Source organism: Pagrus major, chromosome 19, assembly GCF_040436345.1.
Source record: "Pagrus major chromosome 19, Pma_NU_1.0".
Classification (NCBI taxonomy): Eukaryota; Metazoa; Chordata; class Actinopteri; order Spariformes; family Sparidae; genus Pagrus; species Pagrus major.
In genome coordinates, this window is record NC_133233.1 from 27,215,840 (window position 1) to 27,278,429 (window position 62,590).

At 40.5% G+C, this 62,590-nt stretch overlaps 3 protein-coding genes and 1 long non-coding RNA gene across 4 annotated transcripts; 1 reads left to right on the plus strand and 3 right to left on the minus strand.

The window, feature by feature from the left end:
• Positions 1 to 2,361: 2,361 nt before the first annotated feature.
• LOC141014231 (protein NLRC3-like) lies at positions 2,362 to 16,278 on the minus strand. Its single transcript, XM_073487942.1, has 9 exons — positions 15,824 to 16,278; positions 15,610 to 15,729; positions 14,535 to 14,614; positions 12,565 to 14,422; positions 11,370 to 11,543; positions 9,320 to 9,493; positions 5,131 to 5,304; positions 4,280 to 4,453; positions 2,362 to 3,245 (listed from the first exon to the last, which is right to left on the minus strand). The coding sequence occupies exons 1-9, from the start codon at positions 15,994 to 15,996 to the stop codon at positions 3,239 to 3,241; spliced, it is 2,934 nt and encodes a 977-aa protein (XP_073344043.1). The 5' UTR covers positions 15,997 to 16,278; the 3' UTR covers positions 2,362 to 3,238.
• A 6,552-nt stretch (positions 16,279 to 22,830) lies between these two features.
• On the minus strand, positions 22,831 to 35,561 carry LOC141014235 (protein NLRC3-like). The gene is made up of 8 exons (XM_073487946.1): positions 35,502 to 35,561; positions 34,597 to 34,747; positions 34,383 to 34,502; positions 33,309 to 33,388; positions 31,333 to 33,196; positions 29,755 to 29,928; positions 23,853 to 24,026; positions 22,831 to 23,175 (listed from the first exon to the last, which is right to left on the minus strand). The coding sequence occupies exons 2-8, from the start codon at positions 34,725 to 34,727 to the stop codon at positions 22,950 to 22,952; spliced, it is 2,769 nt and encodes a 922-aa protein (XP_073344047.1). The 5' UTR covers positions 34,728 to 34,747; positions 35,502 to 35,561; the 3' UTR covers positions 22,831 to 22,949.
• A 2,440-nt stretch (positions 35,562 to 38,001) lies between these two features.
• Positions 38,002 to 38,422, plus strand: LOC141014285 (uncharacterized). Its single transcript, XR_012180489.1, has 3 exons — positions 38,002 to 38,056; positions 38,175 to 38,243; positions 38,330 to 38,422. It is a non-coding gene; the product is annotated as an uncharacterized lncRNA (long non-coding RNA).
• Positions 38,423 to 43,968: 5,546 nt separating this feature from the next.
• LOC141014355 (NLR family CARD domain-containing protein 3-like) lies at positions 43,969 to 56,778 on the minus strand. Its single transcript, XM_073488094.1, has 9 exons — positions 56,455 to 56,778; positions 56,279 to 56,360; positions 55,083 to 55,155; positions 53,074 to 54,970; positions 52,121 to 52,294; positions 51,333 to 51,506; positions 48,209 to 48,382; positions 47,358 to 47,531; positions 43,969 to 43,987 (listed from the first exon to the last, which is right to left on the minus strand). Exons 1-9 carry the CDS (start codon positions 56,625 to 56,627, stop codon positions 43,969 to 43,971), a joined length of 2,940 nt encoding a protein of 979 aa, XP_073344195.1. The 5' UTR covers positions 56,628 to 56,778.
• Between the last annotated feature and the right edge of the window lie 5,812 nt (positions 56,779 to 62,590).

The following is a 62,590-nucleotide window of genomic DNA, read 5'->3' on the forward strand; positions in this document are numbered from 1 at the left end:
TTTTCAGCTGAGAGTCACATGACAGTCTGACGTCACGTGCTCGGAGATAAACAGAGAAGCAGGAAGTGCAAACAAACCTTCCAGTGTTTGACTCATGATGAACATTTATATTTTATATTAAAACAGTAAATAAAAACACAAACAAGAGTTTTTTCATCTTCAGCCTTTATTGTCTCCACTGGTCTGCAGACCGAGTCACACACACACATTTCATCAGAATAAATCCACCTTAAAATCAACATCATGTGATAGAAACCTTCATGTTTTATCCATGAAGATGAAAATCACACGACCTGCGACGACGTCCCACTAACAGCTACCTGATCCTCGTTTCACTGCAAACACACAAACACTTTCCATCGTCGACATTTAACGACATGACGCCAGCACGACTTTAATGTGATAGTGAGGAAATCTCTCTGCGCTTCATTTTCAAGAGTTACCAAACATTTCTTAACCCCCTGCTGCACTGTGACCTCTGACTCCGCCCCCCACAGGTGACCCCGAGCTCAGAAACAGAAACAAACCTTCAGGTGTTTTCTGACATTGTCTCCTCTCCGGCTGCTTCGACTGCTCGCTACATACTCACTGTTCCCTTCAACAGATCTGAGCAGAATAAATGACATCAGTGGTGAATCACTGAGAGAAAAGACGAGAAAAAACTATTTAAATAACTAATTTAATAACTAATTATTAAAACTGAGAACAGATTGATGCAACACAGATGAAGACAGTTCAGGATCAAATCTTTATATTTATTTCCAACTAGTTTAATCTGTTTAATTATCGTTATTACTGTTGTTTTTCAGTGTTTTTGATGTATTTTGTGTTTTGTGCCTCATTATATGGAGGACTGATGCTGCCAAAACTAAAAATAAATACAATATATCACATAAATATCATGTCAATACATGAACCAAAATAATACTCAAAATAAATGTAGGTATTTACTGCATGCATTTACTTTTGTATAAATTCATTTACTTATTGTTATTTATTTATTCATAATTGTGTTTTTCATGTTTTAAAGCAGCAGTAGATGAGTTATTTATTATTTGGTGCCTTTGACGGCATCATAATTAATGTATTGAGACATTTACTTAATGCTTTATGTATCTGGCAGTTTTAGTCCTCCATAATATCGTCCTGAAACGTTTAATTAATTTATGTAGCACCTGAAATCTCTCCAGAGGTGAGTTGTTGCAAGAAAACCCATTAACCCTTTAATCTTAATCTTGCTTTAAACTTATTGACATAAACACAAACTGTATATGATGTTTTTCTCTGAAGCTGCAGAAAGAATTATTTTAACTCATTAATCTTTTCTCACCATCACATTGACAATTTTTTGTCTTGAAAAAGGTGATATCTCTGGTTCTGCTGTATCGATTTGGATCATTTGTTTTTTAAACTGTCCATGAGTCCAGCAGTGTCATTACCCACAATGCCACTTTCCAGTTTCCAGTTCCTCCAATTTACAAATTGCATCTAACTAATTTAAATACAATTTGTCGATTTCCTTTTTAAGGTTGTTTTTTCTCTTCAACATGTAATTATGAGCCAAATATCCGACTAATGCAATAAAACAACTGTTTATGTGCCACTTTGTGTTTAATTGTAATTCTTGGTGAAATCATGGTCCATAGAAAAAGCTTCAGCTCTCAGTGACACAGTAGATCTGGAAGATGAGTCTGATGAACTGGTAGATTTGTCTGTTTTATGGCCTCATGCAGAACTTAATATCACATGTGCTGATCTTTAAATTTAACTTCAGACTTGTGTGCGTGAGGACGGGCAGTAAAGGACATCCTCCACATTTCTAGATTCAGTCCTGAACTGTAAGTTCACTTCTCACTGTTCATATTACACCAGGTTGTGCTGTCCCTCAATCTGTCATCATTTATGTCGATATATTTTACAGGTTCGATGTTTCCACCAAACATTTGTGATATAAAATGGCCCCATACAGCTCGTCTGTCCTGATCCAAGTCTCCAGATTCCTGCTCTTTCCTGCTGATTTCTTCTTCTGGAAAATGACAATATTTCGCAAAATATTCCTGAAAACAAAAATCTTCCCTTAAAAACTTTATAATGTAAAATAAATATAATCAGGTTTCTACGTTTACACACTTTTTTCATGCTCCTATGTTTTATTGTTGATGGTCCCAGTGGGACTGAAACTGTAACTGTGCATCACAACCTTGTTCTGTGTTGTTGGACACATTTGAAGTGTTTCTGCTGTGAGGAAATCAAGTTTTTTAAATGCTCACTTTGTCTACATGGAAACAATGTTTTTCAATTCAATTCAAAGCAGAGCTGAGACAGAATTTACAGCATTAATAAAAGACATTACCACCAAAATATGTGACTCTGGTGTTTAATATTTGTGCATTGTTTGTTTGTTTTACAACATTTCCATCATATGAGAAGACTGTTACAAAACTATAAAAATACTAAATAACATCAGTGAAATCAACATGTTCTTCCTTTCATGGTCATCAGTTACAGCAACAAAACAATGCCATCATTTATTACATCATATATTACATCATAAACTCATCTGTTAAAATGTTGATTTTACATTAAAATGAATGTCAGTTAACATCTACAACATCTCTGATGTCTTATTCAGTGGCAGTACACACAGAGTACTGCATTAATCTCCACTGTTACTCAGGAATATGTGGAGATTAACTGCACCAAGGAAATATCCAATTAAAAGTGTCAATGTACGATTATGTGGTGATAAACACGCCTCGATAGATTAATGTGTTGAGGCTCTTTGTGTTGAGAAGATGTGAGTGAATAAAAGAATAAAGATCCAGGTTCCAGGTGGAGGAGGTGTCTGAGTGTGGAGCAGAAGGAGTGGAGGAGCGTCAGTGTGTCTGCAGAGACTGTGTAGAAGGACAGAGCAGCAGCAGAGCAGTCCAGATACACTGATGATACTCTGTCACATCCAGAGGAACACAGGGACGATGCTGGACTGGACATTGTGTGTGACAGTGGAGCTGATCTCAGAGCAGTTCACACTGCAGCACTGACAGTCATCTCCACTTGTTGTGATTGGTCCGTCAGTCACTGCTGGATGAAGCTCTCCTCTCCACTCCACCTCCCAGTAACACGGCCCAGTCAGAGCCTCTCCACCCACCAGCTGATGGTGCTGCTTCAACCTCTCTGGATCATCAGGACACAGCTGATCCTCTCAACACCTCCACCTTCCTCATCACTCTGACAGACATCACCACCTGATGAGAGAAGCAGAGAGACAGTAAAGTGATAAATGAGTGTTGACAGAGACTCCCTCCATCAGCTGTCAGTCAGTGATATAAAGACCAGCAGGACTTCAGTCCTGTTCAGACCACAAGTGGAGCGGCTGTGTAGCGTAGCCAGCTTCCTCTCAGCTCTCATGTTAACGTGTTGGAGTGAAGCTCACAGACCTGCAGACACTTTGGACATCAAGTGTGTTTACTCTGCAGGTTTCACTGAAGGACACAGTGGAAATAAACTGCTGACAGTCCCTGAACGCATCATTACTGCAGGAACAGAGAGATACTCACAGCTCACTTTAATGATGATTTACTGCTGTTAAAAACCAGAGTCTCACTCACATTTAAATATTTCATCTACTTTGGAAACATCACATGACAAATATGTAAATATGGAGTCTGTTATAAAAATATTTGGACAAATCAAATGACACATGGGCAGATATAAATATAACGTTAAAGGTCCTACACTGAACAGTAAAACATCAGCTGTGGTTTGTGGACTTCAGCAGAGGTTCTGGTCCGTATACAGACCACATGGTTACTAAATGTAATGATGGTTCTCTGAAATAGGAGCCAGTGATCTGCAGGCTTCAGTCAGACTGATCCGAGAGCTGTGACAAAGATGAACTGATCAGTTGTTCAGTGTTGAAATGAGAGAACAAACACTTTGAGATCAGATTTGATGCTCCGACAGTTTGATGAATGAGGACACTGTCTCTATACATCCTGTGATGCTGTCAGCTGTGATCCAGCTTTATTTCCTGTAGACATGAACACAACAACAACAGTCGTCTTCACATCAACTCAAACACACGATCACAACGAGCTTCTGGCTCGTCTGATTGGCTGACTGCTCTCTCTCTGTCTTTCTGTCCAATCATGACGCCTGTCACCGTTCTCCTCTCACAGCTTCACTGAGGAAAGCAGGAAATACTGGATCTTTACTTTGATACTGTGTTTAGTACAATACTGCTGAAACCAGCATGAACTGACTCCAACCCTCTACTGACCTCAGAGTCTCCAGTCTACAGTCTGGACTCTCCTTCAGATCAAACAGCAGCTTCATGTCTGAATCCTGCAGGTTGTTGTTCCTCAGGTCCAGCTCTCTCAGATGGGAGGGGTTGGACTTCAGAGCTGAGGCCAGAGAAGCACAGCTGATCTCTGACAAACTGCAGCTCATCAATCTGAATAAAGAATAAATAATGGAGATAAAAATCCATTTATAATCTTATCAGATGTGTTCAGGTTTTAAATGTGTAGCTCAACATTACTGTGTCCTCATCAATGAGCTTTTCTCTAAAATGAGTAGAGTAACTTTGTCATTGTGTTATTGTGGATCATCATCAGCCTTCTACAGACATCATCCACATGTCAGCACAACATTCATTCAGCTGTTCATGTCAACACAGATTAATAACATGCTGCTGATCTCAGTCAGGTCTGTTATTAGAGGAGAAAAACTGAATTATCTTTTGAACATCTTCTTTTGAAAATATGCTTTGATCTGTGTGTGTTCTGTAGGATCAATATCAATGATCAGACATTATTTGTGAAAACACATTGACATCAACAGAAGTCAAAATATTTCTACTTCAGTTTCTCAACTTTATCAATTTAAATCAAATGTTAGTTCAGTTCTTCTGTTAACAGATTAAATTATAAACATTAATTAACTTTAACAACTAACTGAACATTTTCTACAGTTTCTTGAAGAAACAGAAGTCTTTTGTGACTGAAGAAGAAATTTAATTCAAGAAAACTGAAAATATGAACCAAAGGAAATCTATAACTTTATCAATGTAAGTTATGTATGAATGTAAACTCAAATATTAGTTAGCAGTAACAGAGTCAGTGAACTGACCTCAGAGTCTCCAGTCTACAGTTTGGACTCTGTAGAAAATCACACAGCAGCTTCACTCCTGAATCCTGCAGCTTGTTGTTGTCCAGGTCCAGCTCTCTCAGATGGGAGGGGTTGGACTTCAGAGCTGAGGCCAGAGAAGCACAGCTGATCTTTGACAAACTGCAGTCCCACAATCTGAATAAAGAATAAATGATGTAAGTTTAGAAGACAATGTTCCTGCTTGAAATCATTCAGTGTTTAATAATCTGTTCAGCTGAAGAAGGTTCAGAATGTAGAAGTTTAGAAAATGGAAACTCCAAACACCTGAACCCAACAGGATGCAGGTTCAACACTGTCAAATACACAAAGTGACAAAACAAGTATATGGTTACTCAAGGTGCCTAAATGTGTCCAGTTCATTACTGAGGAAGTCAGTGGTAGAGTTTATGATTTGAATTCTTGGATATTAAAAAAGCTGGTGTGCAAATGTTTATTATGGTCCCAGTAATATTTGTTGTTAGCGTGCACTGAAGTAGCAGATCACATGATATTTTAATGCAGTTTGAATCAAAAAGGTTATATCCTGACACGTCAGAGTGAGTAAAAAGACTTCATGTAAGTCTTCAAGTCAAAAAAGTCAAACTAAGTCCACAAAAGTGATCAAAAGTCAACATGTAACATTTCAAGCACATCAAATGTCTTTCACTTAAATTCTGCTCCTCGGCTCTTTTCTAATTAGACGTACACGTAGAGCATCTTTATAATAAAGATCATGAATTGATAACATGAAGCCTTTTATGTGATAAGCAGGACGCTGCTTCTTCTGTAACAGTGAAGTTAAAAGGACCATAGACTTGTGTGATTATATGTGGGGAGGGGTTTTCTTAAGCCTGTGGTCTGTGCCTGTGTGTGTTTGCTGCACATCTCTGAGGAACAAATACAGAAACACACAATCACAAACAGCAGCGACACTATTTCTAGTAAATTACCAGTGTTTTGTCAGATTCACTCACAGAATCCTGCCAAAATAGGACAGATGGTGAAAGGATATGGAGCCAGATCAAGGCCAAGAAGTTTGTTCATTTGGAAAAAATAAATGTATTGAAAGTTCAAATTTTGATCTTGAATCATAAAAAAAAATCAAAAACAAAAACAAAGTGAAGGAAAATGTTCATTTCAATTAAAATATGATTTGGATTTTATTCTGATACACTTTTGAATAAATTATTTATTTTAAATTTTGACTGATATCATTTCATATGTGAGGTGTTATTTTTTCATCTGGCTCCATGAAAGGATCAGTAGAAATCATAAGCTGGCCATGGAGGACCACAGCACGGGGCGCTCGGTCTGGACAGCCCAGTTGGACACCTAATACAAGCAGGTAGCACTTGGCAGCACGTCAGCCTCCTGCGTGTCCCACACAAGTGAGAGAGGAGACAATTATCAATAAAGGGAAAGTTTCACACAAAGTTATGTGAATTTTGGAAGCAATGTTTTCTTTTTGGCAGCTGTTTCACCCATTTTCAGGGACAAAGTGAGTGGAGCAGAGCATTAGTGACACAGGGACGAGTGGCAAACGTCAGGCAGGGTTGTTGGCACATGCTCAACTCTCCCTCTGAGTTGGGTTGCCAGGTACCACGACACATACCCCCACACAGGACCTGAGAAGACCTTTTTGATTTGTATCACTATGAAAATGGGAGATTAATAGGGGCGTGACGATACACTCAGCTCACAAGATGAGGCGATACACGATATTGGGTTCATGAGAACGAGACGAGATTTTAATACCAATTTTAAAAAAACTTAAAAATTTAATTTGATCAAAAGTTACAAAATGCAAAACAATGCAGGTCCATTTTGAAATGTTTTAACTAGTAATCATCTTGTAATGAATGTGACTTCAGCTCTACTTTGTGACTGAGTATGAATCATATGCAGTAAAAGACACAAACAATATGTAAGAACTGTAAAAGGTTTCACCACAAACTCAACTGACTGGCTTCTCTCCTGTATGATTTCTCATGAGTCTCTTCAGACCTTATAACTGTGCATGAACTATGTGTGAGCTTCTAACTTCTAATTGAAGCTGTGTGACCTTCTAACTGAACTCCTCTCCACAAATTGAAAGTGAAAAATAAAAACAGTATAAATAACAATAATGAATAACACTAAGTTTTTCTTAGTCTTCTTGTTTTAAGTGCAAACAATAATCAAAGTAGTTCTCTCTCAATACTTAAAGTGCAAACAGAGACTGACATGATTTCCCTCCAAGCATGATACAGAGCTGAGAGCTGGCTACAACTACACTGCCCAGCCTAAGATATGGTCACGTTCTTGTTCAAGAATATGAGCATGTCTACGTTTCCTGGCAGCAGTTGAGACCTTTGGGCACTAACTATGTCTCCTGCAGTTGAAAAGACACGCTCACTTGGAGCGGAGGTAGCAGGGATGGAAAGGTATGCTATCTGTGTAGAGGTTCAGGACCACTGGGATGGTGAACTTTGATTCCCATGTGTGGAGGAGTCGCCAGTTTTCCACCATGGGAAATGGCCTCATGTCAGCTGCAATGAAAACACTGATGTCTTTCGTTATTGCTGTGGCTCTAGCACTTGACTGTGGAAGTTGAGATGTAAAAGCATTTGTCAGTGTTGTCCGGCCTTTCAGTGTTTTCTTCACAGGCACGCTTGATTTCAGTAGAGAGCTGTGGTGGTTCTGTAGGTGTCTTTGCATAGTGCTCGTGTTAGCCGCGGTGTACGGCACTATTTTCTTACAGGTCTTACTTATTGTTCGTGTCTTGTCTGTCAGTCTGTCGCCGTTCATTGTTTCCATCAGGCACCAAAATGCTGCCACACAAACGGTTTAAAAGTGGCGGGGGCATCTTCTATGTTAATTTAGAGTTCAACGTCAGACACGTTTTAATATCACAAGATCTCGTGTCACAAGATCTCGTCACACCCCGAGATATTAACAGGAGAAATGACCAAACGGGAGCACAGCAGGTGAAAGGCTTAAAAATAGGGAAAGACTCCTGTCTCACTTCCTGGTAGACAGGACGTAGACACCTGAACACAACAAGATGGAAGTTAAAATACAACTATTAGTTATGTAAAGATATAGTGGAGTCATGGTGTCCTGAACACAGAATGACGTCACACTCTCAGTGTGTGTGTTGTGATCTGAGCTGTGTGCATGTGAGTGCATGTGAGTGCCTCCCTGTCGCCTCATTTTGGATCCCACTGCTTATCTTGCTAAGATTGGCCCTAGTCTGCCTCTGATTATCTTACCCTGATATTCTTACCCTAACCCAAACCAGTCTCACTCCTCATGTCTGAACTAACAAAGGCAACAGCAGTAGGATCCATAATAACACCTCTCTGTCGTACCTGGTACTTTCTTAACATGGTGGCAGGGAAACAAACGTTATCATATTACAGCTCAACAGTGAAAATATATTTCTGAGAGAACGAGGAACTTGATTCATATTTGGTCAACACTGCCTCAACACTGACAAACTGCAGCCCCTCAATCTGAATAAAGAATAAATGATGGAGATGAAAAACAATTTATAATCCAATCAGAAGTGTTCAGGTTTTAAATGTGTAGCTCAACATTACTGTGTCCTCATCAATGAGCTTTTCTCTAAAATGAGTAGAGTAACTTTGTCATTGTGTTATTGTGGATCATCATCAGCCTTCTACAGACATCATCCACATGTCAGCACAACATTCATACAGCTGTTCATGTCAACACAGATTAATAACATGCTGCTGATCTCAGTCAGGTCTGTTATTAGAGGAGAAAAACTGAATTTTCTTTTAAACATCTTCTTTTGAAAATGTGCTTTGATCTGTGTGTGTTCTGTAGGATCAATATCAATGATCAGACATTATTTGTGAAAACACATTGACATCAACAGAAATCAAAATATTTCTACTTCAGCTTCTCAACTTTATCAATTTAAATCAAATGTTAGTTCAGTTCTTCTGTTAACAGATTAAATTATAAACATTAATTAACTTTAACAACTAACTGAACATTTTCTACAGTTTCTTGAAGAAACAGAAGTCTTTTGTGACTGAAGAAGAAATTTAGTTCAAGAAAACTGAAAATATGAAACAAAGGAAATCTACAACTTTATCAATGTAAGTTATGTATGAATGTAAACTCAAATATTAGTCAGCAGTAACAGAGTCAGTGAACTGACCTCAGACTCTCCAGTCTACAGTTTGGACTCTGCAGAAAATCACACAGCAGCTTCACTCCTGAATCCTGCAGGTAGTTGTTATTCAGCCACAGCACTTTCAGATGGGAGGGGTTGGACTTCAGAGCTGAGGCCAGAGAAGCACAGCTGATCTCTGACAAACTGCAGCCCCACAATCTGAATAAAGAATAAATGATGTAAGTTTAGAAGACAATGTTCCTGCTTGAAATCATTCAGTGTTTAATAATCTGTTCAGAGCTGAAGAAGGTTCAGAATGTAGAAGTTTAGAAAATGGAAACTCCAAACACCTGAACCCAACAGGATGCAGGTTCAACACTGTCAAATACACAAAGTGACAAAACAAGTATATGGTTACTCAAGGTGCCTAAATGTGTCCAGTTCATTACTGAGGAAGTCAGTGGTAGAGTTTATGATTTGAATTCTTGGATATTAAAAAAGCTGGTGTGCAAATGTTTATTATGGTCCCAGTAATATTTGTTGTTAGCGTGCACTGAAGTAGCAGATCACATGATATTTTAATGCAGTTTTAATCAAAAAGCTTATATCCTGACACGTCAGAGTGAGTAAAAAGACTTCATGTAAGTCTTCAAGTCAAAAAAGTCAAACTAAGTCCACAAAAGTGATCAAAAGTCAACATGTAACATTTCAAGCACATCAAATGTCTTTCACTTAAATTCTGCTCCTCGGCTCTTTTCTAATTAGACGTACATGTAAGAGCATCTTTATAATAAAGATCATGAATTGATAACATGAAGCCTTTTATGTGATAAGCAGGACGCTGCTTCTTCTGTAACAATGAAGTTAAAAGGACCATAGACTTGTGTGATTATATGTGGGGAGGGGTTTTCTTAAGCCTGTGGTCTGTGCCTGTGTGTGTTTGCTGCACATCTCTGAGGAACAAATACAGAAAAACACAATCACAAACAGCAGCAACACTATTTCTAGTAAATTACCAGTGTTTTGTCAGATTCACTCACAGAATCCTGCCAAAATAGGACAAATGGTGAAAGGATATGGAGCCAGATCAAGGCCAAGAGGTTTGTTCATTTGGAGAAAAATAAATTTATTGAAAAAATAAAATTTGAACTTGAAAGTTCAAGTTTTGATCTTGAATCATAAAAAAATCAAAAACATTTTCAAAATAAAAATCAGTTAAGGAAAAGGTTCATTTCAATTTAAATATGATTTGGATTTAATTCTGATTTTCTTTTGACGAAATTATTTATTTTCAATTTTCACTTCCATCATTTCATATTTGAGGTGTTATTTTTTCATCTGGCTCCATGAAAGGATCAGTAGAAATCATAAGCTGGCCATGGAGGACCACAGCACGGGGCGCTCGGTCTGGACAGCCCAGTTGGACACCTAAAACAAGCAGGTAGCACTTGGCAGCACGTCAGCCTCCTGCGTGTCCCACACAAGTGACAAAGGAGACAATTATCAATAAAGGGGAAAGTTTCACACAAAGTTATGTGTCCAATCAGTGCATCAGGCAATGATGAAGTCAAAACAGTTTGAAACAGTCTGTTCTGATTAACATTTGCTATTTACATCAGTGGTCCAGCTGATCTACAGCAGATGGATAAATACCACCACAGGTAAGAGGAAAACATATATTTTATACCATGGTCTGGGTGAAAACTGGATCCTGATTGGCTGCAGGCTGTCCATAAACTTTTGATATACCAACACCTCTGGAAGTACTCGAGTAGTTCAAGTGAAACTGTCCGTTCTAAATTAATGATCCTGTTTCTAAAATGAGTGGGACTGGCATCAGCTGGATGCTAACACTTACAAGTTAGAAATAAACTGAATGAAAAAAATAAATAAAAACACTGAATAGAGTCCTTCAGTGCAGCCTCCTCTGAACACCACAGGATGGAGTCACTTGGATACACAGAAAATGTCTCAAAGAACTGACATTTCTTCAGATTTATGCTGCTGCAAATCTTGAAAGTTAATTAACTAAACTGTTTAAGTCTCAGTGAAGGGTTTGAATTGAATATATGGAAAAACATGACAATGAACTGACCCCAGAGCCTCTAGAGCACAGTTTTGACTCTCCAGTCCAACAGACAGGAGCTTCACTCCTGAATCACTCAGGCTGTTGTAATTCAGGTCCAGCTGTCTCAGATGGGAGGGGTTGGACTTCAGAGCTGAGGCCACAACTTCACAGTGAGTCTCTGAGAGTCCACAGTCAGAAAGTCTGTCATGACACAGATATTACAAAAATGTTATTATGAAAGAGGACACTTTGTATTTACTCCATGCATTTGATGTCAAAACAGTTTGAAACATTCTGTTCTGATTGACATTTGCTATTTACATCAGTGGTTCAGCAAACCTTCATCTGATCTGTGTTTGACATGAAACAGTTATTCTCATCACTCTCTAAAACCTGCAGACTTTAAATCTTTGTTTTATTTTAATCTTGCAGATGAAGGAAGAGAAAATGTAGTTACATTTGGGTTTCCATGATGTCCACAGTCTGTCAGTGTGATCTGATCCTGTGTCTTTTGCCAAAAAGTTAGATTAGTTTATGCCCAACACAGTGTTAGCATGAGGGTGAGAGTGCCAAAATTAACATCATCGCATGTCTTGTGTCGAGCGTGTGGGCTCCACAAATCATGGTGCTGAATGATCGTGCACCTCCTGAATTCAACATGGATGAGCTTGAAGTTTGAAAAACCATCTTAGAAATCTACATTTACATGATTAATATTTTGCCAGCTAATACAGATGTGATTCAGAACAGTTGACTTCTATAAAAACTTTTATGATTTACACTTTTATGGTGTTGCCATTGGTGATTTTGATTTATACACCTTCTGTCTTTGATCTTTGATAAGATCTGTATCATGAAAAATGATACAGATCTTATTTTAAACTCTTCAGTATAGTGGTTAAAAAACCTCTTTCATTAGTTTCACCAGGGTTTCTTCTGTCACCCAAAGAAAGATTAATAGAAGAAAAACTGTCACATTTAATGATCATTAGAAATAAATGGAATAACTGAGTTCAACAACCTGACAGCTATAAACACATCCAACTGAAACATCTACATTATTGCACTCATGGTAAGTGAAACACTTTTTAAAAATAATCACAATTGTATTTAAAAATGTAAGCGCTATTTCAAAATAAATTATTTTATAGTTTGTATATCTGAAGAATTAAACTGCTAATCTACACTGATTTATAATGTTGATAATCACATCTGGACTCACAGAGCCGTCCTGCAGTTCCTCACAGCTGGAATCAGTCTCTGTCGTCCCTCCTTTGATGTTTTGTACTTCTTCAGGTCCAACTCATCCAGAACCTCCTCTGACATCTGCAGCATGTAGGCCAGAGCTGAGCAGTGGATCTCAGAGAGTTTCTTCTTTGATCTGTTCTCTGACTTCAGGAACTCTTGGATCTCCTGATGAACTGAGTGGTCGTTCATCTCCATCAGACAGTGGAAGATGTTGATGCTTCTGTCAGGAGAGACATGACCTCTGTTCATCTCCTTCAGGTTGTTGATGGCTCTCTGGATGATTTTTGGACTGTTGTGTGTCTGACCCAGCAGACGTCCTAAGAGTCTCTGGTTGGACTTCAGAGAGAGTCCATGAAGGAAGCGAACAAACAGGTCCAGGTGACCATTTTTACTTTCAAGGGATTTCTCCATGGCTCTCTTCAGGAAGTCATCCAGGGATAATCCAAAAAAACCCTCAGAAATCTTCCCCAAAACAGATTTTGGTTTTGAGTCCCTGAGCGTGAAGTCTCTTAGGAAAGCCTCCAGGACCTCTGTGTTCCTGCTGGTGTGACAGTGGAACATGTAGACTGCAGCCAGAAACTCCTGAACGCTCAGATGAACAAAGCAGTAGACTGTTTTCTGGAAGATCACACTCTCTCTTCTGAAGATCTCTGTACAAACTCCTGAGTACACCGAGGCCTCTGTGACATTAAGACCACACCGCTCCAGGTCTTCTTGGTAGAACATGATGTTTCCTGTCTCCAGATGTTCAAACGCCAGCCTCCCCAGCTTCAGAAGAACTTCCCTGTCAGCTTTCGTCAGCTCCTGTGGACTCGTCTCACGTCCCTCATCGTACTTCTGCTTCTTCCTCTTTGTCTGAACCAGCAGGAAGTGTGAGTACATGTCAGTCAGGGTCTTGGGCAGCTCTCCTCTCTGGCCTGTATTCAACATGTGGTCCAGAACTGTAGCAGTGATCCAGCAGAAGACTGGGATCAGACACATGATGTGGAGGCTCCTGGAGGTCTTGATGTGTGAGATGACTCTGCTGGACAGATCTTCATCACTGAACCTCCTCCTGAAGTACTCCTCCTTCTGGGCGTCAGTGAAGCCTCGTACTTCTGTTACCCTGTCAACACGTGAAGGAGGGATCTGATTGGCTGCTGCAGGTCTGGAAGTTATCCAGACGAGAGCCGAGGGAAGCAGCTTCCCCTCGATGAGGTTTGTCAGCAGCACGCTGACTGATGACTTCTGTGTGACATCAGACACGACCTCGTGGTTCTTGAAATCCAGTGAAAGTCTGCTTTCATCCAGGCCGTCAAAGATGAACAGAAGTTTACAGACAGCGAGCTTCTCTGCTGTCACCTTCTGTAATGTTGGATGGAAAACATGGAGCAGCCTGAGAAGACTGTACTGATCATCTCTGATCAGGTTCAGCTCCCTGAACGAGAGCAGAACCAGCAGACGGACATCTTGGTTTTCGGAGCCCTCTGCCCAGTCCAGAGTGAACTTCTGCACTGAGAAGGTTTTTCCAACTCCAGCGACGCCGTTGGACAGAACGACTCTGATGCGTCTCTGTTGGTCAGGTGAGGCTTTAAAGATGTCGCTGCACTTGATTGGAGTGTCATGGAGGGTCTCCATCTTGGAAGCTGTCTCTAGCTGTCTCACCTCATGTTGGGTATTAACCTCTTCACTCTGTCCCTCTGTGATGTAGAGCTCAGTGTAGATCCTGTTGAGGAGGGTTCCACTTCCTGTTTCATCACTTCCTGTTTCATCACTTCCTTCAGTCACACGTTCACATCTCCTCCTCAGACTGATCTTATGTTCATCTAAAGCCTCCTGCAGAACACTATCAGCTGAAAAAGAAGAAAATATTCTGGGATTAAATTGAGAGCAAGAATCTTCATTAAATCAAAAAGTTCCTGTTTTCAGACATGAAGACATCAGCAGACAGATGTACAGTCTTACTTTGTACAGTGTTGGTCTGACTGACTAACACTGGACAGCAGGACAGCTGCTCCTCCACAGAAACACTTCCCTCTGTCTTTCTGAAGAGATAAAGGAAAATCCCTCAGATTAGAAATCACAGATCAGTCTGACAAAAGAGAAGACAGACTGTAAACATAAGTATGTCTTCTCCAAGCTCTGAATCTGGACTGAACTCCCAATCACTAACAGTTTGTTTTTGTCTGAGTCACAGTGGAGCAGTTTGCATCATTTGATTTTAGTAAACAAACTTATTTTAATGGGAAATTTTATTACACAAACAAAAAGGACCACAAAACATGACCTCATTAGCAGCTATTAAAAACTTAAGCCATACTGGACAAAGTACATGGCCACACTTAGTACAATATACCCTCCTCTTTTTTCAACAACTGTGTTTGATAAAAAGGTTTGATGAAGATAAAAACAATGTCAGAGTGAAGATTTTGGGACAGTTTCCATGAGATACTTCCAGCCCTCATCAATGGAGCCTTTTCCTTTGCAAAGATATAGAAGAAATCCTCACTTGTCATTAAAGCAGAACATAAATCCCTCATTTGTGTAATTTATCTATCTGTAAAATACTTCATGCTCCTCATCCTGACATTCAGTGAAAGTTGTAATTCTTGGCTTTTTAACAGATCATTTGATCATCTGCAGTAAAGACATTGGGACGACTTCTGCTCGTTTTCATTCATCAGTAATTCTTCCATCGCAGCAAAACACGTTGCATCAGCCATCAAACTCCTGAAGGTTTAACTGAGCAAACTAAACAGTTTTAAGACTAAATTTCTCTAACAGACAAACAATGAATGAACCTGAAGTATCTCACTAGTCAACAATATTTAGGCTACACCCCATGATGCAACACTCCGGTGTATTCAAAATGAATATCTGATGTTGACACACAATTGTCTCGTCCCTACGTATAATACAAATCACAAAGTCTTAAAATGTAATTTACAGAAAAAGTATTTTGTCTTATATTTGGGCAGCTACAGTCATATAATGGTAATGATTTAATTATATAAACTGAAGTTAGTATCAGTTCTCTTACTGTGTGTCTGAGGGTCCAGGTTCATTACTGAAGACTGGAACTAAACCTTTGGACTGGTCACTCTTCATAGACAGACAGCTGGAGACTGAAGACTCTTCTCTCCGTCTGTGGTACCGACTTCTGGAAACACCAACATGTTTGTATTTATTTCATGTCAATACACAAATTGCTGATATTGACAGTTTGATGATTAAAAACATGGCAGTCTTCTTACTGTGTGTCTGAGGGTCCAGGTTCATTACTGAAGACCAGAGGTGTTTCTTTGGACCGGTCACTCTTCATAGACAGACAGCTGGAGACTGGAGACTCTGCTCCGTCCTCCTCTTCCTCCACACAATCACTCATCTTCTGCACTTCAGAAAGCACTGAGGTAAATATGTAGCACATGGAAGGAGAACAACATGAAGACAAGGAGGACAAACAGGTGAAACAAGATGCAGAGGAGGAGGGTGTAAAATGGAGATGGTGAAGCCTGCAGACTCATCACCCAATGTGACGCTAAACAAAAGTGACATTTACAAAGATCGGCCTTGTCTCTGTCTAATTAAAGGGACGTCCCTCAGTATGATGTCCTGCTCTGTCCACTCAAAGTCTCCACTTCCTGCCTGCAGACGTTATTTCTTTATTGTTGTCCTGTACCTGGATCACTGCTCAGGTTTTTAGTGAGGTCACTTTATGACAATAATTGTTTTGTCTACTTTAAATGTGTTGAATAGTCCCACAATAAATAACAGCTTTTAATACGCTTTTTAAATACAAACAAGTTTTATAACAACTCATGTTAAATTGGAAATTATGCAAATAAAATCTAATAAAATGATTGTTCTGGCATCTTTCACTTGAGATTTCTACAGAAAACATTTTGTGTCTTTGCAACTGGGTTTCATCTTTTAAATGTCAGAGGTTAAATGTCTGACAGAATCTAGTTCTTAGTGTTAAGTTATAACAAAATATGTTAATACTGAAACAGCAATCTGGATCCTTCTGACCAACAGGACAGTCCAGGATCTACTGTGGTACAACACAATATCTTCAATGAGTGAACAGTGAAGTCCAAGTCCATGAAACAGACTTTAATCGTAAAAACAAAACTGCTGTCGTCTTCTGGACTTGAGTCAGTCTGAGAAATAAGCAACATAACACTGACTGAGCTCAGAGCACAAGAGTCACGAGAAAAGTCTGTCAAGTTTTAATCATTTCATACTTCTTCTTTTCTCAACCCAGACTGAGAAAAGAGGAAGCAACACACAGACAGACACAGTAAAAAACATCCAGTTCTCTTTAAATATGAGCTTGTTGTCTCTTGTTCAATGTGAATTTTGTAGCCGATCCCGCTGTTCTCACAGATGAATCAGAGACTTTTACTGTAAAACAATAATGTAGAAATAAAACTCACCTCTGCCTCAGACGTCTTTTCCTCCTCCTGCTGCTGTCGACTCAAAATGGAGTCTGAACACTGACTGACTACACACTTTGACTTTCATGTCCCCTCCCCGTCAGTGTTGCTCCTCCTCTTGTCAGTTACTGGAGATCACATGTACTTTATCTGTTGAGGTGTCTCCATGATGACCTCCCTCTGGTTGAACAGCTCAGACTAACACAGATAAACCAAACACAGCAAACTGAGTTCAGATCAGTGTCAGACAAACTTCCCCTGGTCAGCTGAGTTCACCTCCCTTGAACAATGTTTGTGGTTGTGGATCAGCTGAAGAAGTGTTTGGTACCGTTCAGCTCTTCAACGTGAGCTTTGTCCTGGAGCAGCTTCTTCACAGACATGTTGCTGCTGCAGTCGTCTTTGTGACACCAGAACAACTTTGTCACTTTCCTGATCGACTCTTTCCATAAAAACACACATCATCACAAACTCATGTGGAAGATGGAAGCTACGTTTCAGGACATCTCTTCACGTTTCACTCAGATAACTAAACTAAATAAACTCACAGAGTTATTTTCTGGACTAAACAGAACAATTCACCCGTCCAGCTTCTGGGTTCAAGTTTCTCTCTGACAGAACCGAGACGAGCTTCATCACCTTGTTAACTCTGTTAAAACACTTCATTCAAACTGGACACACATGAAATCAAACTCACCAAGTCTCGCTTTGTCTTTGCACAACCACGTCTGCTTTGGTGAAAATCAATCATCAGCTCACAGAGTAAAAATGTGGAAATATTCAGGCTCCGCGCCGTTTTCGTTTCGCCGCCACTGATGCCCGACTCGTCCTCTCTCCTCTGCCGCTTCACGTCTCTCCTGTCCCCGCCTGTCGTCTCTTCTCGTCCCCGGAGTCATAGTCCTGATCGGATCCACACCGTCCCCCCTGTCTTCACACTGACCTCTGTCGGCCTCAGAGCTTGTGTCTGGTCCCGGTCCGGTGTTCACTGGGAGGTGGTTGAGCCCGGTTGAACTGAGCCCCGTTGCCCGCAGCGACTCCCCTCGTGCCCCGCGGTCCAGGCAGTAACGGCCCGCTGAGCTAATGAGCTAACGGCAGCGAGCTAAAGCCAAGAACAGCTGCTACAGCCGCTGCTGCTCACTCCGCTGCTGCTGTCCGACTATATTTGTTGAGCCGTCTTACAATTCTGCTCATATTTTACAAAAATCACACGTTTATCTGCGCAGCGACCAGAGTTTGTTGGTTAATGCTACAACGGTTATTTCAGCCGCTCGGCCGCCATCTTGGCCGCAGCCGCCGGTTCAGTCCCGTCTCATCCAGCCAGCGAGCGAGTCACGAATACAGTCCTGAATTAGTTTTCCTCCGAGTCACACTGAGCTCAGCTTTAATAGAATAAAACAGCAGCGGACTCACAGCAGCCTCGTTTCTTTCTGTCAGCACGAAGCTTCAAATGTTGAACTTTCTCTCATCTTTTCTTCTCGTCAGTCCAGAGGCAGCAGGGGAGAGGAGCTGCGCATGCGCGTCACCTGCACCTGCAGGAACAGGAAGTAATAATTACTAAATAAAATGAAAACAGTCTTTCTGTCGACTCAATATTTCTTTTGATCATTTGTATTTTATTATAATACAGTCTGTGTTATTTTCAGTGTGTGCTGATTGTTTGAGGAAAGGATTTATGTGTTAAAAGGCCTCATAACTGAGGCGATGAAGGCAGCAGCCACTGTGGTAACAAGCAGCAGTTTGAAGGATTGTTACTGTGAACCAGCAAAGTCCAACAAAGCCTCCACCACATTTCTGAACCCTGGTTTCGGTCCGGTGCCTCTTTATCCACCGACAGATTCTCTGAGAAATTATAAAAGAGGACGACATCGATTTTGTTTTTTGTCTCACTTGATGTTCTTCATGGTGTTGGTGACACACATCAGTCATTTGAAGTAAATACATGTGTGCTGACCGACACTTTCTGGTGGTAACACACCAACAGATGCAGCCACGTGTCAGGAAACACAGTGAAGAAGACGACTGGCAGCGAGCAAACATGGATATTGTTGTGGAGACAGAATGAAGACTGAGGAACCAGAGAAAACATCAACATGTTTTGTATTTAAGAAACAAACAGGAGAGAGAAATATTATTTTAAGATGCCACAAATGTCCACCAGACTAATTCCTGCTGAGTGTTCTGGTGTCTGAACAAGATTGATGTGAAACGTTTCTTTAAATCTTTAGTTTTCTCTAAACACAGTTTAGTGTCAGCTGCTGCTCCACACTTTTACTCTCATGTTGGATTGAGCTCAAAATGACAGTCCAGCTGCTTTTATTTGACACAAACTGATTTTTCATGTGGATTTAGCAAAGTGAGACTTGTCCTGCTCAAGTTTTATTAAAAGTCAGAACAAACCCAGAGAATAGTCCAGTCACTTTTATTTCTATAGAGACAGATGATAACAGAAGTGATCTCAGAGCTCTTTTCATACAGAGCAGGTCTGAACTGGCTCTTTATAACATTAACAAAGACTCAATAGTTCATAAAAACAGTGGCAACACTTTACACTTTATCTAAATTCTCATGTAACTGTATGTAGTGATCACGGCTCCATACTGATCATTTCAACTGGGACTTTAACTTTGTTGTTGTTGTGAAGGGAAAAAGCCTGAAGAAGCACTCAACACAAACAGACGTGAACATAAAACACATCAAAATATAATAAAAAGATGTCAAACAAACACTAAAACCCAGCACGAGCTCACCAAAACAATCTGTATCAAAAGACGGTTAAAAAATCATTTTAAATCGAGTTCAATTAAATTATAATGACACTTGAGATGTTTGTAAAATGACGTCAGTCAGAAAGAAAGTACTGACGTCACCAGTTGAGTTCTCACCGCACACAGAACCTGGATCCATTCACACAAACCAGTCTGGGTCCAAACAGTGGAAATGGTGACTGGCAGGAAGCAGCTCCAGCAGGACCAGCAGAACATGAACGGTGCTGATGATGTTTGATTTGATTTGGATCAGTTGTCTTTTAAACTGTCCATAATGAGTCCAGCAGTGTCATTACCCACAATGCCACTTTCCACTCTTTCCACTAAGATGACAACTGCTGGTGAGAAAGCACATTTCCCAAAATTTTGAACCATTTTCTATTAGTCTTTTTTTAATTTTCCATTTCAGGAGTTCCTCCCATTCACAAATTACATCTAACTAATTTAAATGCAGTTTGTCAAATTTCCTTTTTAAGGTTGTTTTTTCTCTTCAACATGTAATTATGAGCCAAATATCAGACTAATGCAATAAAACAACTGTTTATGTGCCACTTTGTGTTTAATTGTAATTCTTGGTGAAATCATGGTCCATAGAAAAAGCTTCAGCTCTCAGTGACACAGTAGATCTGGAAGATGAGTCTGATGAACTGGTAGATTTGTCTGTTTTATGGCCTCATGCAGAACTTAATATCACATGTGCTGATCTTTAAATTTAACTTCAGACTTGTGTGCGTGAGGACGAGCAGTAAAGGACATCCTCCACATTTCTAGATTCAGTCCTGAACTGTAAGTTCACTTCTCACTGTTCATATTACACCAGGTTGTGCTGTCCCTCAATCTGTCATCATTTATGTCGATATATTTTACAGGTTCGATGTTTCCACCAAACATTTGTGATATAAAATGGCCCCATGCAGCTCGTCTGTCCTGATCCAAGTCTCCAGATTCCTGCTCTTTCCTGCTGATTTCTTCTTCTGGAAAATGACAAAATTTAGCAAAATATTCCTGAAAACAAAAATCTTCCCTTAAAAACTTTATAATGTAAAATAAATATAATCAGGTTTCTACATTTACACACTTTTTTCATGCTCCTATGTTTTATTGTTGATGGTCCCAGTGGGACTGAAACTGTAACTGTGCATCACAACCTTGTTCTGTGTTGTTGGACACATTTGAAGTGTGTTTCTGCTGAGAGGAAATCAAGTTTTTTAAATGCTCACTTTGTCTACATGGAAACAATGTTTTTCAATTCAATTCAAAGCAGAGCTGAGACAGAATTTACAGCATTAATAAAAGACATTACCACCAAAATATGTGACTCTGGTGTTTAATATTTGTGCATTGTTTGTTTGTTTTACAACATTTCCATCATATGAGAAGACTGTGTTACAAAACTATAAAAATACTAAATAACATCAGTGAAATCAACATGTTCTTCCTTTCATGGTCATCAGTTACAGCAACAAAACAATGCCATCATTCATTACATCATATATTACATCATAGATTCATCTGTTAAAATGTTGATTTTACATTAAAATGAATGTCAGTTAACATCTACAACATCTCTGATATCTTATTCAGTGGCAGTACACACAGAGTACTGCATTAATCTCCACTGTTATTCAGGAATATGTGGAGATTAACTGCACCAAGGAAATATCCAATTAAAAGTGTCAATGTACGATTATGTGGTGATAAACACGCCTCGATAGATTAATGTGTTGAGGCTCTTTGTGTTGAGAAGATGTGAGTGAATAAAAGAATAAAGATCCAGGTTCCAGGTGGAGGAGGTGTCTGAGTGTGGAGCAGAAGGAGTGGAGGAGCGTCAGTGTGTCTGCAGAGACTGTGTAGAAGGACAGAGCAGCAGCAGAGCAGTCCAGATACACTGATGATACTCTGTCACATCCAGAGGAACACAGGGACGATGCTGGACTGGACATTGTGTGTGACAGTGGAGCTGATCTCAGAGCAGTTCACACTGCAGCACTGACAGTCGTCTCCACTTGTTGTGATTGGTCCGTCAGTCACTGCTGGATGAAGCTCTCCTCTCCACTCCACCTCCCAGTAACACGGCCCAGTCAGAGCCTCTCCACCCACCAGCTGATGGTGCTGCTTCAACCTCTCTGGATCATCAGGACACAGCTGATCCTCTCAACACCTCCACCTTTCTCATCACTCTGACAGAGATCAGTTCCACCTGATGAGAGAAGCAGAGAGACAGTAAAGTGATAAATGAGTGTTTGCAGAGACTCCCTCCATCAGCTGTCAGTCAGTGATATAAAGACCAGCAGGACTTCAGTCCTGTTCAGACCACAAGTGGAGCGGCTGTGTAGCGTAGCCAGCTTCCTTTCAGCTCTCATGTTAACGTGTTGGAGTGAAGCTCACAGACCTGCAGACACTTTGGACATCAAGTCTGTTTACTCTGCAGGTTTCACTGAAGGACACAGTGGAAATAAACTGCTGACAGTCCCTGAACGCATCATTACTGCAGGAACAGAGAGATACTCACAGCTCACTTTAATGATGATTTACTGCTGTTAAAAACCAGAGTCTCACTCACATTTAAATATTTCATCTACTTTGGAAACATCACATGACAAATATGTAAATATGGAGTCTGTTATAAAAATATTTGGACAAATCAAATGACACATGGGCAGATATAAATATAACGTTAAAGGTCCTACACTGAACAGTAAAACATCAGCTGTGGTTTGTGGACTTCAGCAGAGGTTCTGGTCCGTATACAGACCACATGGTTACTAAATGTAATGATGGTTCTCTGAAATAAGAGCCAGTGATTTGCAGGCTTCAGTCAGACTGATCTGAGAGCTGTGACAAAGATGAACTGATCAGTTGTTCAGTGTTGAAATGAGAGAACAAACACTTTGAGATCAGATTTGATGCTCCGACAGTTTGATGAATGAGGACACTGTCTCTATACATCCTGTGATGCTGTCAGCTGTGATCCAGCTTTATTTCCTGTAGACATGAACATAACAACAACAGTCGTCTTCACATCGACTCAAACACACGATCACAACAAGCTTCTGGCTCGTCTGATTGGCTGACTGCTCTCTCTCTGTCTTTCTGTCCAATCATGAAGCCTGTCACCGTTCTCCTCTCACAGCTTCACTGAGGAAAGCAGGAAATACTGGATCTTTACTTTGATACTGTGTTTAGTACAATACTGCTGAAACCAGCATGAACTGACTCCAACCCTCTACTGACCACAGAGTCTCCAGTCTACAGTCTGGACTCTCCTTCAGATCACACAGCAGCTTCACATCTGAATCCTGCAGGTTGTTTCCCCACAGCCACAGCTCTCTCAGATGGGAGGGGTTGGACTTCAGAGCTGAGGCCAGAGAAGCACAGCTGATCTCTGACAAACTGCAGTGACTCAATCTGAATAAAGAATAAATGATGGAGATAAAAATCCATTTATAATCCAATCAGATGTGTTCAGGTTTTAAATGTGTAGCTCAACATTACTGTGTCCTCATCAATGAGCTTTTCTCTAAAATGAGTAGAGTAACTTTGTCATTGTGTTATTGTGGATCATCATCAGCCTTCTACAGACATCATCCACATGTCAGCACAACATTCACACAGCTGTTCATGTCAACACAGATTAATAACATGCTGCTGATCTCAGTCAGGTCTGTTATTAGAGGAGAAAAACTGAATTTTCTTTTAAACATCTTCTTTTGAAAATATGCTTTGATCTGTGTGTGTTCTGTAGGATCAATATCAATGATCAGACATTATTTGTGAAAACACATTGACATCAACAGAAATCTAAATATTTCTACTTCAGCTTCTCAACTTCATCAATTTAAATCAAATGTTAGTTCAGTTCTTCTATTAACAGATTAAAGTATAAACATTAATTTACTTTAACAACTAACTGAACATTTTCTACAGTTTCTTGAAGAAACAGAAGTCTTTTGTGACTGAAGAAGAAATTTAGTTCAAGAAAATTGAAAATATGAACCAAAGGAAATCTATAACTTTATCAATGTAAGTTATGTATGAATGTAAACTCAGATATTAGTTAGCAGTAACAGAGTCAGTGAACTGACCTCAGAGTCTCCAGTCTACAGTTTGGACTCTGTAGAAAATCACACAGCAGCTTCACTCCTGAATCCTGCAGCTTGTTGTTACTCAGGTTCAGCAGTCTCAGATGGGAGGGGTTGGACTTCAGAGCTGAGGCCAGAGAAGCACAGCTGATCTCTGACAAACTGCAGCTCAACAATCTGAATAAAGAATAAATGATGAAAGTTTAGAAGACAATGTTCCTGCTTGAAATCATTCAGTGTTTAATAATCTGTTCAGAGCTGAAGAAGGTTCAGAATGTAGAAGTTTAGAAAATGGAAACTCCAAACACCTGAACCCAACAGGATGCAGGTTCAACACTGTCAAATACACAAAGTGACAAAACAAGTATATGGTTACTCAAGGTGCCTAAATGTGTCCAGTTCATTACTGAGGAAGTCAGTGGTAGAGTTTATGATTTGAATTCTTGGATATAAAAAAAGCTGGTGTGCAAATTTTTATTGCGGTCCCAGTAATATTTGTTGTTAGCGTGCACTGAAGTAGCAGATCACATGATATTTTCATGCAGTTTTAATTAAAAAGGTTATATCCTGACACGTCAGAGTGAGTAAAAAGACTTCATGTAAGTCTTCAAGTCAAAAAAGTCAAACTAAGTCCACAAAAGTGATCAAAAGTCAACATGTAACATTTCAAGCACATAAAATGTCTTTCACTTAAATTCTGCTCCTCGGCTCTTTTCTAATTAGACGTACACGTAGAGCATCTTTATAATAAACATCATGAATTGATAACATGAAGCCTTTTATGTGATAAGCAGGATGCTGCTTCTTCTGTAACAATGAAGTTAAAAGGACCATAGACTTGTGTGATTATATGTGGGGAGGGGTTTTCTTAAGCCTGTGGTCTGTGCCTGTGTGTGTTTGCTGCACATCTCTGAGGAACAAATACAGAAACACACAATCACAAACAGCAGCAACACTTTCTAGTAAATTACCAGTGTTTTGTCAGATTCACTTACAGAATCCTGCCAAAATAGGACAGATGGTGAAAGGATATGTAGCCAGATCAAGGCCAAGAGGTTTGTTCATTTGGAGAAAATAAATGTGTTGAAAAAATAAAACTTGAAAGTTCAAGTTTTGATCTTGAATCATAAAAAAATCAAAAACATTTTCAAAATAAAAACAAGTGAAGTAAAAGGTTAATTTCAATCTAAATGATTTGGATTTAATTCTGATATTCTTCTGAATAGATTATTTATTTTTTATTTTCACTTATATCATTTCATATTTGAGGTGTTATTTTTTCATCTGGCTCCATGAAAGGATCAGTAGAAATCATAAGCTGGCCATGGAGGACCACAGCACGGGGCGCTCGGTCTGGACAGCCCAGTTGGACACCTAAAACAAGCAGGTAGCACTTGGCAGCACGTCAGCCTCCTGCGTGTCCCACACAAGTGAGAGAGGAGACAATTATCAATAAAAGGAAAGTTTCACACAAAGTTATGTGAATTTTGGAAGCAATGTTTTCTTTTTGGCAGCTGTTTCACCCATTTTCAGGGGCAAAGTGAGTGGAGCAGAGCATTAGTGACACAGGGACGAGTGGCAAACGTCAGGCAGGGTTGTTGGCACATGCTCAACTCTCCCTCTGAGTTGGGTTGCCAGGTACCACGACACATACCCCCACACAGGACCTGAGAAGACCTTTTTGATCTGTATCACTATGAAAATGGGAGATTAATAGAGGCGTGACGATACACTCAGCTCATGAGATGAGACGATACACGATATTAGGTTCATGAGAACGAGAGGAGATTTTAACACTATTTTTAAAAAAACTTCTTAAAAATGTTATTTGATCAAAAGTTACAAAAAGCAAAACAATGCAGGTCCATTTTGAAATGTTTTAACTAGTAATCATCTTGTAATGAATGTGACTTCAGCTCTACTTTGTGACTGAGTATGAATTATCATATGCAGTAAAAGACACAAACAATATGTAAGAACTGTAAAAGGTTTCACCACAAACTCAACTGACTGGCTTCTCTCCTGTATGATTTCTCATGAGTCTCTTCAGACCTTATAACTGTGCATGAACTATGTGTGAGCTTCTAACTTCTAATTGAAGCTGTGTGACCTTCTAACTGAACTCCTCTCCACAAATTGAAAGTGAAAAATAAAAACTGTATAAATAACAAAAATGAATAACACTAACTTTTTCTCAGTCGTCTTGTTTTAAGTGCAAACAATAATCAAAGTAGTTCTCTCTCAACACTTAAAGTGCAAACAGAGACTGACATGATTTCCCTCCAAGCATGATACAGAGCTGAGAGCTGGCTACAACTACACTGCCCAGCCTAAGATATGGTCACGTTCTTGTTCAAGAATATGAGCATGTCTACGTTTTCTGGCAGCAGTTGAGACCTTTGGGCACTAACTATGTCTCCTGCAGTTGAAAAGACACGCTCACTTGGAGCGGAGGTAGCAGGGATGGAAAGGTATGCTATCTGTGTAGAGGTTCAGGACCACTGGGATGGTGAACTTTGACTCCAATGTGTGGAGGAGTCGCCAGTTTTCCACCATGGGAAATGGCCTCATGTCAAATGCAATGAAAACACTGATGTCTTTCGTTATTGCTGTGGCTCGAGCACTTGACTGTGGAAGTTGAGATGTAAAAGCATTTGTCAGTGTTGTCCGGCCTTTCAGTGTTTTCTTCACAGGCACGGTTGATTTCAGTAGAGAGCTGTGGTGGTTCTGTAGGTGTCTTTGCATAGTGCTCGTGTTAGCCGCGGTGTACGGCACTATTTTCTTACAGTTCTTACATATTGTTCGTGTCTTGTCTGTCAGTCTGACGCCGTTTATTGTTTCCATCAGGCACCAAAATGCTGCCACACAAACGACTTAAAAGTGGCGGGGGCATCTTCTATGCTAATTTCAAGTTCAACATCAGACACGTTTTAATAACATGAGATCTCGTGACACAAGATCTCGTCACACCCTGAGATATTAACAGGAGAAATGACCAAACGGGAGCACAGCAGGTGAAAGGCTTAAAAATAGGGAAAGACTCCTGTCTCACTTCCTGGTAGACAGGACGTAGACACCTGAACACAACAAGATGGAAGTTAAAATACAACTATTAGTTATGTAAAGATATAGTGGAGTCATGGTGTCCTGAACACAGAATGACGTCACACTCTCAGTGTGTGTGTTGTGATCTGAGCTGTGTGCATGTTAGTGCATGTGAGTGCCTCCCTGTCGCCTCATTTTGGATCCCACTTATCTTGCTAAGATTGGCCCTAGTCTGCCTCTGATTATCTCACCCTGATATTCTTACCCTAACCCAAACCAGTCTCACTCCTCATGTCTGAACCAACAGAGGCAACAGCAGTAGGATCCATAATAACGCCTCTCTGTCGTCCCTGGTACTTTCTTAACATGGTGGCAGGGACACAAACTTTATCATATTACAGCTAAACAGTGAAAATATATTTCTGAGAGAACGAGGAACTTGATTCATATTTGGTCAACACTGCCTCAACACTGACAAACTGCAGCCCCTCAATCTGAATAAAGAATAAATGATGGAGATGAAAATTAATTTATAATCCAATCAGATGTGTTCAGGTTTTAAATGTGTAGCTCAACATTACTGTGTCCTCATCAATGAGCTTTTCTCTAAAATGAGCAGAGTAACTTTGTCATTGTGTTATTGTGGATTAGGGGTGGGCGATATGGGCAAAAAATAATATCTCGATATTTTGGGGGATTTTGGCGATAACGATGATCAGTCGATATCCTTTAAAATTCAAGAATATTTGTGTCCAGACCGATCCCCTGAAAACGACTGAAAACGCTGTAGTTCATATTCCAGGCCTATGGGTGGCGCTTGAAATTCACCAAAAACGGAGAAGAAGAGACGGCGCGAGCACAAAAAGCTTGCGCGCTGTAAACAAACAGACAGTAGACGGAGAAACCGAACCCAACAAGAAGAAGACGAAAATGGCCAGTGCAAGGAAACCAGAATCATTTGTGTGGACCGATAATGAGGTCGAACTGATGCTGCGACTCACACTCGACTACAAGGCGAGTAAGTTGCAAGAAACACGCACACAAGCGCGTAGTCCGCCATTGTTGTTGTTGTTGTTGTTGTTATGAGACGTCGCGGGGTTCAGAGGTCGAGGGGTGGGGCGAAGCCTGCCATGCTGTAGACAGCGCTGCTGCACCGTGTATTAAGTGGATGTGAGGAGTTTCCGCGTTCGTTTCAATATTTTTGGTAATTTAAATACTCGATAATGGAAATTTGCACATCGTCAAAAAAAAAAAATGACGATATTATCGCCAACGATATATATCGCCCATCCCTATTGTGGATCATCATCAGCCTTCTACAGACATCATCCACATGTCAGCACAACATTCATACAGCTGTTCATGTCAACACAGATTAATAACATGCTGCTGATCTCAGTCAGGTCTGGAACTAGAGGAACATCATTAAATAAGACATGTAGGGCTGTAAAGCCTGTGTAATTAAAGGAGAGGTCCACATTTACTGAAGTCTGTATAAAATAAAAAAACAAATTAAAGTTAAAATACATCTTAAAACTTTTACAAACATTTGATTTATTTGCAATGAATCATATTTTGTGTTGCCATCTACTGGTCAGCAGTAATTCACAGTCAACAAAATTCTTCAGCCTTGGAGACAATTGGTCTGTAAGTAATGTGTATAAATAATTATCAAACACATTTTTTTTTAAAGAAATGTCAGGTAACATTTTACAGCACAGTACACAAAAATGTGACAAGTTACTAAGAAACGAGTGAGGAATGAATCAAACCACCTGATAATCAATGAACTGCTAAGAAATCTCTTTTTTTTCTTTTTTTTGAAGGTCGTTTTGGTTTCAGAACAAACTGAACTGAACTGTCTACTGTAGCACTTGATCAACGACTATTACTTCGACTAAACATAAAAAAGAAACCTGAAAGAAATGTCCTTTGTTTTGTGGATTTTGTGTGTTTTTATGAGTATTTAAATATATGCATGAGAACGAGCTCGACCCTCCCTACACACTCAAAACTCCTCAACACTGAACAGACAGTGACTGATGTCAGTCTGAAGTTTCACTTCACTTGTTGGGGAACTCAGAAAGTAACTTAGCATTAAGTAATTAGTACAAATGAATCATCACTAGTGTTTGTCCTCTAAGCAGCTGGTTTATCAGGAACGACTCATGAAGAAAGTGGTCAGTATGTTGATTCATGGATATTTATGAACTAATCATGACATCATTTTTTATTAATATAGTATCTCCCAGTCTGTTCTTCAGAAACTCATCATTATCTATTAAATATTGTAGTAACTACTCTCATTTTGTGTAGAACGTTGTAAAGTGTCATTGAAAGTCATTTAATAAACTTTTCTATTGTTTTGGTCAAACTATGAGTATAATACTGATAATGTTTGTCAAATGATGAAGTCAAAACAGTTTGAAACATTCTGTTCTGATTAACATTTGCTATTTACATCAGAGGTCCAGCTGATCTACAGTAGATGGACAAATACCACCACAGGTAAGAGGACAACATATATTTTATACCATGGTCTGGGTGAAAACTGGATCCTGATTGGCTGCAGGCTGTCCATAAACTTTTGGTATACCAACACCTCTGGAAGTACTCGAGTAGTTCAAGTGAAACTGTCCGTTCTAAATTAATGATCCCGTTTCTAAAATGAGTGGGACTGGCATCAGCTGGATGCTAACACTTACAAGTTAGAAATAAACTGAATGAAAATAAATAAATAAATAAATAAATAAAAACACTGAATAGAGTCCTTCAGTGCAGCCTCCTCTGAACACCACAGGATGGAGCCACTTGGATACACAGAAAATGAATATATGGAAAAACAAGACAATGAACTGACCCCAGACTCTCTAGAGCACAGTTTTGACTCTCCAGTCCAACAGACAGGAGCTTCACTCCTGAATCCTTCAGACTGTTGTCACTCAGGTCCAGCTGTCTCAGATGGGAGGGGTTGGACTTCAGAGCTGAGGCCACAACTTCACAGTGAGTCTCTGAGAGTCCACAGCCAGAAAGTCTGTCATGACACAGATATTACAAAAATGTTATTATGAAAGAGGACACTTTATATTTACTTCATGCATTTGATGTCAAAACAGTTTGAAACATTCAGTTCTGATTGACATTTGCTATTTACATCAGTGGTTCAGCAAACCTTCATCTGATCTGTGTTTGACATGAAACAGTTATTCTCATCACTCTCTAAAACCTGCAGACTTTAAATCTTTGTTTTATTTTAATCTTGCAGATGAAGGAAGAGAAAATGTAGTTACATTTGGGTTTCCATGATGTCCACAGTCTGTCAGTGTGATCTGATCCTGTGTCTTTGGCCAAAAAGTTAGATTAGTTTATGCCCAACACAGTGTTAGCATGAGGGTGAGAGTGCCAAAATTAACATCATCGCACGTCTTGTGTCGAGCATGTGGGCTCCACAAATCATGTTGCTGAATGATCGTGTACCTCCCGAATTCAACATGGATGAGCTTGAAGTTTGAAAAACCATCTTAGAAATCTACATTTACATGATTAATATTTTGCCAGCTAATACAGATGTGATTCAGAACAGTTGACTTCTATAAAGACTTGTATGATTTACACTTTTATGGTGTTGCCATTGGTGATTTTGATTTATACACCTGCTGTCTTTTCAGATGCTATTGTACATTGCAGTCCTGAACATTCACACTTCTTTATTCTTCACGTTTCATCTAGTTGTTGGTTCAGTTTCGGTGTTTTCCTTTCCAGCTGTATGTCTCTTCTGTGTAACTACACTGAGAGCAATGATAAACTGGAGTCAGATTCCTTGTATGTCAACACATATTTGGCCAAATAAAGCTGATTCTGATTCTACAGAACAAAAATACACAAAGATTAAAACTAAATAAGAGTCAAGTCAGAAAAAGATCTCATGTCATGTATAAAAGGTAAAGTAGAAGCTTTAATTTGAGCTGGAACTTCTTGGTCCATTTGCTCACTGTGAAATGTCTCTAAACCGACATAATGAGAACAATAACTGCATGAAAGAAATTCTCAAGGACTTTAGAAACATCACATGAAAAATGATACAGATCTTATTTTAAACTCTTCAGTATAGTGGTTAAAAAAACCTCTTTCATTAGTTTCACCAGGGTTTCTTCTATCACCCAAAGAAAGATTCATAGAAGAAAAACTGTCACATTTAATGATCATTAGAAATAAATGGAATAACTGAGTTCAACAACCTGACAGCTATAAACACATCCAACTGAAACATCTACATTGTTGCACTCATGGTAACTGAAACATTATTTAAAATAATCACAATTGTATTTAAAAATGTAAGCGCTATTTCAAAATAAATTATTTTATAGTTTGTATATCTGAAGAATTAAACTGCTAATCTACACTGATTTATAATGTTGATAATCACATCTGGACTCACACAGCCGTCCTGCAGTTCCTCACAGCTGGAATCAGTCTCAGTCGTCCCTCCTTTGATGTGTTGTACTTCCTCAGGTCCAACACATCCAGAACCTCCTCTGACATCTGCAGCATGTAGGCCAGAGCTGAGCAGTGGATCACAGAGAGGTTCTTCTCTGATCTGTTCTCTGACTTCAGGAACTCTTGGATCTCCTGATGAACTGAGTGGTCGTTCATCTCCATCAGACAGTGGAAGATGTTGATGCTTCTGTCAGGAGAGATCTTATCTCTGTTCATCTCCTTCAGGTTCTTGATGGCTCTCTGGATGATTTCTGGACTGTTGTCTGTCTGACCCAGCAGACCTCCTAAGAGTCTCTGGTTGGACTTCAGAGAGAGGCCATGAAGGAAGCGAACAAACAGGTCCAGGTGACCATTTTTACTTTCAAGGGATTTCTCCATGACGCTCCTCAGGAAGTCATCCAGGGATGAGTAACGGGTCTCCACGCCATCAACAACTCTACCAAAAAACTTAGAAATCTTCTCAAGAAAAGACTTTGATTTTCCCAGGAAGTCCTTCAGTACCTCTGTGTTCCTGCTGGTGTAACAGTGGAACATGTAGACTGCAGCCAGAAACTCCTGAACGCTCAGATGAACAAAGCAGTAGACTGTTTTCTGGAAGATCACACTCTCTCTTCTGAAGATCTCTGTACAAACTCCTGAGTACACCGAGGCCTCTGTGACATTAAGACCACACCGCTCCAGGTCTTCTTGGTAGAACATGATGTTTCCTGTCTCCAGATGTTCAAACGCCAGCCTCCCCAGCTTCAGAAGAACTTCCCTGTCAGCCTCCGTCAGCTCCTGTGGACTCGTCTCACGTCCCTCATCGTACTTCTGCTTCTTCCTCTTTGTCTGAACCAGCAGGAAGTGTGAGTACATGTCAGTCAGGGTCTTGGGCAGCTCTCCTCTCTGGTCTGTAGTCAACATGTGGTCCAGAACTGTAGCAGTGATCCAGCAGAAGACTGGGATCAGACACATGATGTGGAGGCTCCTGGAGGTCTTGATGTGTGAGATGACTCTGCTGGACAGATCTTCATCACTGAACCTCCTCCTGAAGTACTCCTCCTTCTGGGCGTCAGTGAAGCCTCGTACTTCTGTTACCCTGTCAACACGTGAAGGAGGGATCCGATTGGCTGCTGCAGGTCGGGAAGTTATCCAGACGAGAGCCGAGGGAAGCAGCTTCCCCTCGATGAGGTTTGTCAGCAGCGCGCTGACTGATGACTCCTGTGTGACATCAGACACGACCTCATAGTTCTTGAAATCCAGTGAAAGTCTGCTTTCATCCAGGCCGTCAAAGATGAACAGAAGTTTACAGACAGCGAGCTTCTCTGCTGTCACCTTCTGTAATGTTGGATGGAAAACATGGAGCAGCCTGAGAAGACTGTACTGCTCATCTCTGATCAGGTTCAGCTCCCTGAACGAAAGCAGAACCAGCAGACTGACATCTTGGTTTTCGGAGCCCTCTGCCCAGTCCAGAGTGAACTTCTGCACTGAGAAGGTTTTTCCAACGCCAGCGACGCCGTTGGTCAGAACCACTCTGATGCGTCTCTGTTGGTCAGGTGAGGCTTTAAAGATGTCGCTGCACTTGATTGGAGTCTCATGGAGGGTCTCCATCTTGGAAGCTGTCTCCAGCTGTCTCACCTCATGTTGGGTATTAACCTCTTCACTCTGTCCCTCTGTGATGTAGAGCTCAGTGTAGATCCTGGTGAGGAGGGTTCCACTTCCTGTTCCATCACTTCCTGTTTCATCACTTCCTTCAGTCACACGTTCACATCTCCTCCTCAGACTGATCTTATGTTCATCTAAAGCCTCCTGCAGAACACTATCAGCTGAAGGAGAAGAAAATATTCTGGGATTAAATTGAGAGCAAGAATCTTCATTAAATCAAAAAGTTCCTTTTTTCAGACATGAAGACATCAGCAGACAGATGTACAGTCTTACTTTGTACAGTGTTGGTCTGACTGACTAACACTGGACAGCAGGACAGCTGCTCCTCCACAGAAACACTTCCCTCTGTCTTTCTGAAGAGATAAAGGAAAATCCCTCAGATTAGAAATCACAGATCAGTCTGACAAAAGAGAAGACAGACTGTAAACATAAGTATGTCTTCTCCAAGCTCTGAATCTGGACTGAACTCCCAATCACTAACAGTTTGTTTTTGTCTGAGTCACAGTGGAGCAGTTTGCATCATTTGATTTCAGTAAACAAACTTATTTTAATGGGAAATTTTATCACACAAACAAAAAGGACCACAAAACATGACCTCATTAGCAGCTATTAAAAACTTAAACCATACTGGACAAAGTACATGGCCACGCTTAGCACAATATACCCTCCTCTTTTTTCAACAACTGTGTTTGATGAAAAGGTTTTATGAAGATAAAAACAATGTCAGAGTGAAGATTTTGGGACAGTTTCCATGAGATACTTCCAGCCCTCATCAATGGAGCCTCTTCCTTTGCAAAGATATAGAAGAAATCCTCACTTGTCATTAAAGCAGAACATAAATCCCTCATTTGTGTAATTTATCTATCTGTAAAATACTTCGTGCTCCTCATCCTGACATTCAGTGAAAGTTGTAATTCCTCTCTTTTTAACAGATCATTTGATCATCTGCAGTAAAGACATTGGGACGACTTCTGCTCGTTTTCATTCATCAGTAATTCTTCCATCGCAGCAAAACACGTTGCATCAGCCATCAAACTCCTGAAGGTTTAACTGAGCAAACTAAACACTTTTAAGACTAAATTTCTGTAACAAACAAACGATGAATGAACTTGAAGTATCTCACTAGCCAACAATATTTAGGCTACACCCCATGATGCAACACTCTGGTGTATTCAAAAAGAATATCTGATGTTGACACATAATTGTCTCGTCCCTGCGTATAATACAAATCACAAAGTTTTGAAATGTAATTTCCAGAAAAAGTATTTGTCCTATATTTGGGCAGCTACAGTCATATAATGGTAATGATTTAATTATATAAACTGAAGTTAGTATCAGTTCTCTTACTGTGTGTGTGAGGGTCCAGGTTCATTACTGAACTCTGGAACTAAACCTTTGGACCGGTCACTCTTCATAGACAGACAGCTGGAGACTGGAGACTCTTCTCTCCGTCTGTGGTACTGACTTCTGGAAACACCAACATGTTTGTATTTATTTCATGTCAATACACAAATTGCTGATATTGACAGTTTGGTGATTAAAAACATGGCAGTCTTCTTACTGTGTGTCTGAGGGTCCAGGTTCATTATTGAAGTCTGGAGGTGTTTCTTTGGACCGGTCACTCTTCATAGACAGACAGCTGGAGACTGGAGACTCTGCTCCGTCCTCTTCTTCCTCCACACAATCACTCATCTTCTGCACTTCAGAAAGCACTGAGGTAAATATGTAGCACATGGAAGGAGAACAACATGAAGACAAGGAGGACAAACAGGTGAAACAAGATGCAGAGGAGGAGGGTGTAAAATGTAATAAAATGATTGTTCTGGCATCTTTCACTTAAAATTTCTACAGAAAACATTGTGTCTTTGCAACTGGGTTTCATCTTTTAAATGTCAGAGGTTAAATGTCTAACAGAATCTAGTTCTTAGTGTTAAGTTATAACAAAATATGTTAATACTGAAACAGCAATCTGGATCCTTCTGACCAACAGGACAGTACAGGATCTACTGTGGTACAACACAATATCTTCAATGAGTGAACAGTGAAGTCCAAGTCCATGAAACAGACTTTAATCGAGGCTTCATTAGTGAAAACTTTTACTGTTAAACTATTTTGTCAGGTGAACCTGAAGTGGGAGACAAAATATTGACAATAAAATTCATAAAACAAAACTGCTGTCGTCTTCTGGACTTGAGTCAGTCTGAGAAATAAGCAACATAACACTGACTGAGCTCAGAGCACAAGAGTCACAAGAAAAGTCTGTCAAGTTTTAATCATTTCATACTTCTTTTCTCAACCCAGACTGAAGGAGGAAGTCACACACACACACACACACACACAGTCAGTTTTCTTTAAATATGAGCTTGTTGTCTCTTGTTCAATGTGAATTTTGTAGCCGATCCCGCTGTTCTCACAGATGAATCAGAGACTTTGACTGTAAAACAATAATGTAGAAATAAAACTCACCTCTGCCTCAGACGTCTTTTCCTCCACCTGCTGCTGCTGTCGACTCAAAATGGAGTCTGAACACTTTCACTTTCATGTCTCCTCCCTGCAGGCCGCAGACCTCAATGTGGGCGGAGTCAAACGTTTAACTCCGCCCACTCTCCAACATTTGACGTCACCGTGATGCTTCCTGCTCGGTTTTCCTGTTTTCCTGTCTCTTTCCTCGGTTCTGTTTCCGCTTCGGTATAAATAATGGAAGGAAGCGTGACTTTTATAATGTTGTTCATATAATTTTAGGTGTATCGTTAGGTCATGTGAATTAGCTGCAAACTTTATATTTACATGTACAGTAAATATGCTCTATGAATATATCAGTGATTTTTTTGTTTTGTTATTAAGAGCATATCTTGTCTTTTTGATTTTAAAATCACAACAATACAACTCAGAAATAGGATGCTTTATGAGCCTCTGGTCATATTTTATTATTTCTCTATATGTAATATTATTATATGGTATTATAATAAACGCATTGTGCGTGTTTTCTTTTCAGTTTTACTTATAGTTCCTCTATGCATATATTCAGCCTATATTTCTCTGGACTATGAGTAACTAACATGAACCAATTTCACATTTGTGTTAATTCTTCTTAATGTTGGAGTAATTGCCCTACAGCCCTACACTGTAATATAACTCTCTCCTGCCCTTGTCCACCCTGAACTCCTCGTCTCCTCAGCTTTCCAAATTGATATTGAATAAAAACAAGACACATTTTTTGATTTGACATTTTTCCCTTATTTATAGCGCAATGTATTTCATTTAATCTTATAATGTTACTTTACTGTTGTGTCTCTTTCAGAGTTCACAATCATCAAATGTGGCTTGAGTTGTCGAAAGACAACACACTTTCATTGCTGCTATTGCGAAGCAACAATAATCAGCAGGGCTCGATTTCTCCCTGATTAGGAGCCGCTGGACGATCTTGGTCCATGATCCCGGTCCATCAGGTGCTGAGAACTTGAGCCCTGTTGATCATCACAAACTCATGTGGAAGATGGAAGCTACGTTTCAGGACATCTCTTCACGTTTCACTCAGATAACTAAACTAAATAAACTCAAAAATATGCGGAGAAGAGAAACATTCACATATATGTTTTATGTATTTTAAATAAAGAGAGAAATCCAACCGTCCAGCTTCTGGGTTCAAGTTTCTCTCTTCTCCAGAACTGAGGCGACCGCCGGTGGCGCCAGAGCCTGACGCAGGCTACAGCTAGCTAGCTAGCTAGCAGCACCCGCAGCCGCTGACGGCTTTTTCTACATGTTGAACTAAAAACAGACGCTTTGTCGCTAAACGTCCATCAGCTGGTGAGCACTGCATCACTTCACATCACCTGGTTCTGGTTCTGGTGCTTCCTCAGCCTCTTCCTCCTCCTTTTCTCGCCGCCTGACGCTTTGATCCTTCGACGCATCTTCGCCGTCCAACTCGGACAGACGTTGACGCTCTGGCCCCGCCCACGGCCACGGGCCACGTTACGTACGTACGTCACCGTCACGGTCATTGTTGCCAGGGGTCCGTTCCATAAAGCAAGCTCAGAAAAGCGGCGCTTAATGTGAAAAACCTGACTTGAATAAGCCTAACAAATGAGATGAGGCTAAAGCGGTTCCATAAAGGCCAAGCCACGTCTACGCAATCAGACTAATTCAAAACAGGCTCAGCAAGCCAGACTAATTGCGTGTGCATGCCATTCATAAGCAGCCCATAAGGTCGAACACAGATCAACCGGATTCACAATGGCGAAATGTCATAAAGATCGAGCGGCAATATTCACTGCCTCGGAGCAGTCACTGATAATGGAGGCTTATGAGGAATTTAAACCTCTAATAACTAAGAAAGGTAATACAGCAGCAATAAATAAAGCCAGAGAGAAAGGCTGGCAGGAAATTGCTGATCGATTAAATGCGTAAGTAAATTCACATTAAATAAATACCAAATAAATACGAGTCTGATTAAAAGCTTGACCATAATTATGAGAACGTATTGTTTAAAGATCTTGCCCGAGTAGAGGCTATATAACAAAACCTACAGGCTGTAAATGTAACATTAAACCTTTTTTACTTTTAAACAGCGCCAATCTGAGTGGGGAGAAGCGGACGTGGCAGCAAATTAAAATAAAATATAAAAACATTGTTCAGAGTGGTAAGTAGGCCTATGTCCATAAGCTATATTCAGACTTGGATATCATCTATTCTGTTGTGATTTTTTTTTTTTTTTTTTTCACAGCAGCAAAAAAAAAAACCGACATAACCGGCACGGGGGGAGGGCCACCACCTGCACAATTTACGCCAGTGGAGGAGCTGGCTCTGCAATTGAATAAAGGGTGTCCGGTTATTGAGGGGATTGAAGGGGGGACATCCTCTCAAACTATGCCCCCCAGTACAAGGGCTGACTACATAAAAGGTAAAGATTCTTACAATTTAAAAATTTTGGTAGATACAAAAACCCTTCTAACAGCTTTTCCCCCATAGTGGTGGGAGACACCGTGCGCCTGTTGGAGCCCCCGGGAATCAGTGTGGATCCTGTAAGTATCCTATGTTTCTACTCATTGTATTTCATTTTGAATATGACAGTTTGATCTGAAATGAGCTTTAGTTTTTGTTAAGGTCGTTGTAAAGTGATTTAACAGTTGACGCTTTTAGGGTGAAGGCACATCAGCACTCAGGGAGGAGGATGAAGAGACTGTGTCCGTCTGTTCAAGGAGGCCAGAGGTAATAATTGCACATCAAATACCATTCGTGTGCAGTTGGGTGCTCCGGTATTAATCATGAATTTGACTCTCCACCTCAACAATTAGACGCAGTACAGTGAGACTCTTCCCTCTCAGCCTGGGACTACAGCTGACAGAGTGAGTGTAAAATGAGAAGAGCACAATGTCGAGCACAATGCCAAGAACATTAAAAAGTGACTTAAACTTCCCACAGGAAAATGTCAAAGCTGTCTACAAACGCTTCTTAAACAAGAAGATTGAAGCACTTGATGTAGAAATGGAGTATAAAAGGCTGAAAATTAGAAAGCTGAAGCTGGAAATGCAACAATTGGAGAAAGATGTAAGGGCATAATATCATCACATGACACTGTCGCATTTTGAATTGTGTTTAATTGTGTGTCACGCTCTCTCAACAGGCAAATTGCGACTGAAATAAAACAATGAAATAATGACTTGTGTAAGTGTGTGGTGTGGGGGGGTGGGGCGTGCAACAAAAACAACATGAGGACTTGACTAAAAAAATTGTTTGCATAGGAGTCTCTGACTGCTCTACCCGTGTCGTCATCGTGAATTGTAATATTGTAATATTTAATATTTTAAATGTAACCAACACACAGCCTTTAAAAGAGCGTTTCATGATGTATTTTGTTTAATATTTTATTGATGGTGATTAATGGAGTCATAAAATATAGTTAATCATGTATTTTCTTTCAGATAAGTGTCATGGTTAAGCGGCAACTCAGGCTAAGCCTGACATTTAGCCTGGTCCGGACCAGGCTAGTTTGCCAGCATAAGTTGCCATGGTAATTTAGTTTGAACTATGCTGAGCTCGCTTTATGGAACCGAATCCACAGGAAAATAAGCCAGGCTTATTTGGTAAGCCTGCTTTATGGAACGGACCCCAGAAGATTCAGTAAAGCCTCGATTGAATCAGACTGTGTTCAGATTTGATCCACTTCATTTATTATGTAATGACAAACAGCTGATATTTACGGTGGCCCTGAAGTGCAAATCACAATGGCAAATCAGAAAACACAACAGCAAATCAGAAAACACAACAACAAAACAGAAAACACAACAACAAATCAAAAAACACAACAACAAAACAAAAAACACAACAACAAATCAAAAAACACAACAACAAATCAAAAAACACAACAACAAATCAAAAAACACAACGACATTAACCAAACCGGAAAAGGTAGGAACCCTCGGGCGACATGAATCGTCGCTGATTGGACTGGTCCGTCCTTTGAACCGGAAGGACATGGTTTACATGTTTTCAAAACAAGAGCGCTGCCAGTGACGACGTACACACTGCTATTAAAGAATATTTTGATGCAGGACATGGATATGGGTCCGTGTATCATCTGATCATGCAATTCTATTTAATGTGGCAAACGAAAAACGAAAATACGAGTCAATATTTCGTTTTTCTGTATGCACCAAACATTGAAACCTGGTGTTTGTTTTCCTATTTTCAGCCCAAACGAGCGGGTGAGGCCACTCGAGGGTGTCCAGCGGGGAAGCTCTGAAATCACACAGAGACGCCGGATTATCGCCGCAGCAGTGGTTCGCCAATTCTCCGCCGTTGGTTGTTCACACAGAACCAAGCAGCTCCGGCGTAAAAGACGAACCGGAGTATAATTCACACAGAAAGCCGGCGCTGCGGCTCCAAAGGAGGTGTGACGGTACACGTCATGACGATGACGTATGTGTTTTTTTCAAGGTGTTTCCTGGTGTCCTCCTGTTAATCTAAACATGTACCCGCTGACTGATTATAATCATATGGATGCCGTTATAATGTGTTGTGATTGAGATCCCGACCCACCAAACATCCTGGAAAGTGACAAAGTTACGTTTTTCTCTAAATTACATAATCACCATCAGTCAACAGGACGTCTGACTATTTCACTCGGGGGGAAAGAGGCTGTTTTCTGGGGGGAAAGTTCACTGAGTCTCGGTCAGGAGGGCTGATCGTCGCGGTGATTTGGTCTCGTCATCAAAATATTCTTTAATAGCAGTGTGTACGTCGTCACTGGCAGCGCTCTTGTTTTGAAAACATGTAAACCATGTCCTTCCGGTTCAAAGGACGGACCAGTCCAATCAGCGACGATTCATGTCGCCCAAGGGTACCTACCTTTTCCGGTTTGGTTAATGTCGTTGTGTTTTCTGATTTGCCGTTGTGATTTGCACTTCAGGGCCACCGTAGGATATTAGTGGTAATAAGCAGAACTTCACTCTGCAACATCAACTTCTACTGTTCATCAGAAACATGTGGAAATTAACTGCACTACTCCATCGCTCCACAGGGTGGCGCTGCAACAGGAAGCAGAACACAAAGATCCAATTAAATGTGTTAATCTGCAGGTATGTTGTCATAAAGACAGCTGATCTGGAGACAGTGAGGGATGTAACTAAGTACATTTACTCAAGAGCGTTAGTTACATACTTACTTAATAACCTTTTACAAAAACATGAGCTTTAACTTCATGAGCCCTGTTTGTTAGAGCGTCAGTATGAGGCTGAACTGGAAATATCAACTTCACTTTCACTTTTTGAAGAGCTCACATATCTTAGTAAAAGATCAATCATCCCTGCATTAGCTTCTCCTCGCTAACCAAGAGGGTGGAGCACATTACACCAGTCCTTAAATCAGCGCAGAGGTTTCCTGTGTCAGAGGAGAGATTTTAAAATATCACACATAACTTTATTTAAACCTGTCACTATGTATCTGCTTCTTGTTTTCATGGTCTTTTAAATGCATGTGAAGTCTCATTCTGCTGTATTTCTATGCTCCTGTGAAGCACTTGGTGTCGCCTTGTGTGTGAATGCTGCTGTAGAAATAAACCTGCCGTGTCTTCTGCAGGTGTGGCATCAGGTGGAAGCTCATCTGGCATCCTGTCAAAAATGTCAAGTAGCAGAGAAACCGGTTGTTTCCAGTCGAGCTGAAAGGAAACAAACAGTGAGGACTGGACTCTCTGATTTCACTCTGCCATGACGGAGGAGAGCTGAAGTCCAGACGACAGCAGACGGTGGGTGTTGGTGAAGGTGCTGTTACTCTGAGTGGTTTGAATGTGGTGTGTGCTTAATGTGATCCAGTTCACTGGAGTAAATGCTTGTTGTCAGGACGGCACCAAGACCGGATCACAAACCAGGCCCAGGCCAAAGGGCCCAGAGAAACCCAGACTCACTGCACGTCTGCTGGTTTTTGAGAGAAAATGAAATGAAGCTCACGTTCCTTCATTAATCTGATCAATAAAGAACAATAACAACTTCTTCCACTTATCAGCAGCGTTACTTCATTTCATGGCCCAGGCTTGTAGCAACCCGTCTCCAAGACGTGACATTTATAAACTCCTGATGTGTTTCAGCAGTTCTGTGTTCAGAGACATATTCACTGGATGGATGACATTAAAGGGACAGTTCACTCAAAGCTGACCCACTTCAGACGGGGTGCATGCTAACGCTTTTAGCTCGGCAGCTACAGGGAAGATTTCAGTTGAAATAAAGTGTGTAAATAACATCTTCTCAGATCAGTTTGTGATCTCGGGGCTTCTGCAGACTTGGATTACAGCAGACGAGCTGTTTGGAGACATCTGATGTGTTTTGGTTTTAAAACAAGTCGTGATGACTGAAGTGACATTGTTGGGTGAACTGTTCCTTAAAGCGGAGGTTTGTACCTATGAGGGAAGATGGAGGGCAAACAAACAGTCATCTCAGCAGAGGAAACTTACAGCAGTGTTTCCATTTTACTGAAGTGACGCTGGTGAACAGAACTCAGACAGGAAGTGTTTGATTTCAATCTTGTGAGAGGCATCACGACCCTTTAACAAAGACTTACTATATGTTTTAGTGACTGTAAAACCAATTTATTCATGTAACACATGGACACTTTCTTTTTCTTCATTCAATTAAACTGCAGCATTACAGTTAAACTTAGCTTCGGCTGCGTCGGACCCGAGTCACCAACCCAAAGCGTCAGTATGTGACGACCTGAGGATGAGACTCAACAATCAACCATCTGCCTCCAAAAAAAACACATATTGTTGCTTTAAATAATGTTTCTGCACGCTGGAGTTCATCTTGTGTGCAGAGGAAAGAATCTGGAGGCCACAAGATGTTTTGGAGTGGAAACTATGTGTGCAGGCGCAAACTGGAAATGTTGGATGAAAATGTTGAGGCAGACAAACAGGAAGCTTCTCTCTTATCAGATGGAAATATGGATGATTGACAGCAGAGGAAAGATCATTCAACAACAAGGTCATTGGAGAGTTTCACATGAGACACAGAAAGGCATCAAGACAAGATCCATAAAACACAAGACAGGCTCTATAAAATAATACAGTCATTAATAAACAGACTTTATTTTTAGATACAAGAGGACAAAGTCGAGCAGAGAACAGGAGGAAGACAAACGTATCTGAAGCTCCGGAGACGTTTTCATCTGCAGAGTGTGTTGAAGCAACTTTTTAAAGAAGGATCGGTCTCCATGCAGCTACTGTCTGAATCCTCCACCACAAGAAAAAGCCTTTTAAAATCTGCACTGATGAATGATCCGTATCTGGAGGCAAAGGGAAACAGCTACTGACAATTAAATGTGACACTTTGAAGTCGGTTTTATAAAAGCGTGACATGAAGTCACCTCAGAGTGTTAATGTGTGGTTTGATTTCAGATCTCAGCTCAGAGCTACATTTGGCTGCAGCAGCAGAAGCGTGTGCAGGTTACTGCTGTTATTCTGCTCACACTCAGAGTCAAGAGTCATAATAAGTTCACCAAGCTGCCAACTGACAGAAGATACAAGCTGTTCCTACGAGCTGAAGATCGCACACAAACAGCTGCTTGAACAAACTTTTAAAAGTCAAAGTGCTCATAAAGGAACATGTAGCCACTTTCTGTCAATCCAGAATAAATGTTGAGACTTAACATATCTTTAGTTTTCAGTTTTCAGTTTCATCTTGTGACGATGCATCATTTATGTTCTGGTGAGGTTTAGGCACAAAAACCACTGGGTTTTGGTTCTGGTCCCACCAACATGAAGGAGAGGTCCCGAGGTCTCGTCACATCTACAAGTCATTTAGTCCTGCATTCAAAATTCAGTGTCACAGATCTTCATAAATAAACTGCAGCTTCAGAGCTAAAAAACACTTGTTGGGTCATTTTGACAAAATAAAAAAAAAGGACATCCTCCACATTTCTAGATTCAGTCCTGAACTGTAAGTTCACTTCTCTTTGTTCATATTACACCAGGTTGTGCTGTCCCTCAATCTGTCATCATTTATGTCGATATATTTTACAGGTTCGATGTTTCCACCAAACATTTGTGATATAAAATGGCCCCATACAGCTCGTCTGTCCTGATCCAAGTCTCCAGATTCCTGCTCTTTCCTGCTGATTTCTTCTTCTGGAAAATGACAATATTTATGATGATACTGATGATACTCTGTCACATCCAGAGGAACACAGGGACGATGCTGGACTGGACATTGTGTGTGACAGTGGAGCTGATCTCAGAGCAGTTCACACTGCAGCACTGACAGTCATCTCCACTTGTTGTGATTGGTCCGTCAGTCACTGCTGGATGAAGCTCTCCTCTCCACTCCACCTCCCAGTAACACGGCCCAGTCAGAGCCTCTCCACCCACCAGCTGATGGTGCTGCTTCAACCTCTCTGGATCATCAGGACACAGCTGATCCTCTCAACACCTCCACCTTCCTCATCACTCTCACAGAGACCTCCACCATCTGATGAGAGAAGCAGAGAGACAGTAAAGTGATAAATGAGTGTTGACAGAGACTCCCTCCATCAGCTGTCAGTCAGTGATATAAAGACCAGTGTAGGAACATATCTGTCCATCGCCTCTGCATTACATTGAGGCCCTGTTTTTCTTGTTAACCCTTTTCATCTGGATGAAGATTATTCCACAGGAAGAAGCGGCACATCTTATCTCCTGGCAGAGAGGACAGTGCTTCTCTGGACCATAAAGACTTCAAATGAGGACAGTTTTAATTAATTTACAACTAAACTCCCATTTCTGAACTCTCTTTCCCCTCAAAACAGATAAATCCTTCCCTCACAGGTCAGTCTGAGTGAGCATGAAGTTACCTACTCTCTCCACATCAGGAGGGACCGGAGCTATGTGGTCATCAGAGGCTGTGTTAATACAATGTCTTTACATTTGGAAATTAAGTAACATGTCTGATATCTCTCTTTCTCTGTCTCTTACTTCTGATCCACAAACACTCTCCAGAGTGGACACCAGACACCTTCTGCTGAGTTGTTCTATGCTGTTACTCTGTCTTCTGTTATTTACGACCCTTATCTGTGGTCGCATTCCAACCAAATGGTCTCTATTCTTCCAGATTTCAGACCATTTCTAATTAACCATTAAGTCAGTATCTCACAATCTTAATTCTAACACATTAAGAAACAGTAAAAGAAGTTCATAAAACTGATCTTTTTCCCGTTTCTCTACGATTAAGATTGACTGAGATCAAGTTTAATGTTTAATCTGTCCTGTGTTCGGTGGAACCACAGCACCTCCTGGTGGTGAGTCCTGGTACAGTTGGACGAGAAATACTCTGTTTAATATGTTCATGGTTATAACCAGTAAATGACTCTGGTATGTCTTTGTTTAACAAGTATTAAGCTGAATATGTATAATTAATGTTTAATCACGTCATAATCATTTTCATGATAGACAAAGTACATCTATGAAGCCATGGTGAAATTCTGTGAAAGGTGAAGCACGGTTTAGTTTAGTGAGTTTCTGTGAATCTTCACACCTCCACTAAATCTTGGAGACAAAAGCCGGTAAGCCCCCCAGACACGCCTCGATTTGCAAATAATAAAACGGAGAGATCACGTCTCTCGAGTCAGTTTTTCAGTCAGTTTTTAGTTTGAATTTTTGTTTTAGTTTAAGTTTTGTTTTAAAGTTTCTTTTGTAACTTATTTTCGAAGCTCTTTACTTTACTTTGAAACACGCTCCAAGACAGTGATCTCAACAGAAGTGCTCACGCCTTGATTTTCCTCATTTTATATTTTTCGCAGTATTGATTAGCTTCTTTTATAAAGTTTGTACCAGAACGAAGTTCTGTTTTAATTTGTTTTATACAGTTAAGTATCGTAACCTGCTTTTGAAGAAGTGAACTTAATTTAGATTATCTTGCATTAACTAACAACGGAAGATCCGCCTGATCAACGTATCATCCTCAGTTATTTTATTCAAGAAGTTAAATTTAGTTTACAAAGTCAGAGCCTGAAAACCACTCGAAGAAACGAAGAAGAACATCTTTATCACAATCATCATCAAGACACTACAGCAACTTGCTGTGTCCGAGACCGTGCAAGCGGTTTCCAACGAAAGACAGACTCTTTGACAAGCCCCCAGCGCTCGCTAGCGGTACCATCCCGCTGGGCATTGAGCCAAGATCTGCACCGGATCGGTACGGGACCAGCTGCCCTCTTCCTAAGACAACGGACCGAGGTGCCCAACCGACTGATACCGGACGAGCTGACCCTCGGCCATTGGACCGGGACTGCCAGCTAGAGCCGCAAATCAACCGAGGGAATCGGCTGCTGCGGACTCCGCAACTCTGCTGAGAAAGTAGGCTCTCCATCACTCACAACAGCTGGATTCACACATGATACATGAGATGGTGTCTATGGCTCTGATTCTGATCTTTTAGCTTAAGAGAAATTCGGTTAGGGTCTCGTTAGTATTAAAATTACTTCCGTAATCTTTAAATGTTTCACCCTAACTCGTAATCTCACCATCAGCCCATATTCCACTAATAACCCATTACTTAGTTATTTCACATTTCCTGTTACCTGTTGTTATTCATTTAAATTGCCATTTCATTTATTTAACCTGAATTATTTAGTCAATAAACATATTTAACCGTATGTCGTTGTCTGTGCAGGTTTGTTTTTAATGTGGAGAACCGATGGATATGTGTAGAATTCACTACTTCATTTATGAGATTGAATAAATTGATCTGAAAGTGATTAGAATTGATACAAGTTAAACTTGTCCAGTCGAATTTGATTAATTACCTCCGGATTATTCAAATAGACAAAACATTGGAGGTGGTGCCCCATTAACGAGTGTTTTATTAATCGCCAGTGATTAATAAATTACATTTATTATTAGTGTATCTCCTACACCAGCAGGACTTCAGTCCTGTTCAGACCACAAGTGGAGCGGCTGTGTAGCGTAGCCAGCTTCCTTTCAGCTCTCATGTTAACGTGTTGGAGTGAAGCTCACAGACCTGCAGACACTTTGGACATCAAGTCTGTTTACTCTGCAGCTTTCACTGAAGGACACAGTGGAAATAAACTGCTGACAGTCCCTGAACGCATCATTACTGCAGGAACAGAGAGATACTCACAGCTCACTTTAATGATGATTTACTGCTGTTAAAAACCAGAGTCTCACTCACATTTAAATATTTCATCTACTTTGGAAACATCACATGACAAATATGTAAATATGGAGTCTGTTATAAAAATATCTGGACAAATCAAATGACACATGGGCAGATATAAATATAACGTTAAAGGTCCTACACTGAACAGTAAAACATCAGCTGTGGTTTGTGGACTTCAGCAGAGGTTCTGGTCCGTATACAGACCACATGGTTACTAAATGTAATGATGGTTCTCTGAAATAAGAGCCAGTGATTTGCAGGCTTCAGTCAGACTGATCTGAGAGCTGTGACAAAGATGAACTGATCAGTTGTTCAGTGCTGAAATGAGAGAACAAACACTTTGAGATCAGATTTGATGCTCCGACAGTTTGATGAATGAGGACACTGTCTCTATACATCCTGTGATGCTGTCAGCTGTGATCCAGCTTTATTTCCTGTAGACATGAACACAACAACAACAGTCGTCTTCACATCAACTCAAACACACGATCACAACAAGCTTCTGGCTCGTCTGATTGGCTGACTGCTCTCTCTCTCTGTCTTTCTGTCCAATCTTGAAGCCTGTCACCGTTCTCCTCTCACAGCTTCACTGAGGAAAGCAGGAAATACTGGATCTTTACTTTGATACTGTGTTTAGTACAATACTGCTGAAACCAGCATGAACTGACTCCAACCCTCTACTGACCTCAGAGTCTCCAGTCTACAGTCTGGACTCTTCTTCAGATCCCACAGCAGCTTCATGTCTGAATCCTGCAGCTTGTTTCCCCACAGGTCCAGCTGTCTCAGATGGGAGGGGTTGGACTTCAGAGCTGAGGCCAGAGAAGCACAGCTGATCTCTGACAAACTGCAGCTCATCAATCTGAATAAAGAATAAATGATGGAGATAAAAATCCATTTATCATCCAATCAGATGTGTTCAGGTTTTAAATGTGTAGCTCAACATTACTGTGTCCTCATCAATGAGCTTTTCTCTAAAATGAGTAGAGTAACTTTTTCATTGTGTTACTGTGGATCATCATCAGCCTTCTACAGACATCATCCACATGTCAGCACAACATTCATACAGCTGTTCATGTCAACACAGATTAATAACATGCTGCTGATCTCAGTCAGGTCTGTTATTAGAGGAGAAAAACTGAATTTTCCTTTAAACATCTTCTTTTGAAAATATGCTTTGATCTGTGTGTGTTCTGTAGGATCAATATCAATGATCAGACATTATTAGTGAAAACACATTGACATCAACAGAAATCAAAATATTTCTAATTCAGCTTCTCAACTTTATCAATTTAAATCAAATGTTAGTTCAGTTCTTCTGTTAACAGATTAAATTATAAACATTAATTAACTTTAACAACTAACTGAACATTTTCTACAGTTTCTTGAAGAAACACAAGTCTTTTGTGACCGAAGAAGAAATTTAGTTCAAGAAAGTTGAAAATATGAACCAAAGGAAATCTATAACTTTATCAATGTAAGTTATGTATGAATGTAAACTCAAATATTAGTTAGCAGTAACAGAGTCAGTGAACTGACCTCAGAGTCTCCAGTCTACAGTTTGGACTCTGTAGAAAATCACACAGCAGCTTCACTCCTGAATCCTGCAGCTTGTTGTTACCCAGGTTCAGCTCTCTCAGATGGGAGGGGTTGGACTTCAGAGCTGAGGCCAGAGAAGCACAGCTGATCTCTGACAAACTGCAGTCCCACAATCTGAATGAAGAATAAATGATGTAAGTTTAGAAGACAATGTTCCTGCTTGAAATCATTCAGTGTTTAATAATCTGTTCAGAGCTGAAGAAGGTTCAGAATGTAGAAGTTTAGAAAATGGAAACTCCAAACACCTGAACCCAACAGGATGCAGGTTCAACACTGTCAAATACACAAAGTGACAAAACAAGTATATGGTTACTCAAGGTGCCTAAATGTGTCCAGTTCATTACTGAGGAAGTCAGTGGTAGAGTTTATGATTTGAATTCTTGGATATTAAAAAAGCTGGTGTGCAATTTTTTATTATGGTCCCAGTAATATTTGTTGTTAACGTGCACTGAAGTAGCAGATCACATGATATTTTAATGCTGTTTTAATTAAAAAGGTGATATCCTGACACGTCAGAGTGAGTAAAAAGACTTCAAAGCACATAAAATGTCTTTCACTTAAATTCTGCTCCTCGACTCTTTTCTAATTCAAGGTTTCAAGTTTTTATTGTCAATTTCTCCACATGTACCAGACATACAGAGGATTCGAAAATACGTTTCTCAGTATCCCACGGTGTGGAAAGGCCGCTTTAAGGTCCAATAAACCTTTTTAAAAAAATGATCGTCCAACCACAATAGCACTTCAGTGCAAAGGTGTTTTTATTTTAGCCGTGCAAAACAGTGACACAAAAGAAAGAAGCCACAATTGATCCAAATTAATGTTCAAAATGATGAGCAAAAAAAATACTGTTATACAAACTTCTCTCACAGGCTCAGTGTACCTACTCCTTTTAGGACCTCAAATCATCTTACCAGGCTTCCTCAGCCGGCTTTAGGCCCTGTAACCACACCCCCATGGCCCCAACCAAAAAATGCAGGGATGTCATACCATCACACATCAGTGAGTTACAGGGTAAAATAGGCATATGATATTAAAACAGCAATCACACAACATGAAAAACAGTCTCTCTAGCAAATGCCTGAAAAAGACATACATTTCATATCTTCAGCTTTAACATATGCTCTGCGCCAGCTTATTACCTTAGTTATTTCCCCCTCCCCGTGAGCTCACCTGAATTCCCATTTTCCCAGGATGACTTCGCTTAAAAAGCCTCACTCTAGCGCTAGTCTGGTTTGTCCCGACGCAGCACCCCTACCCCTGAAGCACAACCACGGAAATGGGACCAAACACAGAGGACCAAACACGCGTCTGCCGGACTAGTACGATAAGTACTAGGGATGCAACAATATTCAATATTTTATTGAACCGTTCAATACACCCTGTTAGGTTCAATACACAAAGGCAAACAATACAATACAATACAGTGCAATACAATACTACAATAATGTTTGCTGTTTAACTTGATTGGATACTGCATATGTTTTTTAGCGAAGGCAATTAAGATAAGTGTTACATTTTTATAATAAGGTTTGTGGTTTGACTATATCTGCTTTTAATTATTTTTACATGCAATATTGCCTTTGCTAGTGTGAGTAGTTTTATATTAAGATATCGAAACCGTACCGTTACCGTGGCCCAAAAACTGTGATGCATACTGAACTGTGGGAAAACTCTACCGTTGCATCCCTAATAAGTACCCACCAAAACTGAATAGTTGCTGTACTGTGTTTCAACAAATAAAATAACGTATGATTGGACTTACTGCTCTCTTCATTTCATTTCACAGAGGGCAAATTCACATGGGTTATGTGTGTGTGTTTTTCGAAAGGGTTAGCAGTTAGCCGCTAAACGGTGCGTACACTCACTACCGCAGCTAACACAAACAGAGGGAAAGACTAGTGGTGTGTTATGAGGGGAAGGCTGCCGTGTTCGGTGACAGAGCCCACTGTCACACTCTAATTATCTTACCCCGATATTCTTACCCTAACCCAAACCAGTCTCACTCCTCATGTCTGAACCAACAAAGGCAACAGCAGTAGGATCCATAATAACGCCTCTCTGTCGTCCCTGGTACTTTCTTAACATGGTGGCAGGGACACAAACTTTATCATATTACAGCTAAACAGTGAAAATATATTTCTGAGAGAACGAGGAACTTGATTCATATTTGGTCAACACTGCCTCAACACTGACAAACTGCAGCCCCTCAATCTGTATAAAGAATAAATGATGGAGATGAAAATTAATTTATAATCCAATCAGATGTGTTCAGGTTTTAAATGTGTAGTTTCACATTACTGTGTCCTCATCAATGAGCTTTTCTCTAAAATGAGTACAGATAAGATGAACCTTTCTTGATCCCTGTAGGAGAAATTCAATTTGACACTGCAGGACAAAGGAACAGTGTGCAAACAATAACAGATAATAGCAGCTCGAGGTAGGAATTGACTAAGAGAAAAATAAAATAGAATAAAATGAAAACATACTCCAAAACACACACACACACACACACACACACACACTTTGTCATTGTGTTATTGTGGATCATCATCAGCCTTCTACAGACATCATCCACATGTCAGCACAACATTCATACAGCTGTTCATGTCAACACAGATTAATAACATGCTGCTGATCTCAGTCAGGTCTGTTATTACAGGAGAAAAAAATGAATTTTCTTTTAAACATCTTTTGAAAATATGCTTTGATCTGTGTGTTCTGTAGGATCAAGATCAATGATCAGACATTATTTGTGAAATCACATTGACATCAACAGAAATCAAAATATTTCTACTTCAGCTTCTCAACTTTATCAATTTAAATCAAATGTTAGTTCAGTTCTTCTGTTAACAGATTAAATTATAAACATTAATTAACTTTAACAACTAACTGAACATTTTCTACAGTTTCTTGAAGAAACAGAAGTCTTTTGTGACTGAAGAAGAAATTTAGTTCAAGAAAATTGAAAATATGAACCAAAGGAAATCTGTAACTTTATCAATGTAAGTTATGTATGAATGTAAACTCAAATATTAGTTAGCAGTAACAGAGTCAGTGAACTGACCTCAGAGTCTCCAGTCTACAGTTTGGACTCTGTAGAAAATCACAGAGCAGCTTCACTCCTGAATCCTGCAGCTTGTTGTAGTCCAGGTCCAGCTCTCTCAGATGGGAGGGGTTGGACTTCAGAGCTGAGGCCAGAGAAGCACAGCTGATCTCTGACAAACTGCAGCGACTCAATCTGAATAAAGAATAAATTATGTAAGTTCATACACACCCTACACACTCAAAACTCCTCAACACTCACTGAACAGACAGTGACTGATGTCAGTTTGATGTTTTCACTTCATGTTTAACATTTGCTATTTACATCAGTGGTCCAGCTCATCTACAGTAGATGGATAAATACCACCACAGGTAAGAGGAAAAATATTTTTTAATACCATGGTCTGGGTGAAAACTGGATCCTGATTGGCTGCAGGCTGTCCATAAACTTTTGATATACCAACACCTCTGGAAGTACTCGAGTAGTTCAAGTGAAACTGTCTGCTCTAAATTAATGATCCTGTTTCTAAAATGAGTGGGACTGGCATCAGCTGGATGCTAACACTTACAAGTTAGAAATAAACTGAATGAAAAAAATTAATAAATAAAAACACTGAATAGAGTCCTTCAGTGCAGCCTCCTCTGAACACCACAGGACGGAGCCACTTGGATACACAGAAAATGTCTCAAAGAACTGACATTTCTTCAGATTTATGCTGCTGCAAATCTTCAGAGTTAATTAACTAAACTGTTTAAGTCTCAGTGAAGGGTTTGAATTGAATATATGGAAAAACAAGACAATGAACTGACCTCAGACTCTCTAGAGCACAGTTTTGACTCTCAAGTCCAACAGACAGGAGCTTCACTCCTGAATCCTTCAGGCTGTTGTTACTCAGGTCCAGCTGTCTCAGATGGGAGGGGTTGGACTTCAGAGCTGAGGCCACAACTTCACAGTGTGTCTCTGAGAGTCCACAGCCAGAAAGTCTGTCATGACACAGATATTACAAAAATGTTATTATGAAAGAGGACGCTTTATATTTACTTCATGCATTTGATGTCAAAACAGTTTGAAACGTTCTGTTCTGATTGACATTTGCTATTTACATCAGTGGTTCAGCAAACCTTCATCTGATCTGTGTTTGACATGAAACAGTTATTCTCATCACTCTCTAAAACCTGCAGACTTTAAATCTTTGTTTTATTTTAATCTTGCAGATGAAGGAAGAGAAAATGTAGTTACATTTGGGTTTCAATGATGTCCACAGTCTGTCAGTGTGATCTGATCCTGTGTCTTTTGCCAAAAAGTTAGATTAGTTTATGCCCAACACAGTGTTAGCATGAGGGTGAGAGTGCCAAAATTAACATAACTTTAGAAAGGACTTTAGAAACATCACATGAAAAATGATACAGATCTTATTTTAAACTCTTCAGTATAGTGGTTAAAAAACCTCTTTCATTAGTTTCACCAGGGTTTCTTCTATCACCCAAAGAAAGATTAATAGAAGAAAAACTGTCACATTTAATGATCATTAGAAATAAATGGAATAACTGAGTTCAACAACCTGACAGCTATAAACACATCCAACTGAAACATCTACATTGTTGCACTCATGGTAAGTGAAACATTTTTTAAAAATAATCACAATTGTATTTAAAAATGTAAGCGCTATTTCAAAATAAATTATTTTATAGTTTGTATATCTGAAGAATTAAACTGCTAATCTACACTGATTTATAATGTTGATAATCACATCTGGACTCACTCAGCCTTCCTGCAGTTCCTCACAGCTGGAATCAGTCTCAGTTGTCCCTCCTTTGATGTGTTGTACTTCTTCAGGTTCAACTCATCCAGAACCTCCTCTGACATCTGCAGCATGTAGGCCAGAGCTGAGCAGTGGATCACAGAGAGTTCCTTCTCTGATCTGTTCTCTGACATCAGGAACTCTTGGATCTCCTGATGGACTGAGTGGTCGTTCATCTCCATCAGACAGTGGAAGATGTTGATGCTTCTGTCAGGAGAGACATCATCTCTGTTCATCTCCTTCAGGTTGTTGATGGCTCTCTGGATGTATTTTGGACTCTTGTGTGTCCGACCCAGCAGACCTCCTAAGAGTCTCTGGTTGGACTTCAGAGAGAGGCCATGAAGGAAGCGAACAAACAGGTCCAGGTGGCCATTTTTACTGTCAAGGGATTTCTCCATGACTCTCCTCAGAAAGTCATCCAGGGATGGGTAACGGGACTCATGGCCAAAAAACTCAGAAATCTTCTTAAAGGGAGACTTTGGTTTTGAGTCCCTGAGTGTGAAGTCTTTTAGAAAAGCCTCCAGGACCTTTGTGTTCCTGTTGTTGTAACAGTGGGACATGTAGACTGCAGCCAGAAACTCCTGAACGCTCAGATGAACAAAGCAGTAGACTGTTTTCTGGAAGATCACACTCTCTCTTCTGAAGATCTCTGTACAAACTCCTGAGTACACCGAGGCCTCTGTGACATTAAGACCACACCGCTCCAGGTCTTCTTGGTCGAACATGATGTTTCCTGTCTCCAGATGTTCAAACGCCAGCCTCCCCAGCTTCAGAAGAACTTCCCTGTCAGCTTTCGTCAGCTCCTGTGGACTCGTCTCACGTCCCTCATCGTACTTCTGCTTCTTCCTCTTTGTCTGGACCAGCAGAAAGTGTGAGTACATGTCAGTCAGGGTCTTGGGCAGCTCTCCTCTCTGGTCTGTAGTCAACATGTGCTCCAGAACTGTAGCAGTGATCCAGCAGAAGACTGGGATCAGACACATGATGTGGAGGCTCCTGGAGGTCTTGATGTGTGAGATGATTCTGCTGGACTGATCTACATCACTGAACCTCCTCCTGAAGTACTCCTTCTGGGCGTCAGTGAAGCCTCGTACTTCTGTTACCCTGTCAACACATGAAGGAGGGATCTGATTGGCTGCTGCAGGTCGGGAAGTTATCCAGACGAGAGCCGAGGGAAGCAGCTTCCCCTCGATGAGGTTTGTCAGCAGCGCGCTGACTGATGACTTCTGTGTGACATCAGACACGACCTCATGGTTCTTGAAATCCAGTGAAAGTCTGCTTTCATCCAGGCCGTCAAAGATGAACAGAAGTTTACAGACAGCGAGCTTCTCTGCTGTCACCTTCTGTAATGTTGGATGGAAAACATGGAGCAGCCTGAGAAGACTGTACTGCTCATCTCTGATCAGGTTCAGCTCCCTGAACGACAGCAGAACCAGCAGACTGACATCTTGGTTTTCGGAGCCCTCTGCCCAGTCCAGAGTGAACTTCTGCACTGAGAAGGTTTTTCCAACTCCAGCGACGCCGTTGGTCAGAACCACTCTGATGCGTCTCTGTTGGTCAGGTGAGGCTTTAAAGATGTCGCTGCACTTGATTGGAGTGTCATGGAGGGCCTCCATCTTGGAAGCTGTCTCTAGCTGTCTCACCTCATGTTGGGTATTAACCTCTTCACTCTGTCCCTCTGTGATGTAGAGCTCAGTGTAGATCCTGTTGAGGAGGGTTCCACTTCCTGTGTCATCACTTCCTGTGTCATCACTTCCTGTGTCATCACTTCCTGTGTCATCACTTCCTTCAGTCACACGTTCACATCTCCTCCTCAGACTGATCTTATGTTCATCTAAAACCTCCTGCAGAACACTATCAGCTGAAGGAGAAGAAAATATTCTGGGATTAAATTGAGAGCAAGAATCTTGATTAAATCAAAAAGTTCCTTTTTTCAGACATGAAGACATCAGCAGACAGATGTACAGTCTTACTTTGTACAGTGTTGGTCTGACTGACTAACACTGGACAGCAGGACAGCTGCTCCTCCACAGAAACACTTCCCTCTGTCTTTCTGAAGAGATAAAGGAAAATCCCTCAGATTAGAAATCACAGATCAGTCTGACAAAAGAGAAGACAGACTGTAAACAGTAGGTCTCCTCCAAGCTCTGAATCTGGACTGAACTCCCAATCACTAACAGTTTGATTTTGTCTGAGTCACAGTGGAGCAGTTTGCATCATTTGATTTTAGTAAACAAACTTATTTTAATGGGAAATTTTATCACACAAACAAAAAGGACCACAAAACATGACCTCATTAGCAGCTATTAAAAACTTAAACCATACTGGACAAAGTACATGGCCACACTTAGTACAATATACCCTCTAGAGGTCGACCGATTAATTGGTTTGGCCGATTAATCCGCGCCGAACATATAGCTAATAGCTATATGTTATTATTTAAAAAAATCTATTAATATATTTTTATCCATTAGCTATATTGAATTAATTTACATGAGTGATATCGGCCGATTAATCTGCTATCGGCTTTTTCCTGCTCCAAACTATCATTATTATATCGGCCTTTAAAAATCCACTATCGGTCGACCTCTAATACTTCCAGCCCTCATCAATGGAGCCTTTTCCTTTGCAAAGATATAGAAGAAATCCTCACTTGTCATTAAAGCAGAACATAAATCCCTCATTTGTGTAATTTATCTATCTGTAAAATACTTCCTGCTCCTCATCCTGACATTCAGTGAAAGTTGTAATTCTTGGCTTTTTAACAGATCATTTGATCATCTGCAGTAAAGACATTGGGACGACTTCTGCTCGTTTTCATTCATCAGTAATTCTTCCATCGCAGCAAAACACGTTGCATCAGCCATCAAACTCCTGAAGGTTTAACTGAGCAAACTAAACACTTTTAAGACTAAATTTCTGTAACACACAAACAATGAATGAACTTGAAGTATCTCACTAGCCAACAATATTTAAGCTACACCCCATGATGCAACACTCGTATAATACAAATCACAAAGTTTTAAAATGTGATTTACAGAAAAATGATTGTGTCTTGTATTTGGGCAGCTACAGTCATATAATGGTAATGATTTAATTATATAAACTGAAGTTAGTATCAGTTCTCTTACTGTGTGTCTGAGGGTCCAGGTTCAGTACTGAAGTTCACAGGAAATTCTTTGGACCAGTCACTCTTCATAGACAGACAGCTGGAGACTGGAGACTCTTCTCTCCGTCTGTGGTACTGACTTCTGGAAACACCAACATGTTTGTATTTATTTCATCTAAATACACAAATTGCTGATACTGACAGTTTGGTGATTAAAAACATGGCAGTCTTCTTACTGTGTGTCTGAGGGTCCAGGTTCAGTCCTGAAGTCCAGAGGTGGTTCTTTGGACGGGTCACTCTTCATAGACAGAAACCTGGAGACTGGAGCCTCTGCTCCGTCCTCCTCTTCCTCCACACAATCACTCATCTTCTGCACTTCAGAAAGCACTGAGGTAAATATGTAGCACATGGAAGGAGAACAACATGAAGACAAGGAGGACAAACAGGTGAAACAAGATGCAGAGGAGGAGGGTGTAAAATGGAGATGGTGAAGCCTGCAGACTCATCACCCAATGTGACGCTAAACAAAAGTGACATTTACAAAGATCGGCCTTGTCTCTGTCTAATTAAAGGGACGTCCCTCAGTATGATGTCCTGCTCTGTCCACTCAAAACAGAGACTCAACTAACTGCCTGCACACTTTCTCTGTCAGTTGTTGGTTGCTTCCTCCATTTTTCATGTACCTGGATCACCTGCTCAGGTTTGTGCTGAGATCAACTTATGAGCTTCTCTGTTATTCTTTGCTCAATAAAATGTAACTTCACTGAATAGTCCTGCAATAGATGACATGTTTTCATAAGCTTCTAAAATACATACATGTTTTGTGATATCTCATTTAAATTGGTGTTTATCAAATACAATGATTGATTACTTTGAAATCTTTTGCTTGAAATTAGCAAAACAGTTTGATCCAAGCCTATAAAACAGACCTTTGACCGTTAGATATTTAATGAAGGCTGAACCTGCTGATAATGATTCAACGTGTAACTATTAAATCATTTTGTCAGCTGTACCTGAAGTGGTGGACAAAATATTGAATATAAAATTAACTTCAGTAAAACAAAACCACTGTCGTCTTCTGGACTTCAGTCAGTCTGAGAGATAACCAGTAACACTGACAGTGAGCTCACAACATGAGAATCAAGACAAACCAGTCTGTTGAGGAAGAAACACACACACACACACACACACACACACACACACACACACACACACACACACTGTAGACAGTATAAAGAAACAGTCCAGCATCTTGTCAGTTTTCTTTAAATATGAGCTTGTTGTCTCTTGTTCAATGTGAATTTTGTAGCCGATCCCGCTGTTCTCACAGATGAATCAGAGACTTTGACTGTAAAACAATAATGTAGAAATAAAACTCACCTCTGCCTCAGACGTCTTTTCCTCCTCCTGCTGCTGTCGACTCAAAATGGAGTCTGAACACTTTCACTTTAATTGTCTCCTCCCTGTTTTCATATACTGAACCTGAACCACCTGGTCAGTGTTGCTCCTCCTCTTGTCATTTACCTGAAATCACATGTACTTTATCTGTTGAGGTGTCTCCATGATGACCTCCCTCTGGTTGAACAGCTCAGACTAACACAGATAAACCAAACACAGCAAACTGAGTTCAGATCAGTGTCAGACAAACTTCCCCTGGTCAGCTGAGTTCACCTCCCTTGAACAATGTTTGTGGTTGTGGATCAGCTGAAGAAGTGTTTGGTACCGTTCAGCTCTTCAACGTGAGCTTTGTCCTGGAGCAGCTTCTTCACAGACATGTTGCTGCTGCAGTCGTCTTTGTGACACCAGAACAACTTTGTCACTTTCCTGATCGACTCTTTCCATAAAAACACACATCATCACAAACTCATGTGGAAGATGGAAGCTACGTTTCAGGACATCTCTTCACGTTTCACTCAGATAACTAAACTAAATAAACTCACAGAGTTATTTTCTGGACTAAACAGAACAATTCACCCGTCCAGCTTCTGGGTTCAAGTTTCTCTCTGACAGAACCGAGACGAGCTTCATCACCTTGTTAACTCTGTTAAAACACTTCATTCAAACTGGACACACATGAAATCAAACTCACCAAGTCTCGCTTTGTCTTTGCACAACCACGTCTGCTTTGGTGAAAATCAATCATCAGCTCACAGAGTAAAAATGTGGAAATATTCAGGCTCCGCGCCGTTTTCGTTTCGCCGCCACTGATGCCCGACTCGTCCTCTCTCCTCTGCCGCTTCACGTCTCTCCTGTCCCCGCCTGTCGTCTCTTCTCGTCCCCGGAGTCATAGTCCTGATCGGATCCACACCGTCCCCCCTGTCTTCACACTGACCTCTGTCGGCCTCAGAGCTTGTGTCTGGTCCCGGTCCGGTGTTCACTGGGAGGTGGTTGAGCCCGGTTGAACTGAGCCCCGTTGCCCGCAGCGACTCCCCTCGTGCCCCGCGGTCCAGGCAGTAACGGCCCGCTGAGCTAATGAGCTAACGGCAGCGAGCTAAAGCCAAGAACAGCTGCTACAGCCGCTGCTGCTCACTCCGCTGCTGCTGTCTGACTGTATTTGTTGAGCCGTCTTACAATTCTGCTCATATTTTACAAAAATCACACGTTTATCTGCGCAGCGACCAGAGTTTGTTGGTTAATGCTACAACGGTTATTTCAGCCGCTCGGCCGCCATCTTGGCCGCAGCCGCCGGTTCAGTCCCGTCTCATCCAGCCAGCGAGCGAGTCACGAATACAGTCCTGAATTAGTTTTCCTCCGAGTCACACTGAGCTCAGCTTTAATAGAATAAAACAGCAGCTGACTCACAGCAGCCTCGTTTCTTTCTGTCAGCACGAAGCTTCAAATGTTGAACTTTCTCTCATCTTTTCTTCTGTCAGTCCAGAGGCAGCAGGGGAGAGGAGCTGCGCATGCGCGTCACCTGCACCTGCAGGAACAGGAAGTAATAATTACTAAATAAAATGAAAACAGTCTTTCTGTCGACTCAATATTTCTTTTGATCATTTGTATTTTATTATAATACAGTGTGTGTTATTTTCAGTGTGTGCTGATTGTTTGAGGAAAGGATTTATGTGTTAAAAGGCCTCATAACTGAGGCGATGAAGGCAGCAGCCACTGTGGTAACAAGCAGCAGTTTGAAGGATTGTTACTGTGAACCAGCAAAGTCCAACAAAGCCTCCACCACATTTCTGAACCCTGGTTTCGGTCCGGTGCCTCTTTATCCACTGACAGATTCTCTGAGAAATTATAAAAGAGGACGACATCGATTTTGTTTTTTGTCTCACTTGATGTTCTTCATGGTGTTGGTGACACACATCAGTCATTTGAAGTAAATACATGTGTGCTGACCGACACTTTCTGGTGGTAACACACCAACAGATGCAGCCACGTGTCAGGAAACACAGTGAAGAAGACGACTGGCAGCGAGCAAACATGGATATTGTTGTGGAGACAGAATGAAGACTGAGGAACCAGAGAAAACATCAACATGTTTTGTATTTAAGAAACAAACAGGAGAGAGAAATATTATTTTAAGATGCCACAAATGTCCACCAGACTAATTCCTGCTGAGTGTTCTGGTGTCTGAACAAGATTGATGTGAAACATTTCTTTAAATCTTTAGTTTTCTCTAAACACAGTTTAGTGTCAGCTGCTGCTCCACACTTTTACTCTCATGTTGGATTGAGCTCAAAATGACAGTCCAGCTGCTTTTATTTGACACAAACTGATCTTTCATGTGGATTTAGCAAAGTGACACTTGTCCTGCTCAAGTTTTATTAAAAGTCAGAACAAACCCAGAGAATAGTCCAGTCACTTTTATTTCTATAGAGACAGATGATAACAGAAGTGATCTCAGGGCTCTTTTCATACAGAGCAGGTCTGAACTGGCTCTTTATAACATTAACAAAGACTCAATAGTTCATAAAAACAGTGGCAACACTTTACACTTGATCTCAATTCTCATGTAACTGCATGTAGTGATCACGGCTCCATACTGATCATTTCAACTGGGACTTTAACTTTGTTGTTGTTGTGAAGGGAAAAAGCCTGAAGAAGCACTCAACACAAACAGACGTGAACATAAAACACATCAAAATATAATAAAAAGATGTCAAACAAACACTAAAACCCAGCACAAGCTCACCAAAACAATCTGTATCAAAAGACGGTTAAAAAATCATTTTAAATCGAGTTCAATTAAATTATAATGACACTTGAGATGTTTGTAAAATGACGTCAGTCAGAAAGAAAGTACTGACGTCACCAGTTCAGTTCTCACCGCACACAGAACCTGGATCCATTCACACAAACCAGTCTGGGTCCAAACAGTGGAAATGGGGACATCTGCTGGCAGGAAGCAGCTCCAGCAGGACCAGCAGAACATGAACGGTGCTGATGACGTTTGATTTGATTTGGATCAGTTGTCTTTTAAACTGTCCATAATGAGTCCAGCAGTGTCATTACCCACAATGCCACTTTCCACTCTTTACACTAAGATGACAACTGCTGGTGAAAAAGCACATTTCCCAAAATGTTGAACCATTTTCTATTAGTCTTTTTTTAATTTTCCATTTCAGGAGTTCCTCCAATTTACAAATTACATCTAACTAATTTAAATGCAGTTTGTCAAATTTCCTTTTTAAGGTTATTTTTCTCTTCAACGTGTAATTATGAGCCAAATATCAGACTAATGCAATAAAACAACTGTTTATGTGCCACTTTGTGTTTAATTGTAATTCTTGGTGAAATCATGGTCCATAGAAAAAGCTTCAGCTCTCAGTGACACAGTAGATCTGGAAGATGAGTCTGATGAACTGGTAGATTTGTCTGTTTTATGGCCTCATGCAGAAATTAATATCACATGTGCTGATCTTTAAATTTAACTTCAGACTTGTGTGCGTGAGGACGAGCAGTAAAGGACATCCTCCACATTTCTAGATTCAGTCCTGAACTGTAAGTTCACTTCTCACTGTTCATATTACACCAGGTTGTGCTGTCCCTCAATCTGTCATCATTTATGTCGACATATTTTACAGGTTCGATGTTTCCACAAAACATTTGTGATATAAAATGGCCCCATGCAGCTCGTCTGTCCTGATCCAAGTCTCCAGATTCCTGCTCTTTCCTGCTGATTTCTTCTTCTGGAAAATGACAATATTTAGCAAAATATTCCTGAAAACAAAAATCTTCCCTTAAAAACTTTATGATGTAAAATAAATATAATCAGGTTTCTACGTTTACACACTTTTTTCATGCTCCCATGTTTTATTGTTGATGGTCCCAGTGGGACTGAAACTGTAACTGTGCATCACAACCTTGTTCTGTGTTGTTGGACACATTTGAAGTGTTTCTGCTGTGAGGAAATCAAGTTTTTTAAATGCTCACTTTGTCTACATGGAAACAATGTTTTTCAATTCAATTCAAAGCAGAGCTGAGACAGAATTTACAGCATTAATAAAAGACATTACCACCAAAATATATGACTCTGGTGTTTAATATTTGTGCATTGTTTGTTTGTTTTACAACATTTCCATCATATGAGAAGACTGTGTTACAAAACTATAAAAATACTAACATCAGTGAAATCAACATGTTCTTCCTTTCATGGTCATCAGTTACAGCAACAAAACAATGCCATCATTCATTACATCATATATTACATCATAAATTCATCTGTTAAAATGTTGATTTTAGATTAAAATGAATGTCAGTTAACATCTACAACATGACTGATGTCTTATTCAGTGGCAGTACACACAGAGTACTGCATTAATCTCCACTGTTATTCAGGAATATGTGGAGATTAACTGCACCAAGGAAATATCCAATTAAAAGTGTCAATGTACGATTATGTGGTGATAAACACGCCTCGATAGATTAATGTGTTGAGGCTCGTTGTGTTGAGAAGATGTGAGTGAATAAAAGAATAAAGATCCAGGTTCCAGGTGGAGGAGGTGTCTGAGTGTGGAGCAGAAGGAGTGGAGGAGCGTCAGTGTGTCTGCAGAGACTGTGTAGAAGGACAGAGCAGCAGCAGAGCAGTCCAGATACACTGATGATACTCTGTCACATCCAGAGGAACACAGGGACGATGCTGGACTGGACATTGTGTGTGACAGTGGAGCTGATCTCAGAGCAGTTCACACTGCAGCACTGACAGTCGTCTCCACTTGTTGTGATTGGTCCGTCAGTCACTGCTGGATGAAGCTCTCCTCTCCACTCCACCTCCCAGTAACACGGCCCAGTCAGAGCCTCTCCACCCACCAGCTGATGGTGCTGCTTCAACCTCTCTGGATCATCAGGACACAGCTGATCCTCTCAACACCTCCACCTTTCTCACCACTCTCACAGAGGCCACCACCACCTGATGAGAGAAGCAGA

Excerpts from the sequence above, each read along its gene's own strand:
- LOC141014231 (XM_073487942.1), bottom strand. The coding sequence starts at position 15,996 with ATGTGCTACATATTTACCTCAGTGCTTTCTGAAGTGCAGAAGATGAGT. Across the intron at positions 15,730-15,823 it reads CCTGGACCCTCAGACACACA|AAGTCGGTACCACAGACGGA; the intron begins GTAAGAAGACTG and ends TGGTGTTTCCAG. Across the intron at positions 4,454-5,130 it reads TGTAGACTGGAGACTCTGAG|ATTGATGAGCTGCAGTTTGT; the intron begins GTCAGTTCACTG and ends TTCTTTATTCAG.
- LOC141014235 (XM_073487946.1), bottom strand. The coding sequence starts at position 34,727 with ATGAGTGATTGTGTGGAGGAAGAAGAGGACGGAGCAGAGTCTCCAGTC. Across the intron at positions 33,197-33,308 it reads TCAGACCAACACTGTACAAA|CTGATAGTGTTCTGCAGGAG; the intron begins GTAAGACTGTAC and ends CTTCTCCTTCAG. Across the intron at positions 29,929-31,332 it reads AGGAACTGCAGGACGGCTGT|ACTTTCTGGCTGTGGACTCT; the intron begins GTGAGTCCAGAT and ends GTGTCATGACAG.
- LOC141014355 (XM_073488094.1), bottom strand. The coding sequence starts at position 56,627 with ATGTGCTACATATTTACCTCAGTGCTTTCTGAAGTGCAGAAGATGAGT. Across the intron at positions 56,361-56,454 it reads CCTGGACCCTCAGACACACA|AAGTCAGTACCACAGACGGA; the intron begins GTAAGAAGACTG and ends TGGTGTTTCCAG. Across the intron at positions 47,532-48,208 it reads TGTAGACTGGAGACTCTGAG|ATTGATGAGCTGCAGTTTGT; the intron begins GTCAGTTCACTG and ends TTCTTTATTCAG.